The 72089-nt window shown below is 38.4% G+C and overlaps 3 non-coding genes and 3 pseudogenes across 3 annotated transcripts; all 6 read left to right on the top strand.

The window, feature by feature from the left end:
* Window positions 1–40623: 40623 nt before the first annotated feature.
* Window positions 40624–45425, top strand: LOC137575131 (large subunit ribosomal RNA; annotated as a pseudogene).
* A 5185-nt stretch (window positions 45426–50610) lies between these two features.
* On the top strand, window positions 50611–52602 carry LOC137575119 (small subunit ribosomal RNA). Its single transcript, XR_011032120.1, has one exon. It is a non-coding gene; the product is annotated as a small subunit ribosomal RNA (ribosomal RNA).
* Window positions 52603–53210: 608 nt separating this feature from the next.
* Window positions 53211–53389, top strand: LOC137575110 (5.8S ribosomal RNA). The gene has a single exon (XR_011032118.1). It is a non-coding gene; the product is annotated as a 5.8S ribosomal RNA (ribosomal RNA).
* A 335-nt stretch (window positions 53390–53724) lies between these two features.
* Window positions 53725–56488, top strand: LOC137575103 (large subunit ribosomal RNA; annotated as a pseudogene).
* Window positions 56489–66803: 10315 nt separating this feature from the next.
* On the top strand, window positions 66804–68798 carry LOC137575126 (small subunit ribosomal RNA; annotated as a pseudogene).
* A 528-nt stretch (window positions 68799–69326) lies between these two features.
* On the top strand, window positions 69327–69505 carry LOC137575098 (5.8S ribosomal RNA). Its single transcript, XR_011032116.1, has one exon. It is a non-coding gene; the product is annotated as a 5.8S ribosomal RNA (ribosomal RNA).
* The last annotated feature ends 2584 nt before the right edge of the window (window positions 69506–72089 follow it).

Here is a 72089-nt window from a genome sequence, read left to right as displayed (position 1 = left end):
TGAATTTGTCCACGCGAGCGTGCCGTCCGATATGCGGCTGCGCCCCACGGTCGGTCGGGCGGGAGGTGGACAGCGCTCTGCTTGGGCTCGCGCGAAACAGGCTATGTCCTGGTGTCGTATGGGCCACTTTTATTTATTTATTTTTTTTTTTTTTACGTCAACTAACACAGCAGTCGACGAAAAAGCTTAAGCTAAAGACAGATAGTAATTAAATGAAGAAGGTAGCTTAGCTTTATACACAACTAAACATCCCCGGCCCGGTGGAGGTGTTTTATTTGCACAAGGTGCCAGCTATGCCCCGATTCACAGCGAATGTGGCCAGGGATGAGTTGCAGCCAATCCAAGTCCAGAATATTTTCATTGGTTTCGCTGTAGATGATTAAAAAGTATAGCGCGAAGAGAAGTGACAAAAAGATGAGGAGAGATAAGGTGAGAAAGGTTGTTAAAAGATTGGCCAAGAACACGAAGAGGTTCGTGAAGAGAGTAGTTAGTCAGACATCTACTAAGGTGAATAGGAAAAAAGTTTCTGGTCCGACGTGAGGGAACACAAAAATACAGCGTATCTAGTAAATTGGTAGAAATGACTTCGCCGTTGACTAGTTTATGGAGAAAGAGAATGCCAAAAAAGGAAGATTAATAAGAAGAAGTCTGTCAGAATAAGAAGGTAGGCGAAGACCCGGGTCCCAATTTAGACCGCGTAGCGCAAACTTAAGGAATTGCTTCTGTACCGATTCAATACTACGCTGGTGAACATAATATTGCGGGTTCCACACTGGCGAGAAATATTCTAGAGTAGGGCGAACTAACGAAGTGTATAAAACCTTTGTTACATAGGGATCATCAAATTCTTTGGCCCAACGTTTAATGAAGCCGCGAAGGCTGCTTGCTCTGTTGACAATTGAAGAAATATGAACATTAAATGAAAGTTTAGGGTCAAACATAACGCCTAAGTCTTTGAATGATGGAACACAATCTAACAGAACAGACTTAATATAGTAATGAGCTAGGAGCGGAGACAAACGACTGAAAGTCATAAAAGAACACTTAGAGGCATTAAGGTGTAATTTATTAACGTGGCACCAATCACAGAACGCATCGAGATCTGATTGCAAGTACTGTTGGAAAGAAGGATCATTATAGGAATAACAAATCTTGACGTCATCCGCAAACATGAGCACGCGTGAATGAGCCAAGGCCAAAGGCAAACCATTTATAAACAATGTAAATAATAGTGGGCCCAGATGACTGCCTTGGGGTACACCTGACGTAACTCGAACAGTTTTAGATATCGAGGAACGAAAAGATACCTTTTGGGTTCTGCCAATAAGATACGACTTTAACCAACCCAATAATTTTGGTGAAAAACCCATGATGTTAAGTTTCGCTAGAAGCAAAGAATGATCAACCGTATCAAGAGCCTTACTGAAGTCAGTATAAATAACATCAGTTTGACACTTTTTACGGAAGCCATGGTGTACAAGGGTAGTCAATTCTAAAAAGGTTGGTAAGCGACGAACGACCTTTCATGAAACCATGCTGACAAGGAGAAATAGTGGATCTGGATAGATGTTGAAGGGATGACGTAATAATTTTCTCAAGCAGTTTATGTATTGCCGAAAGTTTGGCAATGCCACGGTAGTTGGAAACATCCGATTTGCTACCCTTTTTAAAAAGCGGAATAATAAGTGACTCCTTCCAAATATCAGGAAATCTACAAGTCTCACTCGATATAAAGAATAACCGAGCTAAAGGCTTTAAAAAGGGAAATCGAACACATTTTAAGGATGCAACTAGGTATATCATCAGGCCCGGGAACGAAGGAGGACTTCATAGATGACAAGCTAGAGAGAATACAGTCTTCAGTAATACTGCGGAAAAAACAATACAATTTAAATGTGGGATTGAAAAGGGATAGGGTGTGGGATCCGAAACAGTAGTAGAATATGTCGACTGAAAAAATTATTAGCAAAAATTTTTTTTTTATATATTTTTTTTTTTTTTGTTTTTTTTTTTTTTTTTTAGGGGGGAGTTTTTATTTTTTTTTTTTTTTTTTTTTTTATAATTTTTTAAATTTTTTTTTGGGGTTCTTATAAAATTCTTCCTTACAGCGAAGGAGATAATTGTTGTAGCATTGAGTATTTAAAAGACAAAATTGAGATTTGGCTATAAATTAAACACTTCCTTCACTCACGATAAAAAAATACAATTTTTATTTAAAGTCACTTTACAATTACAACTTAATGATAACTGAAAGATTCTGACTGAGTGAATTCCGCGGAGCTAAAGCGAAGTTTTACCGGATGGTTTGGACTTAGGCTTAAGACTGATTTTCTATGATTTGATTATGTTGGATGAAGGCTTGGATAATTGACGTCGTCGCAGGCGGCGGCGTTGGCTGAGTCCAATAGTCCACTAAGAGCGTGGGACCATTCTTTGTTTACACAAGTGTTCAGGACCATTCTTTGTTTATTGCCGAAATTTGTGGGGTGATTCTGGGTATCAGGTTTGTTGTTTATCCTAACGATCGGACTGTTGCTGGGGATAGGCGATCATGCGACAAATTGGCATCTGACGATTGAGTGGGGTGACTTGTTGTTTATCCTAGCTATCGGACTGTTATTTGAGACAGGCGATCATGCGACAAATGGGCATGTGACGACTGGGTGGGGTTGACCAATGGGAATTGCTTGTGATGATGAAATAGGATCGGCCAATGGGCATGTGTTGACGGACTTGGGTTTTATGGTATAAGTACTTGACTCCTTGTTATGATAGAAGTGCTTAACTCCTCCCCCTTTAAGTGCGGACGTCCTCGGTCGCAACAACATATTGAACTGGCGCGATTGAGACTTCCATTGGTGGACCATGGTTGCCTGTTTCGTGGCTGCAGAATTTTTTGATGATGTAATATGTTATCACTGCGGCTGCCAGAAGGGTTAGAATAATCCAGCTTGACGAAGACATAATCAAGTTGTTTCTTTGGATTCTCTCCAGATTATTAGTATTATTGATGTGTAGTTCCTTGATCATTTCCAGAGATAACCTTTCACCTCTTTGCTGCTTATCTGATAGTAATTGCAACAGCGGCGGTTGAACCTCGACTTCAAAGCGTGTCTTCACAATATACCAGGAGTCTTCTATGACGACTGTCGCGTTTTCCGCTTGAATTATGAAGGTGCCTTCTAGGGTAATATTTTCTCCATTGATGTTGATGTCTCCTTGAAATTGGTTCAGCAGCAAGGTACCGGGCATTATTTCCGAATGGGATTTTACGTGCTGGTTGTTGATGACCTTACATTGTGGATTCCTTCTTTGCAAGTAGGCTCCTACACATTTACTGTTTTCTAAATTAGTCAGATCTTCCAGTTTACAGATTGTCTTACCATTATGAATATTACATTTATTCTTATTGATTAACCCGAAGTATTTCTTGTTACATTTCATGATATTCTCATAGTCTATTTCTTCTATAAATTTTTGATATTTAATTGGTATTGCAAGGATTTGTTTACAAATTTCATTAATTACTCTGGGTAGGCTAACAATATAAAGGAGTGATTTACCGTCTGAGGCTATGCTGACCTCGGCAAACTCTATTAGTTCTTCAATGTTTACAAATGTTAGGCTCTCTTCTTTAATTGTGTCAATAAAATCTATTTCAGCAGAGGACAGTATTAATGAGTTTACGGTATTGGCCTTAGCCCAATCAATTGCGTAAATAATATTTGTTATTTCTTCTCTTAAAAGACTCAATTTAAATTTGGTTATTTCAATTTCTTCTGACTTATTATTGTATTCGGGTTTACCTCTAATTAATATGGTATTAGTTATCTTAATTAAATCGTTTATCTTATTTTCTATTAGATTATTAATAATGACCTGCCGATTATTGTTTTCCAATTGTTCATTGATCTTATCTACCACAATCTTATGATCCTCGTGATCAGGTGTGCCCGCTAACCATTTCCAAGCCGTGCCAAGTATATCAAGCGATCTTTTGTTTCTGAATTTCATCGGCTGAAGCCTCCTTAATTCGTTCTGTATCCGAGTTATCTCATAGGCCAAAAAAGGTTGATACGGACTAAGGTTTGATGAATTCTTAACGACTTCTTTTAGAACGGATATGGCCATTTGATATTTTTCTAATTCGATGACGTGAATGATTTTAAACGTTCCGTTCTGGCGCGCGGCTAACCCGGTTTCCAACATGACCACTCTTGACTTAGTATAGTCTAATATGGTTGTGTGACCCCAGCAAAGTGGTAACATGAGCAATCTGTCGGAAGAGGATGTTTATCAATACTTCAAGTGGTTTTTATGAACTATCCTTCCTGACCTGGTTTTAATCTTGGTATTAAGATCTTCGGCTACTATTTCTTTTTTATATCTAGACGTTAGTTTCGAGCCTAGCCGTTTATTAATCCTAACGTAGATGATTTCACCTGGATCGTAGATTTTGACGGGTTTTTTTGTTTTATTATGGTACTCTAGGTCCTTATTTTGCTTCTTTAAAATGGTTTCTGCAATCTTTTCCCTTTCAAGTGCTAATTTTTCTGGATTATGGATTAAATTTGTTACAAAAAATGCTTCTATTGGCTTTTTGTTGGTGGTACTATGGATGGTTTTATTGTATTCGTCAACGGCTTTGAATATTAAATCCTCGAATTCCATTTCGGGGTGCTCTAGCTTCAAGCATCTCATTATTTCTGTATATGTTGAATGAAATCTTTCTACTTGGCCGTTGCTAGACGAAGTATATGGTGGAGTAGTGTGGACTTGTATACCTAACTGATTATTCAAAAGAAATTTTATTGATGCAGAATTTAAAGCCTTTTCGTTATCCATCACCACGGTTTTTGTCATACCGAAGGCTATTAACAACTCACGTAAGGGTACTTTAAGATGTTCTGCTGCTTTTGAGTTTACGAGTTTAACTTGCGCGTATTTAGAAAATTTGTCTATTGCGGTTAAAATAATCTTATTTTGGGTGGAATATAAATCTATATGAATAATTTCACCTGGATATTTCGGAATAGGGGTTGGTTGTATTTCTTGGTTCGGAGGGTGTCTTTGGTATTTAGAGAGTTTGCACGTTTGGCAAGAGTTTACTATTGCTTCTATCTTTTTCTTCATACCGGGGAAAAAATATTCAGATAAAATTTGTTTTTTATTTTCAACGGAATTTCTATGTGCTCTGAGGTGTTCTTTTATTATGATATCTTGTTGTTGGATCTGATCATGGACATCTATAGTTTGAATATGCGTGAACCTTGCCTTGTAATTCCTAAAATGCTCTGGAAATATTTCTTGGATTTTTCCCATGATACTTTCAGAAGTAAAAATACCATTAACTATTCTAGGATCCATTTTTTCTTTCAAGATGGTTACAAGATCTTCTTCGGAATAATTGCTTCTCACTATTGTATGTCTATGATATGTAGGGAACGGTATTTCAAAGGTAGTGGATTCGTTATCACCAGTGAGGATAAACAATTGGTTTTTAAAGACATTGATGGGGATTTCCATTGCTGGAATGAGTTCATGACCTGAGCTTTCATCACTATGGGCTGTAGCTGACGTACTGCTAGCATTTATGCTGGTAGGGTTTCTAGAGAGTGCGTCTGCTACCACATTTGAGCTACCCGGCTTATATTTCAACTCGTAGTTATATTCCTCCAGGTAACTTTTCCATTTCTTCAGCTTTGTGTTGTTATTTTTCGGGCTGAGAGCATAAGTGAGAGTCTGGTGGTCAGTGTAAATGATCACTTTGGATTTGCCGTATAAATACATCCTTAACTTATCCAATGCCCATACTATTGCTAGCATTTCTCTTTCATTTGTAGCATAATTTTCTTCGGCCTTGGATAACGCACGGGAAAGGAATGTAATGGGTCTACCGTTCTGTTCTAGAGAAGCTCCTAATGCAAAGTTTGAAGCATCAGTGGTTAGATGGAACTCTTGTTTAAAATCAGGGTATGCTAACATCACATCTTGTGATACTAATGCATTTTTTACTTTCTCAAAGGCATCGAGTTCGGCTTCACCGAATCGGATTTCAATCTTGCTTGAGACATTCTTTTTAGCTCTGCCATGTTCTCCTCTCAATAACGCCGTCAAGGGTCTAGCTAACTTAGCAAAATCTTTGATAAATCTTCTGTAATAACTAGCTAATCCCAGGAAGGACCTTAGTTGTTTTAGGTTCTTTGGTATGGGGAACTTTTTAATGGCTTGAATTTTCTCTGGATTGGTTTTAACTCCTTCCCTTGAGATAACTACGCCTAGGAAGTCAACACTGTGTCTTAGGAATTTGCATTTATCTACTTGGACCTTCATATTTGCTTTGGACAAGGTAGAAAATACTAGAGCTAGATGTCGGAAATGCTCTTCCTCAGATTTACTGAATATTATTATATCATCAATGTAGACATAGCAAATTTTTCCGATGAGGTCTCTCAAGATGTCATCGAGAGCTCTTTGGAATATTGATGGGGAATTTTTTAGACCGAAGGGGAGTCTTGTGAACTCGTATTTCCCTCCATTTACAGAAAATGCTGTTTTTTCAATATCAGATTCCTTAAGGGAAATCTGATGAAATCCGCTCTTTAGATCAAGAACAGAGAAATACTTATTGTTGCCCAACTGCGCAACCATTTCTCCGATTTCGGGGATAGGATACTTATCCGAAACTGTAACTGCATTGAGCTTTCTGTAATCAATGACCATCCTATATTTCTTATTCCCAAGGCTGTCGCTCTTTTTAGGGACTATCCATACAGGGGAATTATAGGGCGACCGTGAGGGTCGTATTATACCATCTCGTAGTAATTCTTGTAGCTGGTCTTCTACTACTTCTTTGAGAGAAGCTGGGTACGGATAATGTTTGGTGTAGACTGGAGTGTCTGTTGTCGTTCGGATTTCTCCTTGGACATTAGTAGCATAAGTCAACTTCTTATTTGGGTCTGCGAAAAGCGATTCGTACTCCTCTTGGAGTGCCTTTAACCCTAGTTTCTGCTGATTGGTGAGCTCCTCTGATTCGATCGTATGGACCTGATGAGCTCGCATCTGCTTTACTTTAACAACGTGAGAGTTGTTGACAAATAATAGATCTTTCCCTATATCAATAATGGCGTTTAATTCTCTTAGTGTGTCATTACCTAGAATCCCATGGAACGGATTCAAATTAGGTAATAAGAAGAAAGTTATAGGTTTGTTGGGTTCGTTAAATAAACCCAAATGGATATGGCTGGTGATTAGAATGCTACCACTTACGGTGTTCGCGTAAAACTTGTGTTCATTTGTTTTGACGTTTTTGGCTATTTCTGGTTGGACATAGTTTTTGTTGGAGCCGGTATCTATTAAGAAATTGTATGCGGTTCCGTCTTTGTCCCGGACAACAAAGTACGGCAAAGAGGAACACTTTAACCTAAAAAATTAACGGTGTCCTCAATTTGTGGCTGTTGAGGTTCCTGTGATTGTGATTTGGTTTCCTCTTTATTCTGCGGGACTAACTCTGAGTTGTCCCCTTGTGAGGTAAAATATTCCTCCTGCTGTTGATATTCACGAACCTCAGAATATGGGACTAATTCGTAAAGGTCTTCTTGGCCTTGGTAAGCAGACTGATAATCGGACATATCGGAGTAATGCTCTTCTTGAGGCGGTATGGTGATATATTGTTCACCTGACATACCGGTTTCGATATGGAATTGCCTCTGTACTTTATTGGGAAAATTTCCGGTGGACTGGTTGACTCTTTTGAGAGCAAATTGTTGTGGTGAATTAGCGTTTGGCTTGTTCATGTAGTCAACTTTTTTGTGTTAGAATAGAGCCGTCGACATCCATAGGAGTTGGTGCCGGCTGAGGCTTCGGAGCAAATGGCCTCGGTGGTGCATTGAAAAACATGGGGTTTTTCGTTTGAGGGAATTTATTTTGGGGAATGAACACGTTTTGCATTGGTTTTTGATTATAAAAGTTGTTGTTATTATAAGGTTTTGGTGGAATTGCCGGTATGTATGATTGTTGAGGTTGCAAGTAATTTTTTGCATAATGCGGGGGTTTTGGTCCTACTGGTGGACGAGTGTCACGATGGCTGATATTGTTCCTAGCCCTTTTATTGTCCAACATCTCGCACAGTTGCAATGCATGCCTCAGATCTCTGGGTTGAGCTAAGCTCATTCTGTCTGATAGATCTCCGTTAAGACCTCTGATGAAGGTATCTAGAGCCCTATCTCTGACCTGTTTTGCCATGGCTTCCATAGTCTCGGGAGTATAACCCAGTGTTTCGATTTGGTCTAGTATTAAAGACATCTGTTGGTAAACGGCGAAGTAAAATTGATGAATGGATGCGCCTTTCTGGGTCATGGTGAATAGCTGATATTCTAGAGTGCTTAAATCTCGTTTGTCTGAGTACTCAGATAACAGACACTGAGAGATTGCACCCCAATGTAAAGCAGTGCGATATACTTTCAACAGTGTATTCGCATGGCCTGTAATTTTGCCTCGAATGGTTACCAGAATTGCAAAGTATTTGGGTGTTCCCTGAATGGGGGCGTACAATTCCATCAAACGTGTGGCGGAAGCAAACCATGTTGAGAATTCTTCACGACTACCTGAGAATTTGTCAAGATTTTTTACGATATCTGGCACTTTGTCTAATTCATGCCAGTTATCCTGGACGCTAGCTGTCTGGTCCCTAAAGGGAATGTGTCCTGGCTGAGAAAAATTTAATTGTTTCACTATTTCCTGTAGCTGAGATGACAAAATTGTTTGGATAGCTACATCTAATCCTTGTATCGACAGTGCCTCTATTCTATTTACGGCTGCTGCACCTGAGGTGGATGCTGTCGGAGCATCGGAAGCTGCTGCCTGACTACCACCCTGCTGGAGGACTGCTGCTTTAACCCAGTTGTCATTAGTCATTTTGGAAAAAATATTTCGAACCAGGTTTCTTTCAAGGAAATAAGTGTTACGATATCGCGAATATTATGACGTCACGAACGATATAATGCCGCGAAAATTGGATTTTAGTTTATATTGACAAAGGTATAGCGGTATGTCCGCTAATCTTGGTGGAAATGGTTTTTGGTACTTAAATACTTAGTTTGTGGTATTATGCAAATTTTTCAATATTAGATGATTATTCTCTTTTTTTTCAAAATTATTTCTTAAATCTTAATTTGTGGTATTATGCAAATTTTTCAATATTAAATGATTATTCTCTTTTTTTAAAAAAAATTTTTTTTTTTTTAAATTTTGAATTATTTCTTTCCCCTTTTTTTGGGATTACTTATTACTAGTTTCTTTTTCAATTTTTGATTCTTTTTTCTTGAGTGTGAGAAAAAATTTAATTAAGGATTTTATAAATATTTTAGCTTGTGTTTTTCTTTTTTCTTTTTAAATTTAAACTTTTGGTTTTGGTTCACAAATTTTTTTCTCACTGTGTTTACACAAATTCTTTTTTCTTTTCTTGATTTTCTTTCACTTAGAATTATTTTGCTTAACTTACATTATTAATAACATCTTCGGTGCTTGTACTGATCGGCTTGTAGGAGGGCTCGCTTTTCCAACGTTGAAGGTACTAACGCTCCTGGGCAAACACGTTTGGGTTATCAGTTTTCCTCTGAACGGATCTTGGAGGAAATTGCAGCGATAAATTTGACCCTGTCTGATTCTTAGTGTAGTTCAATATAGTGTTTTTATTTCGTTGACACTTTAAGGCATTTAACGCGTTTTCTCGGTCACGACCACTGATATCTTTCACTAACACTCGATCAAGTTTTATTTAGCAGGGTCCCTGCTCGGGCGCCAATTAAACACTTCCTTCACTCACGGTATAAAAAAATACAATTTTTATTTAAAGTCACTTTACAATTACAACTTAATGATAACTGAAAGATTCTGACTGAGTGAATTCCGCGGAGCTAAAGCGAAGTTTTACCGGATGGTTTGGACTTAGGCTTAAGACTGATTTTCTATGATTTGATTATGTTGGATGAAGGCTTGGATAATTGACGTCGTCGCAGGCGGCGGCGTTGGCTGAGTCCAATAGTCCACTAAGAGCGTGGGACCATTCTTTGTTTACACAAGTGTTCAGGACCATTCTTTGTTTATTGCCGAAATTTGTGGGGTGATTCTGGGTATCAGGTTTGTTGTTTATCCTAACGATCGGACTGTTGCTGGGGATAGGCGATCATGCGACAAATTGGCATCTGACGATTGAGTGGGGTGACTTGTTGTTTATCCTAGCTATCGGACTGTTATTTGAGACAGGCGATCATGCGACAAATGGGCATGTGACGACTGGGTGGGGTTGACCAATGGGAATTGCTTGTGATGATGAAATAGGATCGGCCAATGGGCATGTGTTGACGGACTTGGGTTTTATGGTATAAGTACTTGACTCCTTGTTATGATAGAAGTGCTTAACTTATACAATAATTTGCATAGTCAAGTCGCGAACCAGTTTTTTTAAATCTTTTAAAATATCTCGATTTAATGTTACGAAGATTAGAGAGCCTACGTGTGAACCAGACTGGCGAGCTGGAGACGGTAGAGACATTCACATAAGGAACGCATTTATCAATTAGAGAATTAAGAGCAGAATAGAAAAACTTCACTGCACAATCTATATCGCAGCACTCAAATAGAAACGACCAATCAAAAGAGAAAATAAGGCTGTTAAGAAGATTGAAATTTGTTTTACGAAAACATCTACGACGAGAATTTGAGATGTTTTTAAATAAATTAGTAACGGAATTGTAAGAAATAGTAACTTCAATGGTAGGATGATAAGGATCTTCAGGTTTCACTAGTGGCTGTGTTAGCGATACAGCACTAACAATGGGATCAGAGACAAAAACAAGATCAAGGATTCTTTTAGAACAGTTAAGGAAAGAATTCAACTGATATAGTGGACATTCAAGTAGGCTATCAAGAAAAACATGCTGAGATGAAGGAATTAAGAAAGATAGATTATCATCAACAAGCCAAGAAATATTAGGCAAGTTAAAATCACATAAAACTATAAGAACATAACGATCTTTAAGACGACCAAAAATAGTTCGTAAAGCATCAGCATGGTGCACGTAGATCTTTATGATATCAGAAGCTGTAGAAATATATGAACAAGAGATATATACGCTAAAGTTAGAACATGTAACTTCGACGCAAATTAACTCAACACCTAAGGGGAGATCAATCGGCACCACACTTGAAGACAGATTCGAGTCTACAGCAATGAGTACTCCACCGCCACGACGACCAACACGATCAGGCCTATAAGAAATAAAATTATTAGAAAGAATTTCATTATCTAAAACAGAGGAGTTAAGCCAAGTTTCAGAGAAAGCTAATATGTCAGCCGAAAAGGTTTGGCTATCACAGAAAAGGTTCGACAGCTTGGTAAGAAGTCCTCTTACATTTTGATAATGAATGCAAAGACTAGACGTTATTAGTTTTTTGAAGCAGAAGATAAAGTAGGAAGGTGGACAGGCAACGGACGAGAGCGCTTATTGGGCGCAAACTCGTGTACAACTAGGCCCTCTGGCCAAAAATTAGGGTCAACCATAGCTGAGAAGTACTCATTTGGTACTGTAATTTTAAAAGAGGAGATTTCGCGAGGCCTAGAAAACTTAAACTTTTGAATTAAAACCTTAGCAGGGCAAATATTACCAATGTAAGCTGCCACAGACGACTCAGAAGTATCTGGAGCAAGCCTAGAAATAAATAATTGTTTGCGATGAGGCACTACAGTTAGTGGAGGCGGAGGAGCATTGGGATCCGCAAGTGATTGAGAGCCGGCATGATCCTGTGATTGATCAGAGTTCCCGTGAGGGATAGATTGAGGTACACCAGGGCTTGTAATGGGTACTTCAATCTGAAAAGAAGAGCATAAAGAGGGACAAGAAGATGGTGTAGGCGAAAGTAAAATCGGAGAGGAAGTAATAGAGAGAGCTGGCGACTGCTTACGAGGCAACTCAAGACGGTACATTTCTTGTGCAATTTCTCAGAAGGTGGAACAAATTTGAATTGCGACAATAATTGAACGCTAGAGTCACACTCGTTTGACAGCTGTTTGGCCAGTTTGTTTAAAGAAAGAAACCTTAAACGAAGATCCCTATACATACGGCTAAAATCAAGCTGCTGGCTGGCACAAGATGGGCAAGTCCAGCGCATTAAGCCAAGCTCAGGCTTAGACACAGACAAACCAGAAAATTTGTCGTAGGCGCGGCCATTGAGGCCAGCACATTTTAAGTGAATAAGATTATCGCAGAGCCAACAAGATATTGCTCTATACTGATCATCAAAACGATCAGAATGTTTGCAATTAGGTAGACAACAAGCCATTGAAAAGCCGAAAGAAAGGCAAAAAAAATTATATATATATAAGAATATATAGAAAAATTAAATTCACAGCACAAAGATAATTATTGATAAATAATTATTTATTGATTTATTATTGATTATAATCAATAATTACAAATAAAACAAAGAGACAGCTAGAGTGCACAGCACAACAGAGAGTGCAAGAACAGTTATAAGCCGAGCTTTGAGAGGCGGCCTTACAAAAGTGATTACGCGGGAGAGAAGCTAAGCACAAGCACAAAGCAGAGAGAACAACAAAGCCACTAGCACTGATGGTATGATGGGGGCGATGAGGGGAGCAACTGCAGAAGCAATGACGAAAGAAAAAAAAAAAAAAAAAAAAAATGTAAATGCACCAAACACTAATCACGAAAAAGAAAAAACTGTTTAAACTGATTAATTTGGCGAATTATGGAAATAAAACACAAGGGAGTCAAGCGAACAACACCAGCGGAAGTGTAAACAAACTAAGCACAATTAAAAATTGAGAAAAAACAATAAATATTAATAAAAACTCAGGAGCTATGCAAAAACACGACCGTCACGTCAGAGAGCAGAAAGCTTACACTTGAACCTACTTCGCATTGTACGCGTCAAGGTCCAGACAATATAAGTATTAAGTTTTCGAACGCGCTACAAAAGATTCTCATCAATTAGGCAAGAAATTTTCCAATTAAATATACCTGTTGAGTTTGGCGCTAATGTTCGATGTTTTAGCGGGCCCACAAGAAACACTTCACTTTTCACGTGATACTTCATTTATTTCTTCCAAGTGTTTTCTTATGCTAATGGTAGGCTAAGTGGGTGTGTGTATGGTGAGCGAACGAGCCGGTAGTTGAGCCGCTATAAATTAATCGCCCTTACTCGCGGTTGTAACCAAACTGTTCTGTCCGCCGCTTAGTAACAAGCATAGAACCTAACATGTAAGCTTAAAGCGCAAGATGCAACGGTTAATTTCCCAGCACGTAGGCTGGCGCTTAAGTATAAGTATGAAAATGAAAGAGAATGAGTGATATGGTTGGTGGCTGCGTCGGGTCTGCTGGGCAGTTAGCGGATTTCGGCGGCAACATTCCCCCCCCCAGTAAAGCTGCTCTCTTCAGGGGGTTGCTTTGCTCCATTACAGCCGACGTCTAATACAGCTACTTTTGCCACTGGCCGTTGGAAGAGTCCCGTTGGCGGTTCTGATGATCACTCGACGCACCTGGTTGTCTTTGGCCAGGATTGTTTGCTCGACTATACCTTTTGGCCATCTATTTCGGGGCAGAGTCTCGTCCAATATTACAACGACGTCTCCAGCTGCTATTGGTGGTCACTTCGTAAACCATTTTCCTGCAACGTATTCGCGTACCCATCGTCGCCAGAATTGATCGGCGAATTCTTGTACAGCTTGCCACATGTGCTGTACGGTGTATGTGGTTTGAAGACTGGTTTATAGCCGCTTGCTGATCCTAGTAGTAGGTGGTTTGGGGTGATAGCCTCGTCGTCTTTGCTGTCCAGAGAGACAAAAGTGCAGACAGAGTGCGCTTTGTAGGCCCTCACTGGTGAATTTTCTCGCTGGGCAGATTGCGTAGAGAACAGTATTGACGGAACGAACAAGTCGCTCCCATGCTCCCCCCATATGAGGAGCGGCTGGTGGATTAAATTTCCATTTGATGTTATCGAACGCCGGTTGCACGGCGTTGAAGTTGATCGTCTGCGTTTGTCACAGATAATCTTTTCGGCAGCTTTGAAGTTAGTGCCATTGTCGCTGTAAATTTCACTTGGGGTCCCGCGCCGATTGATAAAGTTTCGGATTCACATTATGCACGATGCAGTGTCCAGAGAGCACGCCAGTTCTATATGCACTGCCCGTATGGTTAGGCAGGTGAAAATAACGCCCCATCTTTTTCGCTTCGCCGTTCTACAGCAACCAAGAAGGGCCCGAAGTAGTCGATACCGACGTAAGTGAAGGGACGTTGGTAGGCAGCCAGCCTGGCGATGGGCAAGGGAGCCATTTGCGGTGGAACAGGCATGGCGCTCTCATTTTTACAGCTTTGGCAAGACTTCCGCATGCCTTTGTATAAGACTCGTAGGCGTGGTATGTAAAACATGCCTCGAATCCTGTTAATACACGTCTCATGGGATGTGTGGTGCATTTCCTGATGATACCAGTTCACTATGAGCGGAGTAATGTGGTGCCCATATGGGAGCAGTATTTGGTTTTGGCCGTTTAGGTTTTCTGCTCTCCCTCGGGCAGGAGCTGGTTTTCATCTAGGAAGATATTCAAACATATGAGTTTAGAATTTGTTTTTAAAGGTTTACCTCTCGTTAAGTTGCGAATTTCTGGGTTGAATTCAGATGACTGCGCATGCCGCAGTAGGAGTGTGCGTGCCTGCTGAATCATCTCGTAAGACACCTCTGTAGGTGGCGATGCCTTCTTTTGTTTCGCTTTCAGTTTCTCAATATAGAGAACAAAGCGCGCTAAAGCTCGATATAGCCTGCGCCAGTCGGAAAAATATTCCGCGTTAAGTTTTAGCTCCATCGGCGCATTGTCGATGAAGAGTATGTTGTGCCTGACTTCAGCATTGTTTGGTGGCCCCAAATCATCGCATTTTGGCCACTCGTGTTGATCCTGCAACAAATAGTCTGGACCGTGTAGCCAAGTTTTATATTTATTGGCGTTGTTTGTTTTAGTAGCAAGATCTGCATTTCGACCACGCGGTGCATGACGAATTGCTGAAACTTTCGTGGATCCATACGAAGCCATTTGAGAACAGTTTTTGAGTCGGACCAATAACAACTCGAATTAATTGACAAACTTGGATTGTGTTGGATTCGGTTACTCAGCTTTGCTCCGATAACTGCGGCCTGCAGTTCCATCCTTTGTATAGATAGTGGACTCAACGGTGCCACGTTCGCCTTGGAGGCCACGAAGCTAAGGTAGCAGACTGCTGCGTATGCCAATTCGCTGGCGTCAACGAACGTGTGGGTCATTATGGATTTGATCGCTGCTGTTGAAATAACATCTCGGGATGGTCAATCCGGCGATTGTTGTAAGGATCCGTTTCCATCGTATCCATTTGGGTAACAATGCGTCGGGCAAACCAGTATCCCAGCCAATGCCGCTTCTCCAGACTTCTTGCAATAGGATTTTCAGCTCTATTGTAAAGCATGAGATGAAGCCGAGTGGGTCGTACATTGACATAAGTACTTGCAAGAGTTCGCGTTTGGTTGGTGTTTTGTCGCTGTCCAAAACGTTGCGCTTCAGCCTGGCGAACTTGCAGATGAATGTGAATACGTCGGAGTTCGGCACCCAATATAATATCTTTTTTTGGTTTTTTGAAGCTTGGGGAGCAGCGAATCGCTCTTTAGTATTCGGAGGACCTCCTTTGAGTTCGAAGACCAATTGCGTATGTGGAAACCACCTGCTGCATGGATATCTCTGACTTGAGTTGCGATCTTTCCGACATCCACGTAGTCGTCGCCACTGTATATAAAATCATCCACGTAGTGATAGTCCTTCACGGCTTGTGCTGCTTGAGGGTACTGTTGGCAGAATCGATCTGCATTTTTGTCGCGAATAAAGTGTGCAATGCAGGGTGCGCAATTGATTCCGAAAGTAGACATTAGGCTCTTGCTTCTCGGATTTGCTGTCGAACCACAGAAACCTTTGCGCATGGGTGTCTGCTGGTCTCACTCGGATCTGGTGGAACATCTCGGCAATATCACCACAGATCGCCACTCGTACCACGTCTTTGGCGAGAGCCCTTATGTCAATAGACTGTACAGGTAGATCCAGGTTATCTACACTGTGAACCTCTTCCAAGTAGAATTGATTGCCATTATGTGGATTGGCAACCGTAAGCGTGACACGTTCCGATGCATTTTCTTTGCATGTTGTATCGTTGGTCCATTTTAGGCACAGTGGATCTGGAACGCCTTTTAAGCCGAGCTGCTTAAAGACCTTGTTGTCGATGAGCGTTAGTGCCGATCGCTCATCTAGAAATGCAAAAGTGTTAGTGACTTTCGTTTTATTAATGATTTGTATTGGAATGAACGGAAATATGTTGATGTTTCTTCGGCAGCCTCGTATGCCGCAAACCTTCTCACGTTGGCACTTTTGGTGATGACGGTTTAGGCATTGTTGGCAGAGCTTGTGATTTTTCAGAAAAGACATCTTTTGTTGATGTGGCGTGGCTTTGAACGATGGGCAGCTGTGTATTTTGTGCCCGGGTTCGTTACATACGACGGACGTAATTTCCTTGACCTGCTCTTTAGGTGCCTCTGTGTGATGATTTAGTCTTCCGCTCTTCTTATGGTAAAGCGGCGATGTTACCTGGCTTGCTGCTTCAGCTATTTCGTAGATCCATTCGCTAAAAGATTCCATTGATGGTATCTTAGTGTCTTTGGGAAACATTGCCCACTGCAGCTTTAGTTGTGTGGGGATTTTCTCTAGTAGCTCTTGTACGAGCATTGGGTTCTGTAACCTGTGAGTCCACATGCTTCCATCGTTGAGTAGATGTTTCGTACACACAGTGGTTCAAGCTTATCTTTTATTGCGGGTAGTTGCCGCGCTTTTTCCAGTAAATTGTGCAAAATATGCTCTGGCCGACCGAAACACATACGTAATGTTTGTATGATTTCAGCGACCATTGCTGGTAAAAGGAGTTTAGGCTAGCTTGCAGCCGCTTAAGATTTTCTGCATTCGTATACCCAGCGATTTCCGTACTTGTCTGAAAACTACTGTAGAATCCAGTTCTGAGGATTGCCATCAAATGTTGGAAGCTCTTTCGGTATCGCTTGGTATTGCTGTGTTTAGGTCTACGTCCATTCGCACTTTATTTTCTGGATAGTACGATGCAGCCCTGTTTTGAATATTCGTAAAATTCCAGGGTGCCATCGGCGTAGCACTTAGGTGCGGTGGTTCGCGTGCCGTAGCACGCGTGTTGTTTGAGGTTAGGAACGGCAGCTGCGGTGCCTCGTGATCGTAATGCCACGTGTCACGCACAGCTGAGTATGTGACCATCGCTTTTTGTTTGGCAGAAGTAAAAATAGGAACAGCTGTCCTAGCTGCGTCCTGGAATATTTTTGGCGGGCATAGTCCAAAGTCCCGATCCGGTTCTTGTAGCGGCCCCGTTGGTTTTGCTGGTGACGAAGTAGCCTGAGGTTCGCCTGCTCGTGTGGTATATCCGAGGTTCTGCAATGCGTTGCTCAATATGGTTGTGATGACTTCCGTAGACACGTTGACGCAGTCGCAGTTCCAGCTGTTCTCAGACTTCTCCTCCAACGCAGTCGAAATGATACCAGGAACAGTATCGATTGCATTGCAACATGAGGTCATTGTCTTCCTGCCTGCATGCACATCTTGCAATGATATATTCCGCTTGATAAGTCTTTTGTTGCCATGGTTTACCAATGAGTTTATACTTTTAAGCGATGTTGATTAGTTACGTGACCTATGTAGGTCGTAAACGGTTGACCGTTGAGGTTATGTATCACAATTTAGTGATTGGTTATGCAATCATCGAGGTTAACCTCTATATGATTGACGTGTAGAACCGTGGGTTGACGCGTCGAGTTGAGTTAAATAATTAACTTTTTCGGTTCCTTTAGTGGTTTACCACTGTTAGATTAATTTATAGAATTAATCTGTAGAATAAATTTATAGAATTAATTCATGGCCTATAGTTTATAGAATTAATTATAGAATTAATTCCTGGCATAATTTATAGAATTGTTGAGTTTGGCGCTAAGGTTCGATGTTTTAGAAAGCCCACAAGAAACACTTCACTTTTCACGTGATACTTCATTTATTTCTTCCAAGTGTTTTCTTATGCTAATGGTAGGCTAAGTGGGTGTGTGTATGGTGAGCGAACGAGCCGGTAGTTGAGCCGCTATAAACTAATCGCCCTTACTCGCGACGTCTCCATGCTCCCCCATATGTGTAATGGTTGCATGTAAATTTAAATACTAATTATCCGACGCATATTTAAGTTTATCGCAAACTATCGAGTGCGATCAAAAATATACGGCGAATTCATAACCGTTTATAGTAATAATGCATCTCTGCAGAAGCTTTGCAGCGTAACCGCAGCTAACTTCATAAAGGGAGGGCTTTGAGAATAGAAGGGAAAGGGTATATAAGAACCTTCCACCCACACTTCCACCTCTTTTCATTATTCTGGCTTAACAACGAATTGCTTTCGTTCCCCGAAAAATAAAGTGAACAGTTAAAATTTTTTTCTGGTGAAAATCACCAAATAAATAAATTCACTCGGGTTAAACAAAATATTCGTAAGCCAGCAACAAGCCAAAAAGAAAAAGGCAGCTGGAATAATTAAATTTTTGGATACAAAATCTCGACCTAGAGGCATAGGAGGCGTAAGCCTAACCTAAAGACCTCGTGGTGAACCCTATAACCATAGGTTATTCATAGGTCATTATATTCATTTCATAAGGTATGTCGACTAGAAAATTTTTTTTTGACATTCGTCTAAAATCACATTATTCGATCTAGGAAAAATTTACATAAATTTTGGCATAAATCGTCATAGGCCTATCACCAACGCCACATGGCCAAGACGACAATTCAACCAAACTCTACAGAAGGAGAAAAATTAAATCGCTGGTTTTAAACATTAGTCAACAGTGACGTCATAGTTTTGCCAGTTGGAATGTTAGCTGTCACAAGGCGAAAAGTTGTGTGCAAAAAGGAGAGAAAATTATAAAGTGGTCATACAGAAAATTTTTGTTTGTAAATGAACAAACAATACATAATCCGTTACAAAAATTATTAGAAAAAAAAATTAATATTAATTTTAGTTGTCGGGGTTGTAAACAAAAAAAAAAAAAAAATTATATTTGCAAAAGAAACGAAAATTTTTATTGAAATTAAAAGTGTCAATTCGATAACGAATAGAAAGATACCCTTTTTCAGCGCACCTATGTTAGAGTCAATTTTTTTATTGTGAGTTTGTGTGTCGGTATTAAGCATTTAAAACACTAATTGAATCGTATAATTCTTTAAAACAAAACCATAAAAAAATATATTTAAAAACATCAAAAATCAACACACGATCCAGCTGCTGAAGGCCTTCATCGGTGGACTTTCCAAAATGTAAGTGTATTCTTTTTATCTCTTTTACCTTTTTTACCGCAAGAGCGCATAACATATGGTGATTAAAAGTAAAGTGCAAAAGAATAAAAAAGGTTTGACAACCACATATACCTATTTTATGCTGCTCACTTGCTATTATTGTTTTCTTTTATTTGTCTTATGCATTCTAAATTTTATTTGCCTTTATCACACATACAAACTACACTTACGAATGATCATGAAATTTTGAATTAATTAAATTAAAATTATTAAAAGATATAAGTGCTATCAATCATTCGGTGTCGCAATTAATTTTTTTGAATAACTTTGTAAAAAAAAAATTTTAAATATTATATTGCATCAGTCTAAATGCAGGGTAAAATCTGTTCGTTTATATAGTTTACAGTAATCATAACAAAAAAAAAACAAAAAAATTAAAGAAGACAACAAAAACATGTAATACAATAGTTAATAATGAAGCGTAGATTTAAGTAAAGTAGTGGGAGAATTTATATACGGTGAATAGAAGAAAATGCCTTTGCGAATGAAATTGTTTTTGAAGAATAAGTAAATAAGAAAAATGTATTTTGAATAGAAGTCTAAGTTCCCACAACATGATTATATAAAAATGATGAAATAGAATGTGCATTTGGGGTCCTTTAACATATCATAATTTTTGTCTTTTGTTATTGGCCATGGACGGGAGGGTATAGATGCATAATGGCAGCCAACATCTAAGCCATACTAGAGCTAGACATCATACATTGGGAGGAGTTCGCGTTAGATAGCTAGTTGATTAACTTAGTGGTATTTTTTTTTGTCCTGTTATTTGCGACATTAAAAAGCCATACGTTTGTTCGTTTTTTTTGGAGAATGCAATTCTCTCTTTTAGTTTCATAGGGACTCTATAATAAATTATATGTAGCGAGATGTTTCGAAAACTGCAGCAACAACCCATCCCACCCGGAAGAGCTACGGTTACAAATTAGGGTCCCGATCCGCTGTAAGATCGTAATATCATGGTGTCAGTTTTTTTTTGAGAGCCAACACTACACTGCTACTGTACATAATTTTGGCGCCCAACACGTGGGGCACACAGGTCAAGTTCAACGTTTATATTAGGTATAAATCGAAAGATTAAATGTAAGGATTTGGTCTTGAGTGGCTCATGATAATGTGACTCGTCAAAGGGAAGTTTTTTTATTAATTTATTTGCACAGTGTATGGAATTTGAGCTAGTTAGCAGAAGCTGATGGTTGTCAACCAACACTTTAGTAAAAATATTTAATTAAAAAAACTCAAGAACCAAAAAATATATAGAGCAATTTTTTTAATTCGCTCAGGTTTAAAGCCTAGACGTATCACAATTAGCTCGTTTTGCCTTCAGAGTGAATTTAATTTTTTAATTAGGAGACGTAGTAGTCGCGATTTGATTTATATACACATTCGGAATTCGAGTGATTGCGCATGTGATTACCATCGACCAATGTTACCGGTATAAACTAAAGTCAAAAGTTACTTTCGTTTCGCATAGGAAAAATTTTAAATTGCACTTACCCTGATTAAAAAAATTGTTAGTTAAAGATAATGTTTGAAAGGATACATACATGCACAATCTTTTGGAATCTCAAGGTAATGCCTAAGCGTACACTTGTCCAAAGATGAGCATAGTTATTAGAAGACATTTCTAAACACTTTTGAAATCAGAGAACTAGATTCAATAGTAAATATATTAAAACTCCATCTATGAAAACGATAAAAAGCTCTAGAAAAAAAATTAAAATCTATTTCACATATTATATTTTCTTGTTCTGTGGGAAAAATTAAAAAAAAAAAAAAAAAAAATGCCTTTACAACACAGTACAGAGGAAGTAAATAATCCCGCAAATTCTGGGGAAAATATTTGCCTGGTCTGTAGCGAAACTCAAACACAAACGCAGATCAGAGTTATTACTAATTGCAAGCATTCATTTCACAAAGCTTGTATCCTAAATTATATAAAAGAAAAAGAAGAATGTCCAGCGTGTTTTACTAAAGTGCAGGAGAAGGACTTAAAGGTAATTAAAATAAACCAGCAAGGAAAAAAAGTTAGACCCGTCACCAGATCCTTTGCACGTAGCGTAAATGAAGACCCAAGAACAGAAGAGCTCATAAACGTAAACGTTATTGAAGCACAAATACACAACACAAGTCAAGCCGGCTTATTACCCTTAGATGCAGGGAATAGTACGCAACATGGAGAAGTTCCGCAATCAATACCCAGACCAATTCGTCAGAGAGGTAGACCAAGTCGTCGAAGGAACACACGACGTCCCGTTAATCGGCCTTTACGTAACGAAATAAATCGAGCGGAAATGGAATCTCTTATTCAGCAGACAGTAGAACGGGTTATTTCTTCAATAAGTAGCAACGCGCAACAAAACAGTCATATTCGACTAAACAGATCGCAGAGTAGTAGCAGAAGAACTCATTATCAATTAATAGGCACAAATAAAGTGGCTGAGGTGATTCAGAAGTGGGGAATCCATTTTGATGGATCTTCTAACGGGTTACCCGTGGAAGAATTTCTATATAGAGCAAAAACGTTGACTCGAGAACATTTAGGAGGAGATTTTGAAGCTTTATGTAGGAATATACACATTGTTTTGATTGGCAAAGCTAAAGATTGGTACTGGCGATACCATAAGGGAATTGACCATCTTACCTGGTCAGAGTTTTGTTTAGCGATACGCCATCAATATAAAGACAGTAGGTCCAATTATGAAATAAGGGAACAAATAAGAGCTCGCAAACAGAAACCAGGAGAAACTTTCGAAGGTTTTTACGAAGCAATATGTCAATTAATGGATCGATTGCCTACAAGATTAGAAGAAGACGAATTAGTAGAAATTGTACAAGGTAATTTATTGGCTGATCTAAAGGATCGACTACTTTTCGAGGAAATACGGTCAATCAGTCACCTACGTCATCTGGTACAAAAGAGAGAGAATTTTCTTAAAGAAGCGAGTCGTATCAAGTTTTCAAATACACGAGGAAAAGAGATAGGATCACACCGAGTATATGCATTAGAGGAAGTAGAAGAAGAAGCAAGCACAATTGAAGGTCATTCTCAAGTAGCAGCTCTACAGAAAAACACTGAGAAGTTATCTTGTTGGAACTGTTGTATTCAAGGCCATAAGTGGGAAGATTGTTTAGAAGAGAGAAGAATATTTTGTTACGGGTGCGGTACGCCTAACATTTATAAGCCCAATTGTGTGAACTGCAAGAAGCGTTCGGAAAACCGGCAAGTAGGGGCATCCCAGTCAGTGAGGCTGTCCCACAACCAATAGAAACCAAAAAACCAAGCCTATCCGATTATTTGAATCAATCTAAAACAGATAGTCAAATAGAGAATAGCTCACATGTTAATCATAACCTTAGGTTTTTGCCTTATCACGAAAAATGGAAAAACTATTTAGAAATTAAGAACAGAATTTTTGAAGCACCGAAAAATAGAATAAAAAGAAATACACACCGAAGGAGGAAGTTTTTTAAAAATATAAGAGCTAAAAGTAAGATACTTATATCTACAATATTCCAAGACAAAACTGATATGCGTAGTTATGCACAAGTCTCCTTTTTACAATTTTCTGAATTGGGTTTGTTAGACACTGGTGCAAATGTAAGTTGCGTGGGTGCAGATTTAGCCCAGCAAGAATGGTCCAAATATAAACAATTTAAAAGCTTGGGTTCCAATGTGAAAACAGCTGATGGAAAGCAGCATAAGGTTTTAGGGGTTATGCCAGTAAAGCTCCAATATAAGGACCAAGAGAAAGATATGGAATTATATGTTATACCTTCTATTAAGCAACGTCTGATACTAGGCATAGATTTTTGGAGAATTTTTAATCTAGCTCCAGGAATTATAAGTTCAGTAGAACGCGTATCTGAGTTTGAATTAGATAAAGAAACAGAAACATGTCCATTAACTGAAAAAGAGTTGCAACAATTAGAGATAGTCAAGGAGTTTTTTCCTAACTTTGAAAAACAGGGCCTTGGTCGCACGTCTTTGCTAGAACACCACATTGATGTAGGTGAGGCCAAACCAGTAAAGCAGAGATATTATCCGGTAAGTCCTGCAGTAGAAAAGCTTTTATACCAAGAAGTAGATAGAATGATAAGCCTAGGAGTAATAGAACCATCTCAAAGCGCTTGGAGCTCTCCAATGAGAATGGTAGTGAAGCCTAACAAAGTGAGGTTATGTCTAGACGCGCGAAAGGTGAATGAAGTAACTCACAAAGATGCATACCCATTGCAAAGCATCGAGGGTATATTTGCTAGATTACCGAAAGCAAATATCATTTCAAAACTAGATTTAAAAGACGCTTATTGGCAGATATGTCTAACAGAGCAATCAAAGGCGTTAACAGCATTCACAATTCCGGGAAGGCCATTGTATCAGTTTACAGTTATGCCTTTTGGACTATGTAATGCCGCCGCAACCATGTGTCGCCTGATGGACGAAATTATTCCACCAGAGTTACGTCATTGTGCTTTTGGTTATCTTGATGACCTATGCATTGTAACATCAGATTTTCAGTCTCATTTAGCAGTTCTGGTAAGAATAGCAGAACAATTTCGTAAAGCCAATTTGACGCTTAACTTGGCCAAGAGCCAATTTTGTGTGACAAAAATAAATTATTTGGGCTATGTAATAGGTAGCGGAGGAATTTCCACAGATCCTGCTAAGATTTCTTGTATTTTAAATTGGCCAACGCCGAAGAGTTTGAAGCAAGTTCGTGGGTTTTTAGGAGTTTGCGGTTGGTACCGAAGGTTTATCAGAAATTTTGCAGAAATTAGCTGCCCGATTACTGATATACTGGCTACAAAAAAAACGTTTAAGTGGACTTTAGAGGCACAGAAAGCAATGGATAAACTTAAATCTCTTTTAACCACGGCTCCGGTATTAGCAAATCCAAATTTCGATCAGAAATTTTTCGTGCATTGTGATGCGTGCGATAAAGGGGTTGGAGCAGTTTTGGTTCAGTTGTCCGATAATCAAGAAGAAAAACCTATAGCATACATGTCTAAGAAACTAAGCAAGGCGCAAAGAAATTATAGCGTAACAGAACGTGAATGTTTAGCAGTCATTCTAGCCATAGAAAAGTTTCGATGTTATTTGGAGTTACAGGAGTTCGAAGTTGTAACGGATCACTCCAGTTTATTATGGCTAATGAGACAACAAAACGTATCAGGACGATTAGCCAGATGGATATTACGTTTACAAGCGTTTAAGTTTACGATTTCACACCGAAAAGGAAAAGATCATGTAGTTCCAGACGCTTTGTCAAGAATTTGGGAAGCAGACATAGAATCTCTGGAAAAGATGGAACCAATAATAGATTTGGAATCATCAGCTTTTTTAGATAAGGAATATTTAGAACTCAAACAAAGGGTTTGTGAGAATTTAGAAAAATTCCCAGACTTACAAGTGAAGGACAAATTTGTATATATTCGAACCGAACATTCATGTGGAAGCGAAGAAGATAATTCATATTGCTGGAAATTATGGGTACCGGAGAAATTAAGATTAATAGCAATAGAACAAGCTCATGATAATATGTTATCGGCACATGGAGGTGTTCAAAAAACTATAGAGCGATTAAGAAGAAATTTATTTTGGCCAGGATTATCCAAACAGGTTCGAGAATACATAAGCACTTGTGTCACCTGTAAAGAAACGAAAGCTCCCAACAAAATATTAAGACCTCCCCATGGGAGTACAAAGTGTTTCAGTCAGACCGTTTCAAAAATTGTATATTGACTTACTAGGACCATACCCGCGAAGTAAATCAGGACATATTGGTTTGCTTATAGTTCTTGACCATTTTAGCAGATACCATTGGCTTTGCCCAATGAAAAAATTTACATCAAATTTGATTCAGGAATTTTTAGAAAAGCAAATCTTTCACTGTTATGGAGTACCAGAAATTATTATCAGCGACAATGGATCCCAGTTCAAGGCGGTTGCCTTTGAAGCCTTTCTATCTAAATACGGAATTAAGCATATTTTTACTGCGCTATACTCACCGCAGAGTAACGCAGCTGAAAGAGTTAATAGATCGCTATTGTCCGCGGTGAGGTCATATTTAAAACAGGATCAACGAGAATGGGATAAATATTTAACAAATATATCTTGTGCTCTTAGGTCAGCACTTCATCAGTCTCTAGGATGTTCACCATACAAGGCTCTATTTGGAATAAATATGATTAATCATGGCGATGAATATAAACTTTTGAGAAATTTACAATTGTTAGAAGAATCCATACCCTTTAGTAGAACAGATACTCTTACCTTGATTCGTAAGGATATTCTAGACAATAGTAAAAAAGCATACGAATGTAATGTAAGACAATACAATTTAAGATCCAGTCCCGTTTCATTCAAGGTCGGCCAAGAAGTTTTTAAAAGAAATTTTAACTTGAGCAATTTTAGTCAGAACTATAATAAGAAATTAGGACCTCAGTTCTCGCAATGTCGAGTTAAGAAGAAATTGGGAAATGCGTATTATTTATTGGAAACTTTGCAGGGGAAAGAAATTGGAACTTATCATGCGAAGGATATTCGACCTTAAAATTCCAGTTAATCTTCCTCCTGGTAGTTGTCAGAATTACCTGTGTTTGTAATGGTTGCATGTAAATTTAAATACTAATTATCCGACGCATATTTGAGTTTATCGCAAACTATCGAGTGCGATCAAAAATATACGGCGAATTCATAACCGTTTATAGTAATAATGCATCTCTGCAGAAGCTTTGCAGCGTAAGCGCAGCTAACTTCATAAAGGGAGGGCTTTGAGAATAGAAGGGAAAGGGTATATAAGAACCTTCCACCCACACTTCCACCTCTTTTCATTATTCTGGCTTAACGACGAATTGCTTTCGTTCCCCGAAAAATAAAGTGAACAGTTAAAATTTTTTTCTGGTGAAAATCACCAAATAAATAAATTCACTCGGGTTAAACAAAATATTCGTAAGCCAGCAACAAGCCAAAAAGAAAAAGGCAGCTGGAATAATTAAATTTTTGGATACAAAATCTCGACCTAGAGGCATAGGAGGCGTAAGCCTAACCTAAAGACCTCGTGGTGAACCCTATAACCATAGGTTATTCATAGGTCATTATATTCATTTCACAAGGTATGTCGACTAGAAAATTTTTTTTTGACATTCGTCTAAAATCACATTATTCGATCTAGGAAAAATTTACGTAAATTTTGGCATAAATCGTCATAGGCCTATCACCAACACCACATGGCCAAGACGACAATTCAACCAAACTCTACAGAAGGAGAAAATTAAATCGCTGGTTTTAAACATTAGTCAACAGTGACGTCATAGTTTTGCCAGTTGGAATGTTAGCTGTCACAAGGCGAAAAGTTGTGTGCAAAAAGGAGAGAAAAATTATAAAGTGGTCATACAGAAAATTTTTGTTTGTAAATGAACAAACAAAACATACTCAGTTACAAAAATTATTAGAAAAAAAAAAATTTATTAATTTTAGTTGTCGGGGTTGTAAACAAAAAAAAAAAAAAATTGTATTTGCAAAAGAAACGAAAATTTTTATTGAAATTAAAAGTGTCAATTCGATAACGAATAGAAAGATACCCTTTTTCAGCGCACCTATGTTAGAGTCAATTTTTTTATTGTGAGTTTGTGTGTCGGTATTAAGCATTTAAAACACTAATTGAATCGTATAATTCTTTAAAACAAAACCATAAAAAAATATATTTAAAAACATCAAAAATCAACACACGATCCAGCTGCTGAAGGCCTTCATCGGTGGACTTTCCAAAATGTAAGTGTATTCTTTTTATCTCTTTTACCTTTTTTACCGCAAAAGCGCATAACATATGGTGATTAAAAGTAAAGTGCAAAAGAAAAAAAAGGGTTTGACAACCACATATACCTATTTTATGCTGCTCACTTGCTATTATTGTTTTCTTTTATTTGTCTTATGCATTCTAAATTTTATTTGCCTTTATCACACATACAAACTACACTTACGAATGATCATGAAATTTTGAATTAATTAAATTAAAATTATTAAAAGATATAAGTGCTATCAATCATTCGGTGTCGCAATTAATTTTTTTGAATAACCTTGTAAAAAAAATTTTAAATATTATATTGCATCAGTCTAAATGCAGGGTAAAATCTGTTCGTTTATATAGTTTACAGTAATCATAACAAAAAAAAAAAAAAAAAAAATTAAAGAAAACAACAAAAACATGTAATACAATAGTTAATAATGAAGCGTAGATTTAAGTAAAGTAGTGGGAGAATTTATATACGGTGAATAGAAGAAAAATGCCTTTGCGAATGAAATTGTTTTTGAAGAATAAGTAAATAAGAAAAATGTATTTTGAATAGAAGTCTAAGTTCCCACAACATGATTATATAAAAATGATGAAATAGAATGTGCATTTGGGGTCCTTTAACATATCATAATTTTTGTCTTTTGTTATTGGCCATGGACGGGAGGGTATAGATGCATAATGGCAGCCAACATCTAAGCCATACTAGAGCTAGACATCATACATTGGGAGGAGTTCGCGTTAGATAGCTAGTTGATTAACTTAGTGGTATTTTTTTTTTGTCCTGTTATTTGCGACATTAAAAAGCCATACGTTTGTTCGTTTTTTTTGGAGAATGCAATTCTCTCTTTTAGTTTCATAGGGACTCTATAATAAATTATATGTAGCGAGATGTTTCGAAAACTGCAGCAACAACCCATCCCACCCGGAAGAGCTACGGTTACAAATTAGGGTCCCGATCCGCTGTAAGATCGTAATATCATGGTGTCAGTTTTTTTTGTGTGTTTGTGTTAATAATTTTTAACAACCTTAATTCTGTTAAAACCTTTGTTGGTTTTTTTTCCCCTTCTTTTCTTTCTCTCTTTCCCACCTTTTTTTTTTTTCTTCTTGTAAATCACAAGCAACGCTCATTTGTTGTTGTCTTGCAATTTCTGTGAGTTCTTGTTGCAGTGTTTTTTGTTTTTGTGATTTCTAGCTCCCGCGCTCGCGCTCTTTAACTTTTTTCGTTTTCGTTTCACTCGTCGCCGTTATTTGGGCTCATACTGCAGTCTGTTGTGTGCTGTAATTTAGACTCTATAGTGCTCTCTTTATCTTTTAACCCTTGTGCACCCTCAATATTTCGCTTTCTTATTATTTCTGGACCTCAGAGTGAGTTATATATTTTAATACCAATACATATCTCATTTTTATTTGTTTGGTTGCTAATTCATCAAATTAACTCATAATGCCTGTCTGTTCGGTTAAAAATTGTTTGCAGCCCGCCTCACCCCTGAATAGTTTTATTTACTGTTGGTTGTGTAAAACTACAGTACATGTTAAGTGCGCCGGCTTTACATGCAGGAAAAAGGATCTTTTAGATCTAAAAAAGGGTCTCAAATGGGGATGTGAGTCATGCCGTATCGTGGAAGATGAAATGGAACTTTTCATGCGGCAAACAAAGGATAACCTGATGAGTCTGTCCGCCAATTTTCTTAAACTCTCGCAAGAGTTTAAAGCTGTCGAGTCACAGTTTAGTAGTTTAACGCTACTGACTGAGTCTCGAAAGCGTAAGAAGGCAGGAGAACAGACTTCTGATTTGTCCTTGTGTTTGCCGGTCTCCACATCGATTTCGGTTCCGACCCCCTCTCAACCAATGCCAACTCTAATTCCGCAGACGATGTCTGTAGTGTCCGTTTTGTCTGGGCAAGAATCTACACCGATAGATTTTGCCGATAGGGATTCTAGTGATAGTAGTGCCGGAGTGCCACTTGTTGCAACTGATGCTACAATAAATGCGGTAGCTGATGCAATACCTGCAATGCCGAAACCATTGGTGGGAGTGCCACCTAAAAAACACATTTTTGTTTCGAGACTTCTCCCAGATGCTACATCGGATGATTCGGGCTAAACTGAATGTCTCCAATATATCAATAGAAAAGTTCAAATTTTCATATTCTAGAGAAATTTCATCTTTTAAAATCAGTGTTCCAATTGAGTTCTTTGACTGTATCTGCAGTTCTAGCTTCTGGCCGAAAAGCTTAATTGTGAAGGAGTTTACATCCAGAAAAAGGAAGACACGGGGCCAAACAATGATTCCTTCACCATCTATTCCTCTTTCTTCCTCATCTATTTCCACTCCTTCCTTATCTATTCCTTCTTCTACTCTATCAAAAAACTAACAACTTCCTTCTCTGTCGGCTATCAGAACGTCAGAGGCCCTAATACTAAACTTACTAAACAATTAGTAGATAGTCTGGCTTTTGATTTTGACCTAATTGCTTTTACTGAGACTTGGTTAAAACCTGACGTTTTTGACGCCACAGTTCTACCCTCTAAATTCAATTATTTTAGACGTGATCGTACTGATCGTAGGGGGTGGTGGAGTTCTTATTGCTGTACATTCCGCCCTATCATCGGGTCTGATAACAATACCTGTCTCAAGTACTATCGAATTTATATGCGTTAAGGTATCTTTCACTCGTTTTTCCATTTTTGTTACCTGTTCTTACATTCCGCCCCAACATATTTACTACAAATTTATACTTGAACTACTTTCTGACAGAGACTTATTAATTGTCCTTGGGGACTTTAACCTGCCCACTATGACTTGGTCAACAGTTGATGGTAGCAAAACGTTGCTGCCCTCTGGGTGTCATGATTTTATTGATGGTCTGCTTGAGCTTTCGTTGGCCCAGCTGAAATCGATTTCTAATACGTCTGGCAGATTTCTGGATCTGATTTTTACTTCTGATCCCAGCTTTTGTGAATTATCTAGAACTAGTCCAATGGTGTTACCAGAGGATAGTTATCATCCAACTTTAGAGTTATCTATTGAGTTTCCCAGCCGCGAGCCCATCTCCGAGTGTGATCCTATGGTACGCACCCGATGTTTTCTGAAGACTGACTTTGTCGCACTAAACAATGCCTTTCTTAATACCGATTGGACTAATTTATACACTTGTACGGATATGAATTCCGCCATTTCTTTATTTCATACCACTGTTGACTCGATCTTTAACGACTGTGTACCCTTAGTGTCTCCTGTGGTGACGCAAAAATTACCATGGTTTACGCGGGGGCGGGTCAAAACTGAAGAATCTTAAGTCTAGGTATTACAAAAAATATAAAGTCACGGGTCTATCATCGGATCTGTCTCGTTACTTGGTTGCTAAATCGAATTTTATTGTTTCTAATTCTAAATGCTATAATAATTACTTACAACGTTGCAAATTGCAATTCTCCGAAAATCCTAAAGAGTTCTACAGTTTCGTGAACTCAAATTTTTTTGTTTTTAATAATGATTCGGCCTCTTCTGATCAATCTATTTCTAATTTATTTGCTAACTTCTTCTCGACTACGTACATATCTACTAAGTACAACTCTAGTCAGATATATCCATATCCTATAACGAATTCCAACTGTATTCTCAATCCTATTATAACGCAAAGTTCGGTAGCTAAGGAACTAATGACGATTAAGCCGGTATACTCACCGGGCCCAGACGGTATTCCCGCTTGTGTCCTGAGGTTCTGTGCGGAGTCATTGTGCTCGCCTTTACTTAAGCTTTTTGAGTTGTCCGTTACACTGTCCGATTTTCCAACTATATGGAAGGATTCGTTTATTTTACCTCTTCACATATGTGGCAATAAATCCGACGTCACTAATTACAGAGGAATTTCTAAATGGTCAGCGATACCTAAACTGTTTGAGAAAATTATGACGTCTCAAATACAGCATTTATGTAAATCTATTTTTTTCGCCATATCAGCATGGGTTTGTCAAGAATAGGTCTACCACAACTAACCTTTTACAGTTTACATCTTTTGTAATCCAAGGTTTTAAGAAACAAAAGCAAACTGATGTTATATATACGGATTTCAGTAAGGCTTTCGATTCGGTAAACCATGCCTTACTATTATATAAGCTGAATTTAGTTGGCTTTCCGGATGCTCTGCTTGCTTGGATTTCACAATATCTAAGCAATAGGAGGCAGAGGGTTCTTTTTAGGTCCTCTCTTTCTAAGATCATTTGTGTTGAATCAGGAGTCCCACAGGGGGCCCATTGTTATTTACCATTTTTATACCCTTGCAAAAAGGGTATATTAATTTTGCTCAGAAGTGTGCAACGCATAGAACGAAGCATCTCCGACCATACAAAGTATATATATTCTTGATCAGCACGACGAGACGAGTTCAACTAGCCATGTCCGTCCGTCCGTCTGGATCAACGCAAACTCCTCCTAGACCGTAAGAGCTACAGAGCTGAAATTTTGCACGTAAGCTTGTATATACTGCAGGCGTTGTATATCTCGGATTCAGCCGGATCGGACCACTATATCATATAGCTCCCACACAAACCCCAAAGTCACGAACAGTGACTTTTCTCAATAACTTCGTTATTTTCTATGCTATTATCGTAAAACTTAATATTAGAGAGTTTACTACGCCTATAAGCGACTATGCCAAATTTGATCAAGATCGGGTGACTATATCATATAGCTCCCATACAAACGGCCAAGTCACGAACAGTGACTTTCTCAATAACTTCGTTATTTTCTGAGCTATTGTCGTGTAACTTAATATTAGAGAGTTTACTACGCCTATAAGCGACTATGGCAAATTTGATCAAGATCGGGTGACTATATCATATAGCTCCCATACAAACGGCCAAGTCACGAACAGTGACTTTCTCAATAACTTCGTTATTTTCTGAGCTATTGTCGTGAAACTTAATATTAGAGAGTTTACTACGCCTATAAGCGACTATGCCAAATTTGATCAAGATCAGGTGACTATATCATATAGCTCCCATAGGAACGATTGGTCGAAAACAGTGACTTTTGTAAATAACTTCGTTACTTTTAACGCGATTGCTTTTAAATTAAACATTTCTTAATTTAATATATATGTTAATGACTGTGCAGAATTTGATAAAGATCGGGTGACTATATCATATAGCTCCCATAGGAACGATCGGTGGAAAACAGTGATTTTGATCAATATCTTCGTTATTTCCTATGATTGTAGGCCTTTCTTTCTCAAGCTTAAGCCTTTTTTAGATAAAACGTTCTTCCACATTGATGGCTAATTGGTAAGGATAGAGTTACCAAAAAAGTTGCAAGGGTATACAAACTTTGACGCGGTCGAAGTTAGCCCCGGCCCTCTGGTTATTAATGATCTCCCCACCGTTCTTTTAAATTCCAGAGTTCTTATGTATGCCGATGATGTAAAAATCGCTAATCGCATCGTAGACTCTCTCTCATGTCATACCTTGCAAGCTGACCTGAATGCTTTTCAGGGGTGGTGTAGGACTAACTTGTTATCTCTAAACTGTTCTAAGTGCAAAGTTATGTCTTTTTATCGAGGTTCTCCCCAATTAACGAGTTACTTTTTAAATAATTTCCCTTTAGAAAAAAATTAATAATACTTCCTTGGTTGTAAATGATTTAGGGATCTTAATCGACCACAAACTTAGTTTTAATCAGCATATATCGACTACTGTTAGTAGGGCTTAAAGTGCTCTTGGCTTTATAAAGCGCTTGTCGAAGGAGTTCAATGATCCATATACTACCAAAATACTTTTTACTTCTTTAGTCCGTCCCATATTAGAATATGGATCTATTGTTTGGTCTCCTCAATATGAGTTTTATCAAAACAAATTAGAATCTGTACAAAAACAGTTTTTACTCTTTGCCTTTCGTGATTTGCGCTGGGATCCAACTGTACAACTTCCATCTTATTCTAGTCGACTTCAGTTAATTAACCTTCCTTCTTTAACTAATCGTAGAACAATGCTTGGTGTAACTTTTCTTTACAAACTTTTGAATGGTGAGATTGACTCTTCTGAGCTGTTGAGCCAAATTAACATTTCTGTTCCATCTAGAAGGACCCGCAATTACACACCGCTTATACTTCCCACTTGTACAACTAACTTTTCTCTGCATGAACCTTTTCGTATACTATGTAGTGACTACAACAGACTTTGGCACGTTATCGGTTCCGAAACATCGCTTCCGGGTATAAAAACTGCGATCTTGTCCTTCCTCGCTCGAAATTAGTTGTAATCATCTTTATTTTGACCTATCCTGTTTTCTTTTTATATGTAACCTATTATCTCACTACATTTAATATTTTCTATTTCTTTAGTTTAATTTATGTTTATATATGTAATACGCCTATGCCCTTAGGTCGGAGTGGGTAGAGGTTGTAACATTAACTTTACTTAGGGTCATTCGTAACAGGCCCGGGCCTGGTGTCATATGGGCCACTTGTTCGTACTGAGCGTTGTACGACTACGTCTATTCAAAAAAAAAAAGACTCGTAGGCGTGGTATGTAAAACATGCCTCGAATCCTGTTAATACACGTCTCATGGGATGTGTGGTGCATTTCCTGATGATACCAGTTCACTATGAGCGGAGTAATGTGGTGCCCATATGGGAGCAGTATTTGGTTTTGGCCGTTTAGGTTTTCTGCTCTCCCTCGGGCAGGAGCTGGTTTTCATCTAGGAAGATATTCAAACATATGAGTTTAGAATTTGTTTTTAAAGGTTTACCTCTCGTTAAGTTGCGAATTTCTGGGTTGAATTCAGATGACTGCGCATGCCGCAGTAGGAGTGTGCGTGCCTGCTGAATCATCTCGTAAGACACCTCTGTAGGTGGCGATGCCTTCTTTTGTTTCGCTTTCAGTTTCTCAATATAGAGAACAAAGCGCGCTAAAGCTCGATATAGCCTGCGCCAGTCGGAAAAATATTCCGCGTTAAGTTTTAGCTCCATCGGCGCATTGTCGATGAAGAGTATGTTGTGCCTGACTTCAGCATTGTTTGGTGGCCCCAAATCATCGCATTTTGGCCACTCGTGTTGATCCTGCAACAAATAGTCTGGACCGTGTAGCCAAGTTTTATATTTATTGGCGTTGTTTGTTTTAGTAGCAAGATCTGCATTTCGACCACGCGGTGCATGACGAATTGCTGAAACTTTCGTGGATCCATACGAAGCCATTTGAGAACAGTTTTTGAGTCGGACCAATAACAACTCGAATTAATTGACAAACTTGGATTGTGTTGGATTCGGTTACTCAGCTTTGCTCCGATAACTGCGGCCTGCAGTTCCATCCTTTGTATAGATAGTGGACTCAACGGTGCCACGTTCGCCTTGGAGGCCACGAAGCTAAGGTAGCAGACTGCTGCGTATGCCAATTCGCTGGCGTCAACGAACGTGTGGGTCATTATGGATTTGATCGCTGCTGTTGAAATAACATCTCGGGATGGTCAATCCGGCGATTGTTGTAAGGATCCGTTTCCATCGTATCCATTTGGGTAACAATGCGTCGGGCAAACCAGTATCCCAGCCAATGCCGCTTCTCCAGACTTCTTGCAATAGGATTTTCAGCTCTATTGTAAAGCATGAGATGAAGCCGAGTGGGTCGTACATTGACATAAGTACTTGCAAGAGTTCGCGTTTGGTTGGTGTTTTGTCGCTGTCCAAAACGTTGCGCTTCAGCCTGGCGAACTTGCAGATGAATGTGAATACGTCGGAGTTCGGCACCCAATATAGGGAGCAGCGAATCGCTCTTTAGTATTCGGAGGACCTCCTTTGAGTTCGAAGACCAATTGCGTATGTGGAAACCACCTGCTGCATGGATATCTCTGACTTGAGTTGCGATCTTTCCGACATCCACGTAGTCGTCGCCACTGTATATAAAATCATCCACGTAGTGATAGTCCTTCACGGCTTGTGCTGCTTGAGGGTACTGTTGGCAGAATCGATCTGCATTTTTGTCGCGAATAAAGTGTGCAATGCAGGGTGCGCAATTGATTCCGAAAGTAGACATTAGGCTCTTGCTTCTCGGATTTGCTGTCGAACCACAGAAACCTTTGCGCATGGGTGTCTGCTGGTCTCACTCGGATCTGGTGGAACATCTCGGCAATATCACCACAGATCGCCACTCGTACCACGTCTTTGGCGAGAGCCCTTATGTCAATAGACTGTACAGGTAGATCCAGGTTATCTACACTGTGAACCTCTTCCAAGTAGAATTGATTGCCATTATGTGGATTGGCAACCGTAAGCGTGACACGTTCCGATGCATTTTCTTTGCATGTTGTATCGTTGGTCCATTTTAGGCACAGTGGATCTGGAACGCCTTTTAAGCCGAGCTGCTTAAAGACCTTGTTGTCGATGAGCGTTAGTGCCGATCGCTCATCTAGAAATGCAAAAGTGTTAGTGACTTTCGTTTTATTAATGATTTGTATTGGAATGACACGGAAATATGTTGATGTTTTCTTCGGCAGCCTCGTATGCCGCAAACCTTCTCACGTTGGCACTTTTGGTGATGACGGTTTAGGCATTGTTGGCAGAGCTTGTGATTTTTCAGAAAAGACATCTTTTGTTGATGTGGCGTGGCTTTGAACGATGGGCAGCTGTGTATTTTGTGCCCGGGTTCGTTACATACGACGGACGTAATTTCCTTGACCTGCTCTTTAGGTGCCTCTGTGTGATGATTTAGTCTTCCGCTCTTCTTATGGTAAAGCGGCGATGTTACCTGGCTTGCTGCTTCAGCTATTTCGTAGATCCATTCGCTAAAAGATTCCATTGATGGTATCTTAGTGTCTTTGGGAAACATTGCCCACTGCAGCTTTAGTTGTGTGGGGATTTTCTCTAGTAGCTCTTGTACGAGCATTGGGTTCTGTAACCTGTGAGTCCACATGCTTCCATCGTTGAGTAGATGTTTCGTACACACAGTGGTTCAAGCTTATCTTTTATTGCGGGTAGTTGCCGCGCTTTTTCCAGTAAATTGTGCAAAATATGCTCTGGCCGACCGAAACACATACGTAATGTTTGTATGATTTCAGCGACCATTGCTGGTAAAAGGAGTTTAGGCTAGCTTGCAGCCGCTTAAGATTTTCTGCATTCGTATACCCAGCGATTTCCGTACTTGTCTGAAAACTACTGTAGAATCCAGTTCTGAGGATTGCCATCAAATGTTGGAAGCTCTTTCGGTATCGCTTGGTATTGCTGTGTTTAGGTCTACGTCCATTCGCACTTTATTTTCTGGATAGTACGATGCAGCCCTGTTTTGAATATTCGTAAAATTCCAGGGTGCCATCGGCGTAGCACTTAGGTGCGGTGGTTCGCGTGCCGTAGCACGCGTGTTGTTTGAGGTTAGGAACGGCAGCTGCGGTGCCTCGTGATCGTAATGCCACGTGTCACGCACAGCTGAGTATGTGACCATCGCTTTTTGTTTGGCAGAAGTAAAAATAGGAACAGCTGTCCTAGCTGCGTCCTGGAATATTTTTGGCGGGCATAGTCCAAAGTCCCGATCCGGTTCTTGTAGCGGCCCCGTTGGTTTTGCTGGTGACGAAGTAGCCTGAGGTTCGCCTGCTCGTGTGGTATATCCGAGGTTCTGCAATGCGTTGCTCAATATGGTTGTGATGACTTCCGTAGACACGTTGACGCAGTCGCAGTTCCAGCTGTTCTCAGACTTCTCCTCCAACGCAGTCGAAATGATACCAGGAACAGTATCGATTGCATTGCAACATGAGGTCATTGTCTTCCTGCCTGCATGCACATCTTGCAATGATATATTCCGCTTGATAAGTCTTTTGTTGCCATGGTTTACCAATGAGTTTATACTTTTAAGCGATGTTGATTAGTTACGTGACCTATGTAGGTCGTAAACGGTTGACCGTTGAGGTATGTATCACAATTAGTGATTGGTAGCATCACGAGGTTAACCTCTATATGATTGACGTGTAGAACCGTGGGTTGACGCGTCGAGTTGAGTTAAATAATTAACTTTTTCGGTTCCTTTAGTGGTTTACCACTGTTAGATTAATTTATAGAATTAATCTGTAGAATAAATTTATAGAATTAATACATGGCCTATAGTTTATAGAAAAATTAATTCCTGTCATAATTTATAGAATTGTTGAGTTTGGCGCTAAGGTTCGATGTTTTAGAAAGCCCACAAGAAACACTTCACTTTTCACGTGATACTTCATTTATTTCTTCCAAGTGTTTTCTTATGCTAATGGTAGGCTAAGTGGGTGTGATGCAACGGTTATATTCCCAGCACGTAGGCTGGCTCTTAAGTATAAGTATGAAAATGAAAGAGAATGAGTGATATGGCTTAACCCATTGGTGGCTGCGTCGGGTCTGCTGGGCAGTTAGCGGATTTCGGCGGCAACATCCCCCCCCCAAAAAAGCTGCTCTCTTCAGGGGGTTGCTTTGCTCCATTACAGCCGACGTCTAATACAGCTACTTTAGCCACGGGTTCTCTTTACAAGTCGCTCCCATGCTCCCCCCCATATGAGGAGCGGCTGGTGGATTAAATTTCCATTTGATGTTTGTCACAGATAATCTTTTCGGCAGCTTTGAAGTTAGTGCCATTGTCGCTGTAAATTTCACTTGGGGTCCCGCGCCGATTGATAAAGTTTCGGATTCACATTATGCACGATGCAGTGTCCAGAGACCACGCCAGTTCTAAAGGGTGTTTTTTAAGCGTTTGGTTTTTAAAATTGAAATGAAACACACAAAATTTGAATATTACTGTTAAATTTTTATTTGAGATGATAAAACAATCTCTGCCAATTACTTTTTATAAATGACTTCATGTAAATGTTGGCCGCGACTGCGTTTCAAGTGATCAACATGGAAGGTCCAATTTTGCACCACTTATTCCAGCATTTCTAAGGGAATTTCGCCAATAACACGACTGATATTGTCTTCCAATGCACCAATTGACGCTGGTTTGTCCTGGTAAACCAATGACTTTACATATCCCCTTCTGTGCGCACTCTCCGTACACGATTCGATGGTTGAATGTCCAATAACTGTCCACAATTGCCTTTATGGCTTGCTCGGTTGGTCGGTTGTGTCGACCATAATATGGACGTAATTTGCGAAACACATTTTTCACAGAACACGAATTTTGATAATAAGTAAGTCTTTCCATGATGAAATGGCAAACTAAACTGAGCATTTTTTACTTTCACAGCTGTCATGAACATCATGCGGTATGTCAGTGTTGCCAATGGTTGAATGTCCAATAAAGTAAAATGTGTGTCGACCATAATATGGACGTAATTTGCGAAACACATTTTTCACAGAACACGAATTTTGATAATAAATTTCAATGATTTGTAAACGTTGTTCGGGCGTAAGTCTTTCCATGATGAAATGACAAACTAAACTGAGCATTTTTCACTTTCACAGCTGTCATGAACATCATGCGGTATGTCAGTGTTGCCAACGTGAAAAACGCTTAAAAAAACACTCTTTATAAGTTCCTAATCTTTTGGCTAAAATTGCAGGGCTAAGTTTTATAGAAATCATTTCCTCCTAAATAATTATTTTTATTGCCTCTAGAGTGGAGGAAAGTGATAGCAGCTCGAATGATTGGTCAATGGAAGTCACTCATATTGCTCGTACACCGTAATTAGAAAACTGTACTGATTCTATGATTTAAACTAGAGAACGCCATCGTTTAATCGAATCACAAGTGATTGAAGCAAATTCCAACGATTTTGACATGGAAGTCGAAGATGATAGGAACAACGCAAGGAACGAAAGCAGCGATCCGGAATCGGACACAATTTCGGAAAAAATTATGAAGTTGCAATGGTTGATTCGCCTAAGAACATGGAGACTGTTACACCGCCCAACATTGATATGGATCCCTCTTCGTCTGGTTTGAAACTGAGTACTGGTGGTTTCTCTGAACTTAGTGATCAGCATGATCAGAAAGGCTCTTTGGCCTCATATTTGCAAATATCATCAAGCAATTCTGATTCTGATGTAACTATTGGGGAAGAGACTGGATCTGAAACGAAGAAATTACCAACAACACCGATATCCTCGCCTTTAGCAATTGGTAAATCGTTCTTGCCACGCTCGCGTGTTCTCTCTGCGGCCGATTACTCAACCCCACCGACCATTGCTGGCCGAGTGGCCAAAAGAGCTCGACGTGGCACTATGCCCGATGTTGCATATACGCAACATTGTATTTATAAGCCTATAACTACCGTTATTTTAAATTTTTTGTTTTGAATCTTTCGCTGAAATATAGCTGCATGTGTTGAGTGAGCTTACAGCTGATTGTGCGGCTGTCAGCTGCACACGCGTTCAGTTTGTAGCTATTCTCCCAAGAGCGTAGTGAAAAAATGAGATCTTTAAAAACACGTGGTTTTAAATTAGTGTTTAAAATCATTAAAAAGAAAGGTAAGTGAGTATTTAAAAAAAAAAAAAACAATGAAAAAACTATTTAGTTTGTTTGTAATAATTTTGTAAATGTAGTGTTGCGTATATGCAACATTGGACTACTGTGGAAATTTTCGAATAATAAAATTTTTTCTGTGAACAGATTCTAAAATGCGCCCAAAAGGTCTAACTCAAGCTGAGATTGTAAAATTTGCCAACTTTGATTGGGATGATTCGGCTGATGAGGAAAATGAAGAAGAAGAAGATCGAAATATGGAGGAAATTATAGAAGTAACTTTGTAAAATTTGGATAACAGAGCTGAAAATGTGGAAGTTAGATTGAGTGACCAACTTATTAGATCCGAAAATGATAGAGAATTGAACGAAAATGAATACGTTGTACAGGAGGTGATGGAACAAATTGATTTGAGGAGTTTGAATTGGAGGAGTACAAAGTTTATGGAAAACAGTTGGTTGTTGTACCGTAGAGACATAACAAATACAGACGGCGAATTGAAGCATATGCCGCTCTTAAATTTCCAATTAAATGTTGCTTCCGAGCTTTTTGAACGCAAGTCAAACTATATTTGACAAAGAATTCACCCTCATCATCACCAACTCCATTATCACCAGCTCCTTCATCACCAGCTCCGTTATCACCAGCCCCATTATCACCAGCCCCATTATCACCAGCTCCAATATCACCAGCTCAATCTACGGGCTCTGAGTCAAACCCCCCTAAAAGAGCTTATGTTGCAGACCCAGCAAAGTCCCTACGACTTGATGGTTATAATCATTGGCTGGAATGGAGAACAAGAGGAAGATGTAGAGTATGCAGATCGGGATTTCCAAGCTGTAAGTGTAGCAAATGTAATGTGCACTTGTGCTCCAATCCCCAAAAAAATTGTTTCGTGTCATATCATACATAAATATTAATAAACGGCATTTGGAAAAAAAAAAAACAATTTGACTTTAAATATATAACACAATTGCCCAATGTTGCATATACGCAACATCCTGTAGCTCTTGAACCAGGACACCAAGGACATTCAAATTTTTTTCAGTTGATATTGAGGTCAAGTCTAGCTTATCTGTCAACTCAAAAAAATTTTAGCCACGCCCAATTGAGGCCATTTACCCATAGAGGGTGCCAGGCCCGTATAACGTTAATGATTACTAGATGGTGTTTCCAAAGAGTCGTGTTGCTTGATAGTGCAGCACTAAGTGGGTGGTAAACTCCATCTAAAACTAAATATAACCATGAGACCGATAGTAAACAAGTACCGTGAGGGAAAGTTGAAAAGAACTCTGAATAGAGAGTTAAATAGTACGTGAAACTGCTTAGAGGTTAAGCCCGATGAACCTGAATATCCATTATGGAAAATTCATCATTAGAGTTGTAATATTTCAATAATATTATAATAATAGTGTGAATTTTTTTGGAAAAAATGCACACTATTATTATAATATTAAAATATTAAACAATGATGAATAAGGATAAGGACATTGTAATCTATTAACATGAACCAAATTTATCATAAAATATGACTTATAGTTTATTTAAATTATTTTGCTTGCATTTTAACATAGAATAAATGTCATTAATTTGATAAAGTGTTGATAGATTTATATGAATACAGTGCGTTAATTTTTCGGAATTATATAATAGCATGATTATCATTGATTTTCTGTGTTTATTATATGCACTTGTATGATTAACAATGCGAAAGATTCAGGATACCTTCGGGACCCGTCTTGAAACACGGACCAAGGAGTCTAACATATGTGCAAGTTATTGGGATATAAACCTAATAGCATAATTAACTTGACTAATAATGGGATTAGTTTTTTAACTATTTATAGTTAATTAACACAATCCCGGGGCGTTCTATATAGTTATGTATAATGATATTTATATTATTTATACCTCTAACTGGAACGTACCTTGAGCATATATGCTGTGACCCGAAAGATGGTGAACTATACTTGATCAGGTTGAAGTCAGGGGAAACCCTGATGGAAGACCGAAACAGTTCTGACGTGCAAATCGATTGTCAGAATTGAGTATAGGGGCGAAAGACCAATCGAACCATCTAGTAGCTGGTTCCTTCCGAAGTTTCCCTCAGGATAGCTGGTGCATTTAAATGTTATATAAAATAATCTTATCTGGTAAAGCGAATGATTAGAGGCCTTAGGGTCGAAACGATCTTAACCTATTCTCAAACTTTAAATGGGTAAGAACCTTAACTTTCTTGATATGAAGTTTAAGGTTATGATATATTGTGCCCAGTGGGCCACTTTTGGTAAGCAGAACTGGCGCTGTGGGATGAACCAAACGTAATGTTACGGTGCCCAAATTAACAACTCATACAGAAACCATGAAAGGCGTTGGTTGCTTAAAACAGCAGGACGGTGATCATGGAAGTCGAAATCCGCTAAGGAGTGTGTAACAACTCACCTGCCGAAGCAACTAGCCCTTAAAATGGATGGCGCTTAAGTTGTATACCTATACATTACCGCTAAAGTAGATGATTTATATTATTTATAATATAAATTTTGAAACTTTAGTGAGTAGGAAGGTACAATGGTGTGCTTAGAAGTGTTTGGCGTAAGCCTGCATGGAGCCGCCATTGGTACAGATCTTGGTGGTAGTAGCAAATAATCGAATGAGACCTTGGAGGACTGAAGTGGAGAAGGGTTTCGTGTGAACAGTGGTTGATCACGAGTTAGTCGGTCCTAAGTTCAAGGCGAAAGCCGAAAATTTTCAAGTTTTAAATATGTCAAATAAATTAATCTAAAGTAAAACACTTGAATAATTTTGAACGAAAGGGAATACGGTTCCAATTCCGTAACCTGTTGAGTATCCGTTTGTTATTAAATATGGGCCTCGTGCTCATCCTGGCAACAGGAACGACCATAAAGAAGCCGTCGAGAGGTATCGGAAGAGTTTTCTTTTCTGTTTTATAGCCGTACTACCATGGAAGTCTTTCGCAGAGAGATATGGTAGATGGGCTAGAAGAGCATGACATATACTGTTGTGTCGATATTTTCTCCTCGGACCTTGAAAATTTATGGTGGGGATACGCAAACTTCTCAACAGGCCGTACCAATATCCGCAGCTGGTCTCCAAGGTGAAGAGTCTCTAGTCGATAGAATAATGTAGGTAAGGGAAGTCGGCAAATTAGATCCGTAACTTCGGGATAAGGATTGGCTCTGAAGATTGAGATAGTCGGGCTTGATTGGGAAACAATAACATGGTTTATGTGCTCGTTCTGGGTAAATAGAGTTTCTATCATTTATGATAGTTATTTGTTCCCCGGATAGTTAGTTACGTAGCCAATTGTGGAACTTTCTTGCTAAAATTTTTAAGAATACTAATTAATTTTAATTAGTTCTTTTAAATTATAACGATTATCAATTAACAATCAATTCAGAACTGGCACGGACTTGGGGAATCCGACTGTCTAATTAAAACAAAGCATTGTGATGGCCCTAGCGGGTGTTGACACAATGTGATTTCTGCCCAGTGCTCTGAATGTCAAAGTGAAGAAATTCAAGTAAGCGCGGGTCAACGGCGGGAGTAACTATGACTCTCTTAAGGTAGAAATGCCCTACCCTCTAAGTCTCGTACGACGAGGGAAAGGCAGAATTGGAGAGACGGTGTCGTGCAGGATGTGATGCTCCCGAGACAACAAACCACATCTTGCAAAAATGCTATCGTACGCATGGGAGGCGGGTAGCTAGACACAACAGCGTAGTAAATGCCGTCAAGCGGGGGCTTGAAGGCAGAGGCTGCGTTGTCCATGTCGAACCAAGTCTGCATTGCGACTCGGGGTTAAATAAACCGGACCTGGTGGGAATCCGACAGAATCACATTTATGTGATTGACATCCAGGTGGTGACAGACGGACATTCCTTAGACCAAGCGCATCAGCGTAAGGTTGAAAGGTACGACAGAGCTGACATAAGATCACAACTGCGGCGATCTTTCGGAGCGACAGGTGACATCGAGTTTCACTCCGTCACACTCAACTGGAGAGGAGTCTGGAGCGGTCAGTCGGTCAAACGATTGATAGCAAAGGACCTCCTCACCGCTAATGATAGCAAAATCATTAGCGTCAGAGCAGTGAACGGCGGAGTGACGTCATTCAAATACTTCATGTATTGTGCTGGGTATACGAGAGCTAGGCGTATCATACTCTAGCTTCTTATATTTTTGCCTGCTACCTTGGCATAACACCTAAAAAGGTACAAACATCGCACATCTATAGAATTGAGGTGGTTTTAGTACGTAGGCACTGTAGAACTTAATTGTTCTGATGACACAGTGAATCGTGCATGCGAGATTTTTCCATAAAGGTTTGCTCGTATCTTTAGAAGATTTCCTTCCTTAGCGATCAAAAAAAAAAAAAAAAAAAAAAAAAAAAAATAGCCAAATGCCTCGTCATCTAATTAGTGACGCGCATGAATGGATTAACGAGATTCCTACTGTCCCTATCTACTATCTAGCGAAACCACAGCCAAGGGAACGGGCTTGGAATAATTAGCGGGGAAAGAAGACCCTTTTGAGCTTGACTCTAATCTGGCAGTGTAAGGAGACATAAGAGGTGTAGAATAAGTGGGAGATATTATTCCTTGTGTTTGATATCGCCAATGAAATACCACTACTCTTATTGTTTCCTTACTTACTTGATTAAATGGAACGTGTATCATTTCCTAGCCATTATACGGATATATTTATTATATCTTATGGTATTGGGTTTTGATGCAAGCTTCTTGATCAAAGTATCACGAGTTTGTTATATAATCGCAAACAAATTCTTTAATGAGAGATTGCATTTATGTATTTTCAATTTGAAATTTTTGGTATAACTCCAATTACTCAGGTATGATCCAATTCAAGGACATTGCCAGGTAGGGAGTTTGACTGGGGCGGTACATCTCTCAAATAATAACGGAGGTGTCCCAAGGCCAGCTCAGTGCGGACAGAAACCACACATAGAGCAAAAGGGCAAATGCTGACTTGATCTCGGTGTTCAGTACACACAGGGACAGCAAAAGCTCGGCCTATCGATCCTTTTGGTTTAAAGAGTTTTTAACAAGAGGTGTCAGAAAAGTTACCATAGGGATAACTGGCTTGTGGCGGCCAAGCGTTCATAGCGACGTCGCTTTTTGATCCTTCGATGTCGGCTCTTCCTATCATTGTGAAGCAAAATTCACCAAGCGTTGGATTGTTCACCCATGCAAGGGAACGTGAGCTGGGTTTAGACCGTCGTGAGACAGGTTAGTTTTACCCTACTAATGACAAAACGTTGTTGCGACAGCATTCCTGCGTAGTACGAGAGGAACCGCAGGTACGGACCAATGGCACAATACTTGTTCGAGCGAACAGTGGTATGACGCTACGTCCGTTGGATTATGCCTGAACGCCTCTAAGGTCGTATCCGTGCTGGACTGCAATGATAAATAAGGGGCAATTTGCATTGTATGGCTTCTAAACCATTAAAAGTTTATTTTATAAACGACAATGGATGTGATGCCAATGTTATTTGTAACATAGTAAATTGGGAGGATCTTCGATCACCTGATGCCGCGCTAGTTACTTATTAAAACATTATTTAATACAATGACAAAGCCTAGAATCAATTGTAAACGACTTTTGTAACAGGCAAGGTGTTGTAAGTGGTTGAGCAGCTGCCATACTGCGATCCACTGAAGCTTATCCTTTGCTTGATGATTCGATTTTTAAATTGCCGATGTATTTTTATTATATGGAGAGTATTTCATATAATAAGTATTATTAATTATTATAAGTATATAACTTAAAAGAACGAAAACGGCGGTTCCAACTGTGATCGTCATAATGTACCCAAATGAATCGTCATCATTTTAGTGACGCAACATATGTATTTTAAGAGATTCCTACTGTCCCTATTAAAAAGGGAAAATAAAATTATTATAAGTATATAACTTAAAAGAACGAAAACGGCGGTTCCAACTGTGATCGTCATAATGTACCCAAATGAATCGTCATCATTTTAGTGACGCAACATATGTATTTTAAGAGATTCCTACTGTCCCTATTACAAAGGGAAAATAAAATTATTATAAGTATATAACTTAAAAGAACGAAAACGGCGGTTCCAACTGTGATCGTCATAATGTACCCAAATGAATCGTCATCATTTTAGTGACGCAACATATGTATTTTAAGAGATTCCTACTGTCCCTATTAAAAAGGGAAAATAAAATTATTATAAGTATATAACTTAAAAGAACGAAAACGGCGGTTCCAACTGTGATCGTCATAATGTACCCAAATGAATCGTCATCATTTTAGTGACGCAACATATGTATTTTAAGAGATTCCTACTGTCCCTATTACAAAGGGAAAATATAATTATTATAAGTATATAACTTAAAAGAACGAAAACGGCGGTTCCAACTGTGATCGTCATAATGTACCCAAATGAATCGTCATCATTTTAGTGACGCAACATATGTATTTTAAGAGATTCCTACTGTCCCTATTAAAAAGGGAAAATAAAATTATTATAAGTATATAACTTAAAAGAACGAAAACGGCGGTTCCAACTGTGATCGTCATAATGTACCCAAATGAATCGTCATCATTTTAGTGACGCAACATATGTATTTTAAGAGATTCCTACTGTCCCTATTACAAAGGGAAAATAAAATTATTATAAGTATATAACTTAAAAGAACGAAAACGGCGGTTCCAACTGTGATCGTCATAATGTACCCAAATGAATCGTCATCATTTTAGTGACGCAACATATGTATTTTAAGAGATTCCTACTGTCCCTATTACAAAGGGAAAATAAAATTATTATAAGTATATAACTTAAAAGAACGAAAACGGCGGTTCCAACTGTGATCGTCATAATGTACCCAAATGAATCGTCATCATTTTAGTGACGCAACATATGTATTTTAAGAGATTCCTACTGTCCCTATTACAAAGGGAAAATATAAATTATTATAAGTATATAACTTAAAAGAACGAAAACGGCGGTTCCAACTGTGATCGTCATAATGTACCCAAATGAATCGTCATCATTTTAGTGACGCAACATATGTATTTTAAGAGATTCCTACTGTCCCTATTAAAAAGGGAAAATAAAATTATTATAAGTATATAACTTAAAAGAACGAAAACGGCGGTTCCAACTGTGATCGTCATAATGTACCCAAATGAATCGTCATCATTTTAGTGACGCAACATATGTATTTTAAGAGATTCCTACTGTCCCTATTACAAAGGGAAAATAAAATTATTATAAGTATATAACTTAAAAGAACAAAAAGGCGGTTCCAACTGGATCGTCATAATGTACCCAAATGAATCATCATTTTAGTGACACAACATATGTATTTTAAGAGATTCCTACTGTCCCTATTACAAAGGAAAAAAAAATTATTATAAATATATAACTTTAAAAGAACGAAAATGGCGGTTTCAACTGTGATCGTCATAATGTAGCCAAATGAACGTAATCTATTTTTAGTGATGCAATAAAATATGGATTACAAATTCTTCCGTATTTATTATCTCCTCATTATATTGAAAAAAAATTGGGAACATCCATATATGGGATATGCATATTGTATGAATATCTCATATCATATGAAAAAATATCATAACGTATGGGATTTATTTATTATCCCATTTATATGAAAAAAATTGTACTCACTATTAAAAATATTAATTTTGCCCATTTATCATATGGGAACATCCATATCATATGGGATATGCATTTTGTATAAATATCTCATATCATATGAAAAAATATCATAACGTATGGGTTTATTTATTATCCATTTAAAATTATACTCAAATTAAAATATCAATAACATATGGGAACATCCCAATATCATATGGGATATGCATTTTGTATAAATATCTCATATCATATGAAAAATATCATAACATAACGTATGGGATTTATTTATTATACCCCATTTATATGAAAAAAAATTTAAAAAAATACAATATCATATGGGAACATCCATATCATATGGGATATGCATTTTCGTATAAATATCTCATATCATATGAAAAAATATCATAACGTATGGGATTTATTTATTATCCCATTTATATGAAAAAAAATTTAACTCAATATTAAAAATATAAATTTTGCCCACTTATCATATGGGAACATCCATATCATATGGGATATGCATATCGTATAAATATCTCATATCATATGAAAAAATATCATAACGTATGGGATTTATTTATTATCCCATTTATATGAAAAAAAATTTACAATATCATATGGGATATGCTATATATTATTTTGCCCATTTATTCAAAACATCCATATCATATGGATATCATAAAATATCTCATATCATATGAAAAAATATCATAACGTATGGGATTTATTTATTATCCCATTTATATGAAAAAAATTTTACTCAATATTAAAAATATAAATTATGCCCACTTATCATATGGGAACATCCATATCATATGGGATATGCATTTCGTATAAATATCTCATATCATATGAAAAAATATCATAACGTATGGGATTTATTTATTATCCCATTTATATGAAAAAAAATTTCAATATCATATGGATTAAAATATGCATTTTGCCCATTATCATATGGGAAATATCTCATATCAAGAACATGTATAAATATCTCATACATATGAAAAAAATATCATAACGTATGGGATTTATTTATTATACCATTTATATGAAAAAAATTTTACTCAATATTAAAAATATAAATTATGCCCACTTATCATATGGGAACATCCATATCATATGGGAAATGCATATCGTATGAACATCTCATATCATATGAAAAAAATATTTATAACGTATGGGATTTATTTATTATCCCATTTATATGAAAAATTTAGGTATCATATGGGAACATCCATATCATATGGGATATGCATTTTGTATAAATACCTCATATCATATGAAAAAATTTCATAACGGAATGGAATTTATTTATATATTATATAATTTAATATTTATAAAAATTCATATGAAAAATCATATGGGAACTTCCAAATCATATGGGATATGCATTTTGTATATAAATATCTCATATCATATGAAAAAATATCATAACGTATGGGATTTATTTATTATCCCATTTATATGAAAAAAAATTTTACTTAATATTAAAAATATAAATTTTGCCCATTTATCATATGGGAACATCCATATCATATGGGATATGCATATCGTATGAACATCTCATATCATATGAAAAAATATCATAACGTATGGGATTTATTTATTATCCCATTTATATGAAAAAAATTTTACTCAGTATTGAAAATATTTATTTTGCCCATTTATCATATGGGAACATCCATATCATATGGGATATGCATATCGTATAAATATCTCATATCATATGAAAAAATATCATAATATGGCTTATTTATTTATCCCATTTATATGAAAATAAAAAATTTTGAGTGGATACCTTAAAAAATAAATACTTAGGGGTAAGCATGGGCAGTCATATGTATTATGGGTACAGTTCATCCAATATCATATGGCTTATGCATATCGTATAATCGGCAAACCTATTTATATATTATAATGAAGTTTAATGGTTTATAAAAATACATAGAAAATTATTGTTGAGCGGTACCTTCAAACATAAATGGGCGATTTCGAGAAAGCGTGGCACAAAACCTACTTAGGTGGTGTGATGTCGAGCATGGTCAGTCATATGTAATATCGGTACAGTTCTCAAATACATATGTCTTATGCATTTATAATCGGCAATGTCAATTTATTTATATATTATAATGAAGTTTAATGGTATTTATAAAAATACATATGAAAAATTATTGTTGAGTGGTACCTTCAAACATAAATGGGCGATTTCGAGAAAGCGTGGCACAAAACCTACTTAGGTGGTGTGATGTCGAGCATGGTCAGTCATATGTAATATCGGTACAGTTCTCAAATACATATGTCTTATGCATTTATAATCGGCAATGTCAATTTATTTATATATTATAATGAAGTTTAATGGTATTTATAAAAATACATATGAAAAATTATTGTTGAGTGGTACCTTCAAACATAAATGGGCGATTTCGAGAAAGCGTGTCACAAAACCTACTCATGATGAACAGTGGTTGTTCAGACTAATTGAAGGTTATGCTCTACTTCAAATTTAATATATCAAATAAAAAGATAATGAAAAAGCCTACCAAGGTATTCCAAGGTGTATGATGAAACGGTCTTAGGAGCGTTCTCTCTGCTGAAGTTTATTCACTGGTTATATTTGGATTTATCGTTAATACAAAATAAAGATTATGAGCATTAAATTAGTTCTTAGTTTAATTGTTCATAATCTTTAACCTTTTTATATAAAAAGGTAAATATGAGAATTGCGTCATAAATCTTGTTATGTTCGCAAATTAACTAATTGATCTTTTATATAGAGCAAAATTATTATTTTTTTTTTATTAAAATCAAGTCATTTTTATTGAATTAACTTTTCCTTATAATTAAAAAACATTCGTCACATTAAATTTGAGTGATGGTTTTACTTAATATATAAAATCACACATTAAATATCAATTTCTATTTAAATTTTAAATTTAATATCAAAATACAAATGTTTATTTTATTTGAAAATAAACAAAATTAAAGCAAATGTGATTATATATTTTGTAAGTGTAAAAATAAAGATATTTTTGATCATTATTATTGAAAATTTATACAATTAATGAAAAACGAAAATGAACGCTATTAAATTTTGGCCGTATTCGTAAAATGTTACCACAAATAATATATTTTATTTTATTGAAAAATATATAATATTGTCAAGTATCTTTAAATATTTTAAAATATGCGTTTGTCTAAATTCATATATTCATGTTTTTAACAACACATTAAATAATAACATTATTCTGGTTGATCCTGCCAGTAGTTATATGCTTGTCTCAAAGATTAAGCCATGCATGTCTAAGTACACACGAATTAAAAGTGAAACCGCAAAAGGCTCATTATATCAGTTATGGTTCCTTAGATCGTTAACAGTTACTTGGATAACTGTGGTAATTCTAGAGCTAATACATGCAATTAAAACACGGACCTTTTGGGACGTGTGCTTTTATTAGACTAAAACCAAGCGATCAATTGATCGTTATATTGGTTGAACTCTAGATAACATGCAGATCGTATGGTCTTGTACCGACGACAGATCTTTCAAATGTCTGCCCTATCAACTTTTGATGGTAGTATCTAGGACTACCATGGTTGCAACGGGTAACGGGGAATCAGGGTTCGGTTCCGGAGAGGGAGCCTGAGAAACGGCTACCACATCTAAGGAAGGCAGCAGGCGCGTAAATTACCCACTCCCAGCTCGGGGAGGTAGTGACGAAAAATAACAATACAGGACTCATATCCGAGGCCCTGTAATTGGAATGAGTACACTTTAAATCCTTTAACAAGGACCAATTGGAGGGCAAGTCTGGTGCCAGCAGCCGCGGTAATTCCAGCTCCAATAGCGTATATTAAAGTTGTTGCGGTTAAAACGTTCGTAGTTGAACTTGTGCTTCATACGGGTAGTACAACATACATTTGTAGTTAGTACTATACCTTTATGTATGTAAGCGTATTATCGGTGGAGTTCTTATATGTAATTAAGTACTTGTACTTTTTTATATATTCCTCCTATTTAAAAACCTACATTAGTGCTCTTCATCGAGTGTTTTTGTGGGCCGGTACAATTACTTTGAACAAATTAGAGTGCTTAAAGCAGGCTTCAAATGCCTGAATATTCTGTGCATGGGATAATGAAATAAGACCTCTGTTCTGCTTTCATTGGTTTTCAGATCAAGAGGTAATGATTAATAGAAGCAGTTTGGGGGCATTAGTATTACGACGCGAGAGGTGAAATTCTTGGACCGTCGTAAGACTAACTTAAGCGAAAGCATTTGCCAAAGATGTTTTCATTAATCAAGAACGAAAGTTAGAGGTTCGAAGGCGATCAGATACCGCCTAGTTCTAACCATAAACGATGCCAGCTAGCAATTGGGTGTAGCTACTTTTATGGCTCTCTCAGTCGCTTCCCGGGAAACCAAAGCTTTTGGGCTCCGGGGGAAGTATGGTTGCAAAGCTGAAACTTAAAGGAATTGACGGAAGGGCACCACCAGGAGTGGAGCCTGCGGCTTAATTTGACTCAACACGGGAAAACTTACCAGGTCCGAACATAAGTGTGTAAGACAGATTGATAGCTCTTTCTCGAATCTATGGGTGGTGGTGCATGGCCGTTCTTAGTTCGTGGAGTGATTTGTCTGGTTAATTCCGATAACGAACGAGACTCAAATATATTAAATAGATATCTTCAGGATTATGGTGTTGAAGCTTATATTGCCTTCATTCATGGTAGCAGTAAAATGTTTATTGTGTTTGAATGTGTTTATATAAGTGGAGCCGTACCTGTTGGTTTGTCCCATTATAAGGACACTAGCTTCTTAAATGGACAAATTGCGTCTAGCAATAATGAGATTGAGCAATAACAGGTCTGTGATGCCCTTAGATGTCCTGGGCTGCACGCGCTACAATGAAAGTATCAACGTGTATTTCCTAGACCGAGAGGTCCGGGTAAACCGCTGAACCACTTTCATGCTTGGGATTGTGAACTGAAACTGTTCACATGAACTTGGAATTCCTAGTAAGTGTGAGTCATTAACTCGCATTGATTACGTCCCTGCCCTTTGTGCACACCGCCCGTCGCTACTACCGATTGAATTATTTAGTGAGGTCTCCGGACGTGATCACTGTGACGCCTTGCGTGTTACGGTTGTTTCGCAAAAGTTGACCGAACTTGATTATTTAGAGGAAGTAAAAGTCGTAACAAGGTTTCCGTAGGTGAACCTGCGGAAGGATCATTATTGTATTTTCCAACCGTTATTAAAATAAATAAATTCCAAATTATTATAAGATATATAAGATGAAAATGAAATTTAAAGATGAGAGCATAAGAACTAAATTCTATCCTATTTACCCAAGGATAAAAAAAAAAGAGTATAAAATTAAACAACAATTGACGGACGGTAGCAAAATATGCTAAAACTCTTTAAATTATGGTGTTTTGCCAGCCATAAATAAAAATTATGTATTCCGATCGGAGATTGAAAATGATTTTTGTATATCTTATTTATTTGCGTGTATATGTACCATAATATACAGGCGTTGCGTATTGTATTGGCCATTATTGGTTTGGGCATTCAATGGTTAAAGCAACATCCCAAATGTACAATGTTGTACCTGCATTTAAGGTTAACGTTTTACATAATTTGATCGCTTACAAAATTTATCATCTTTTATAAATTATCAAGTCCAGTATTCAATCATTTATGTTAACTAAGACATTTCGCAGCATTCGTTTGGGTTAAGATTTTATTGAAGGAATTGATATATGCCAGTAAAATGGTGTATTTTTAATTTCTTTCAATAAAAATATTATTGACGTAATGAAATAAACAAACAATTTATTAATCACTCTAAGCGGTGGATCACTCGGCTCATGGGTCGATGAAGAACGCAGCAAACTGTGCGTCATCGTGTGAACTGCAGGACACATGAACATCGACATTTTGAACGCATATCGCAGTCCATGCTGTTATGGTACTTTAATTAATTTTAGAGTGCTGCTTGGACTACATATGGTTGAGGGTTGTAAGACTATGCTAAATAAGTTGTTTTAGTATTTTACGAAATATTAAAGCATATGGTATATTATTGGATATATATATATATGTATATTCATAATATTAATAATAATTGAAACACATTGGCTCTCATATGTATGAGAAAAATGAAGATGTATAATTTTCTTTTTCAAATCAAATGATACTGAGGAATGTTTAGCATAAAAAATATAAAATTTTAATCTAGAATTGCCTCTTATTAATGATATGAAATGAAAAACAATTGTCATAATATTATTCTTCACTTAAATTAGAAATTTACAATGGTTTTAATATATTTAATAATATATTTGTGTGTATATACAACCTCAACTCATATGGGACTACCCCCTGAATTTAAGCATATTAATTAGGGGAGGAAAAGAAACTAACAAGGATTTTCTTAGTAGCGGCGAGCGAAAAGAAAATAGTTCAGCACTAAGTCACTTTGTCTTTATGGCAAATGTGAGATGCAGTGTATGGAGCATCAATATTCTAGTATGAGAAATTAACGATTTAAGTCCTTCTTAAATGAGGCCATTTACCCATAGAGGGTGCCAGGCCCGTATAACGTTAATGATTACTAGATGGTGTTTCCAAAGAGTCGTGTTGCTTGATAGTGCAGCACTAAGTGGGTGGTAAACTCCATCTAAAACTAAATATAACCATGAGACCGATAGTAAACAAGTACCGTGAGGGAAAGTTGAAAAGAACTCTGAATAGAGAGTTAAATAGTACGTGAAACTGCTTAGAGGTTAAGCCCGATGAACCTGAATATCCATTATGGAAAATTCATCATTAGAGTTGTAATATTTCAATAATATTATAATAATAGTGTGCATTTTTTCCATATAAGGACATTGTAATCTATTAACATGAACCAAATTTATCATAAAATATGACTTATAGTTTATTTAAATTATTTTGCTTGCATTTTAACATAGAATAAATGTCATTAATTTGATAAAGTGTTGATAGATTTATATGAATACAGTGCGTTAATTTTTCGGAATTATATAATAGCATGATTATCATTGATTTTCTGTGTTTATTATATGCACTTGTATGATTAACAATGCGAAAGATTCAGGATACCTTCGGGACCCGTCTTGAAACACGGACCAAGGAGTCTAACATATGTGCAAGTTATTGGGATATAAACCTAATAGCATAATTAACTTGACTAATAATGGGATTAGTTTTTTAACTATTTATAGTTAATTAACACAATCCCGGGGCGTTCTATATAGTTATGTATAATGATATTTATATTATTTATACCTCTAACTGGAACGTACCTTGAGCATATATGCTGTGACCCGAAAGATGGTGAACTATACTTGATCAGGTTGAAGTCAGGGGAAACCCTGATGGAAGACCGAAACAGTTCTGACGTGCAAATCGATTGTCAGAATTGAGTATAGGGGCGAAAGACCAATCGAACCATCTAGTAGCTGGTTCCTTCCGAAGTTTCCCTCAGGATAGCTGGTGCATTTAAATGTTATATAAAATAATCTTATCTGGTAAAGCGAATGATTAGAGGCCTTAGGGTCGAAACGATCTTAACCTATTCTCAAACTTTAAATGGGTAAGAACCTTAACTTTCTTGATATGAAGTTTAAGGTTATGATATATTGTGCCCAGTGGGCCACTTTTGGTAAGCAGAACTGGCGCTGTGGGATGAACCAAACGTAATGTTACGGTGCCCAAATTAACAACTCATACAGAAACCATGAAAGGCGTTGGTTGCTTAAAACAGCAGGACGGTGATCATGGAAGTCGAAATCCGCTAAGGAGTGTGTAACAACTCACCTGCCGAAGCAACTAGCCCTTAAAATGGATGGCGCTTAAGTTGTATACCTATACATTACCGCTAAAGTAGATGATTTATATTATTTATAATATAAATTTTGAAACTTTAGTGAGTAGGAAGGTACAATGGTGTGCTTAGAAGTGTTTGGCGTAAGCCTGCATGGAGCCGCCATTGGTACAGATCTTGGTGGTAGTAGCAAATAATCGAATGAGACCTTGGAGGACTGAAGTGGAGAAGGGTTTCGTGTGAACAGTGGTTGATCACGAGTTAGTCGGTCCTAAGTTCAAGGCGAAAGCCGAAAATTTTCAAGTTTTAAATATGTCAAATAAATTAATCTAAAGTAAAACACTTGAATAATTTTGAACGAAAGGGAATACGGTTCCAATTCCGTAACCTGTTGAGTATCCGTTTGTTATTAAATATGGGCCTCGTGCTCATCCTGGCAACAGGAACGACCATAAAGAAGCCGTCGAGAGGTATCGGAAGAGTTTTCTTTTCTGTTTTATAGCCGTACTACCATGGAAGTCTTTCGCAGAGAGATATGGTAGATGGGCTAGAAGAGCATGACATATACTGTTGTGTCGATATTTTCTCCTCGGACCTTGAAAATTTATGGTGGGGATACGCAAACTTCTCAACAGGCCGTACCAATATCCGCAGCTGGTCTCCAAGGTGAAGAGTCTCTAGTCGATAGAATAATGTAGGTAAGGGAAGTCGGCAAATTAGATCCGTAACTTCGGGATAAGGATTGGCTCTGAAGATTGAGATAGTCGGGCTTGATTGGGAAACAATAACATGGTTTATGTGCTCGTTCTGGGTAAATAGAGTTTCTATCATTTATGATAGTTATTTGTTCCCCGGATAGTTAGTTACGTAGCCAATTGTGGAACTTTCTTGCTAAAATTTTTAAGAATACTAATTAATTTTAATTAGTTCTTTTAAATTATAACGATTATCAATTAACAATCAATTCAGAACTGGCACGGACTTGGGGAATCCGACTGTCTAATTAAAACAAAGCATTGTGATGGCCCTAGCGGGTGTTGACACAATGTGATTTCTGCCCAGTGCTCTGAATGTCAAAGTGAAGAAATTCAAGTAAGCGCGGGTCAACGGCGGGAGTAACTATTGCCAAATCTCTTAAGGTAGCCAAATGCCTCGTCATCTAATTAGTGACGCGCATGAATGGATTAACACCTTGACGATTCGGGCGCGAATGACGCTATCAAAAAAGGAAAAAAAAAGGCCCGGAAGGAAAAGGCTCGCTCGGCGCGTTCGTCGCCGGTGCTTGAGCAAGTTGCTCCCGTCGCCAAGAAGCCGCACTTGGACAGCGTGTCCATGCCCGCCCCCGCCGTTCCGCCCGTGAAGCCAGCCAAACGGAAGGCTGCCGTTGCCTCGCCCGTTGATGCTGAGAGTCCTCCCGCTGGACCAGCCGTCTCCGAGACGGAAATGCCGCGAAGTGGAGCTTGGCGAATCGTCGCCAGTGGCTCGTCTGCAATTCTTGCAGAGATTGGCGCCTCAGGGCAAGCCATAAGAAATGCCATGGTTGGCATGGAGCCACTAGCTGCGATGCAGTTATCGTCTGCCATCAGACGACTGGAGGAGTTGGCGACATCGCTAACCCTCAGGAATGCTTTGTTGGAAGCGGCAGCGAGCAAACCTGCTGCACAGCCGCCCACCACACATGTTGCTACCCCCGTTGCTGCACCCGTGGCTATGCATACTGCTGCATACCACGCTGCCTTCCCCGCGGTCACCGCCAGAGCTGCTCCCGTTGTCCCCGTCCCCGGAGTGCCGGTCGCCGCACCACGCTTCAGCAAGCCAGCTGAGACGTGGTCCGCGGTGGTCACGAGTCGGGACCCGAACGTGTCGAGTAAGCAGGTAGCCGAACGGGTGATGAAGGAGGTCGCACCGACGCTTGGAGTGCGTGTACATGAAGTACGCGTGCTCAAGAGCGGAGGCGCTGTGATCCGCACGCCGTCGGTAGGCGAGCTAAAGCGGGTGGTAGCGAACAAGAAGTTCGCAGAAGTTGGCCTTAACGTACGGCAAAATAAAGCGGCAAGGCCTTCACTCAGGGTGATAGGCTTAAACAAGAAGCATACCCCGGAGGCCTTCATGAAGCTGCTTTATGAAGGCAACTTCAAGGAGATGACGGTAGAGTCTTTCAAGAAGGCAGTACACATAGTGTCTAAGCCTTGGATTGCGCAGGAGGACAAAAGAGTCAACGTCACCATCGAGGTAGACGACTCGGCAGCGGCCCTACTGGAAGGTAGCGACAGGTTCTACATCGATTGGTTCAGCTACAGGTTCCATTGGATAGAAAGAACCCATGTATGCCACAGATGCGCAAGTTACGACCACAAGGTGTCCAAGTGTGGGGCAAAGGAAGATACATGCTTCCGATGCGGACAAAAAGGACACAAAGTCCGGAAGTGCGACAACCCGGTGGACTGCCGGAATTGTCGCTTTAATGGTAGACCATCAGGGCATCTGATGCTTTCGATGGACTGCCCGTTGTTCGCTGCCAAGGAGGCGAGGTTTGCAGCTAGACATTAACAATGTTTAGTTTCATCCAAGCCAATTGTGGTCGGGGTCGCGTTGCGTGCATCGATATCGGTGTGCGTATGCGTGACCTTGGCCACTCCTTTGCGTTGCTGCAGGAGCCCCACACAGACCTGGACGGCCGAATAATTGGATTCCCAACCGGGATGAGAATTTTCGGCAGTCGGATCTTCGAGGGACACCGAAGGAACTCTGCCGTCATCATCGACGATCCAGATGCCATTTGCCTGCCGGTCGAGTCATTGATCACCGAGGCTGGAGTATGCGTGAGGATTACGGGTAAATTCGGATCGATTTACCTGATCTCACTGTACTGCCATGCGCATGCTGAGTTGACAAGCGTCTTTCAGTACATGGATACCATACTGCTACTGGCGAGCAGTACTCCGGTCATCCTCTGCCTAGATTCGAATGCTGTATCTCCGATGTGGTTCAGTAAACGCTACGATAGCTATCGTGGCCAGCTGAACTACAGACGGGGTGAGCAGCTAGAGGATTGGATTCTCGCTAGCCGAGCCGGAGTTGTCAACAGATTCAGCGAGGTGTACACGTTCGATAATCGCCGTGGACAAAGCGATATTGACGTAACAATTGTTAGCGAAGCAGCGTCTACGTGGGCCGCGTATGACTGGAGCGTGGACGAGTGGGAGATGAGCGATCACAACATTATCACCGTTGTGGTGACGCCTTCCCCAGACACAGTTGAGAGCACATTTGCTCCTGTGCCGTCCTGGAAGCTCAGAAATGCTAACTGGCGTTTGTTTGACTCCGTACTGGTAGAGGAAATTCGGGAGCACCTTCCGTTGGAGCACATTAGAATGTCGCCGTTGGACTCCTCGGTGTCTGCACTACGCCTTGCCGTACAGTCTACGTGCGACAGGGTGTTAGTTCGCAGAGCGTCGCGAGCCGCTGGAAAGGTAAAGTGGTGGACCACTGAACTGAGTACAAAACGTCATGAAGTCAGGAGACTTAGGCGGAGGCTCCAGGATGCTAGGCGCAGAGGGAACGAATCTGCGCAGTTTCTGGCAACTCATCTGCGGACGGCTGTCCGCGAGTTCAAGAAGCTCATCCTGAAGACGAAGGAGGATCACTGGCGGAACTTCGTTGGAGACCACAGAGATGACCCATGGGGGCATGCATACAAGATATGCCGAGGACGAAAGCGGTCCACAGAGTTGGGATGCCTTCGCGAGGATGGCAGGCCGGTCGTAACCTGGCACGACTGCGCGAGTCTCCTCCTCCGTAACTTCTTTCCAGTTGCGGCAGCGAGCGACGACATTGCTATTCCAAGCGGAGCTACACCGGCTCTCGAAGCCTTCGAGATCGGAGTATGCGTCGCCCGGTTGAAGAGCAGGCGCTCTCCCGGATTGGACGGCATCACAGGTGGTATCTGCAAGGCAGTATGGCGTGCTATCCCCGAGCACATAACAGCGTTGTTATCTCGCTGTGTGGCAGAGGGATATTTTCCCCTTGAGTGGAAATGCCCGAGAGTAGTGGCGCTCCTCAAGGGCCCCGACAAGGAAAGGAGTGATCCAGCTTCCTATCGGGGCATCTGCTTGCTGCCAGTGTTTGGCAAGGTGCTAGAGGGGATTATGGTTAATCGAATGAAAGAGGTGCTTCCGGAAGGAAATAGATGGCAATTCGGCTTTCGACCTGGACGCTGTGTTGAGGATGCCTGGCACCATGTGAAGGCCAGCGTTGCCGCCAGCCAGGCGGTATACGTGCTGGGTCTTTTCGTGGATTTTAAGGGTGCCTTCGACAATGTTGAGTGGAGCGCGGTTATGCGCCGCTTGATTGACGCGGGATGCCAAGAAGCCAGCTTATGGAGAAGCTTCTTCAGTGGCAGAAAAGCGAGGATGACCAGCAGATTCGGAGAGGTTGACGTGGAGGTCACTCGAGGATGTCCGCAGGGATCCATCAGTGGACCATTCATTTGGAACACCATGATGGATGTGCTGCTCCAACGTTTGGAGCCCCTGTGCGTATTCAGTGCATATGCAGACGATCTGTTGGTCCTCGTCGAGGGAAGGTCGAGAGCCGAGCTGGAACGTCGTGGAAAGGAGCTGATGTCCGTCGTGGGAGCTTGGGGAGCTGAAGTCGGAGTTTCGATTTCGACCAGCAAGACGGCAATGATGTTACTAAAAGGGAGATTGGCCGCTACTAGGCCACCCTTTGTAGAGTTTGCAGGAGCAGGCCTACAATATGTAACTCAATACCGATACCTGGGCATCACAGTCGGCGAGCGGCTTAATTTTCAGCCGCACATCGCAGGATTACGCGGTAAGTTGGCTGGAGTCAGTGGTGCACTCAGTCGCGTTCTGAGGGTCGACTGGGGTCTCAGTCCCCGATCCAGACGCACTGTTTACGCTGGACTCATGGTGCCTTGTGCGCTATTTGGTGCCTCAGTGTGGTATTCCGCGGTTAAGAGTACGATGGTCGCCAGGAGGCACCTCTGCTCTTGCCAGAGAGTCATGCTCTTAGGATGCCTACCGGTATGCCGTACAGTGTCCACTGTGGCACTGCAGGTGCTTGCTGGAGCCCCACCTCTGGACTTGGTTGCCAAGCAACTGGCAATTAGGTACAAGGTGAAGCATGCCCACCCGCTGGAGGAAGGCGATTGGCTGTTCGGTCTGGACGTAACAAATCTGGATCGGAGGCAGATGAAGGCGATGCTGGACGAGCGCATGTGCTGCGAGTGGCAACGCAGGTGGGATGACGATGAGTGCGGTAGACCGACTCATGAGTTTATCCCGGACGCATGCTTCGTTTTCAGCCGGAAGGACTTTGGTTTTGGACTTCATGCTGGATTCCTGCTGACTGGCCATGGATCGCTTAACGCATTTCTGTATCGGAGAAGTCTAAGTCAGACGCCCACATGTCGATGTGGTGCGCCGTGCGAAGACTGGCAGCACGTGTTAGTTGCTTGCCCGCTCTATACGGATTTGCGAGACCTTGATGGACTTGGTGTTAGAAGGGAAGATACCCGTTGGGTCTTTTCCCGGGTCCTAGACACACCGGAGCAGCTTCAGATGCTTGAACTGTTTGCGCGTGCGGCGTTTAGAAGGCGGCGAATGACACAGGATCAACCAGTGCCGGGTCGGACGGGCCAAAACTGGTAGCAGTACCTCACACACACTGCAAAGCCGTACCAGAGCGCTTTAATCTGGCAGATGAACCCCCATCGGGGTGACTCGGGGATGATCCATTCCTTGTTCAGGTGAACAAAAAATGGCTAGTAGTTTCGACTGCGAACAGCCCGCCAAAGCTGCAAATCTGGTAGACGAACCCCATGAGGGGGAGTTGAGGATGATCCATTCCCTGTTCGTGTTGAACAAAAATGGCTAGTAGTCTCTGACTGCGAACAGCCCACCAAAGCTGTAATCTGGTAGATGAACCCCATGAGGGGCGAGTCGGGGATGATCCATTCCCTGTTCGTGTTGAACAGAAATGGCTAGTAGTTTCTGACTGCGAACAGCCCACCAAAGCTGCAATCTGGTAGATGAACCCCATGAGGGGCGAGGGATGATCCATTCCCTGTTCGTGTTGAACAGAAATGGCTAGTAGTTTCGACTGCGAACAGCCCACCAAAGCTGTAATCTGGTAGATGAACCCCCATGAGGGGCGAGTCGGGGATGATCCATTCCTTGTTCGTGTTGAACAGAAATGGCTAGTAGTTTCGACTGCGAACAGCCTGCCAAAGCTGCAATTTGGTAGACAAACCCCATGAGGGGCGAGTCGGGGATGATCCATTCCATGTTCGTGTTGAACAGAAATGGCTAGTAGTTTCGACTGCGAACAGCCCGCCAGAGCTGCAATCTGGTAGACGAACCCTAGTTGGGGGAGTCGAGGACGATCCATTCCGTGTTGTCGAGGACACATATGGCTAGTAGTTTCGACTGCGAACAGCCGACCGAAGCTGTGATTCGGTACTACGGGATGGGCTAGTAGCCCAAGGCTAGCCCAATTAGAGGTTGGCCCCCTAGTGGGAGATCGTAGTGGCTGTGGTTTGATACCCAAATGCGGGGAGAGTCATTGGACTCAGCGTGGAGTTGCGTTACACAACCGGGTGCTGTACCCATAGACCAGCAGAGGTTTAAGATGGGCCTCGCTCCTTACCCAGGGGGAATGTCATGTCCGACAGCATGGCATTCAACAGGCACTGATGAGATCCTGCAATAGCAGTATCTCTGAAGGGCGTTGGTTGACGCATTATTTTGACCCCTGTCTTATATGTCACAAATGTGGGATATTAGAGTACCGTGGTTGTACACCCTATCAATGGGTACACGTCACGTTAAATAAACTCGACTTCATGTCCCTATTACAAAGAAAAAAAAAATTTTTTTAAATTTATAACTTAAAAGAACAAAAACGGCGGTTCCAACTGTGATCGTCATAATAAGTACCCAAATGAATCGTCATCATTTTAGTGACGCAACATATGTATTTTAAGAGATTCCTACTGTCCCTATTACAAAGGGAAAATAAAATTATTATAAGTATATAACTTAAAAGAACGAAAATGGCGGCGGTTAAAACTGTGATCGTCATAATGTAGCCAAATGAATCGTAATCTTTTTAGTGATGCAATAAAATATGGATTACAAATTCTTCCGTATTTATTATCTCCTCATTATATTGAAAAAAAGTGGGAACATCCATATATGGGATATGCATATTGTATGAATATCTCATATCATATGAAAAAATATCATAACGTATGGGATTTATTTATTATCCCATTTATATGAAAAAAAATTGTACTCAATATTAAAAATATAAATTATGCCCACTTATCATATGGGAACATCCATATCATATGGGATATGCATATCGTATAAACATCTCATATCATATGAAAAAATAACATAACGTATGGGATTTATTTATTATCCCATTTATATGAAAAAAATTTCAATATCATATGGGATATGCATTTTGTATAAATATCTCATATCATATGAAAAAATATCATAACGTATGGGATTTATTTATTATACCATTTATATGAAAAAAATTTTTACTCAATATTAAAAATATAAATTATGCCCACTTATCATATGGGAACATCCATATCATATGGGAAATGCATATCGTATGAACATCTCATATCATATGAAAAAATATCATAACGTATGGGATTTATTTATTATCCCATTTATATGAAAAAAATTTCAATATCATATGGGAACATCCATATCATATGGGATATGCATTTTGTATAAATATCTCATATCATATGAAAAAATATCATAACGTATGGGATTTATTTATTATCCCATTTATATGAAAAAAAAATTTTACTCAATATTAAAAATATAAATTATGCCCACTTCAAATCATATGGGAACATCCATATCATATGGGATATGCATATCGTATAAACATCTCATATCATATGAAAAAATATCATAACGTATGGGATTTATTTATTATCCCATTTATATGAAAAAAATTTCATTTCAATATCATATGGGAACTTCCATATCATATGGGATATGCATTTTGTATAAATATCTCATATCATATGAAAAAATATCATAACGTATGGGATTTATTTATTATCCCATTTATATGAAAAAAATTTTACTTAATATTAAAAATATAAATTTTGCCCATTTATCATATGGGAACATCCATATCATATGGGATATGCATATCGTATGAACATCTCATATCATATGAAAAAATATCATAACGTATGGGATTTATTTATTATCCCATTTATATGAAAAAAAAATTTTACTCAGTATTGAAAATATTTATTTTGCCCATTTATCATATGGGAACATCCATATCATATGGGATATGCATATCGTATAAATATCTCATATCATATGAAAAAATATCATAACGTATGGGACTTATTTATTATCCCATTTATATGAAAAAAAATTTTACTCAATATTAAAAATATAAATTTTGCTCATTTATCATATGGGATCATCCATATCATATGGGATATGCATATCGTATAAAAACATATATATTTATAAAAAAAAATGTTAATTTATTATTGAGCGGTACCTTCACACATAAATGGGCGATTTCGAGAAAGCGTGGCACAAAACCTACTTAGGTGGTGTGATGTCGAGCATGGTCAGTCATATGTAATATCGGTACAGTTCTCAAATACATATGTCTTATGCATTTATAATCGGCAATGTCAGTTTATTTATATATTATATTGAAGTTTAATGGTATTTATAAAAATACATATGAAAAATTATTGTTGAGTGGTACCTTCAAACATAAATGGGCGATTTCGAGAAAGCGTGGCACAAAACCTACTTAGGTGGTGTGATGTCGAGCATGGTCAGTCATATGTAATATCGGTACAGTTCTCAAATACATATGTCTTATGCATTTATAATCGGCAATGTCAATTTATTTATATATTATATTGAAGTTTAATGGTATTTATAAAAATACATATGAAAAATTATTGTTGAGTGGTACCTTCAAACATAAATGGGCGATTTCGAGAAAGCGTGGCACAAAACCTACTTAGGTGGTGTGATGTCGAGCATGGTCAGTCATATGTAATATCGGTACAGTTCTCAAATACATATGTCTTATGCATTTATAATCGGCAATGTCAATTTATTTATATATTATAATGAAGTTTAATGGTATTTATAAAAATACATATGAAAAATTATTGTTGAGTGGTACCTTCAAACATAAATGGGCGATTTCGAGAAAGCGTGGCACAAAACCTACTTAGGTGGTGTGATGTCGAGCATGGTCAGTCATATGTAATATCGGTACAGTTCTCAAATACATATGTCTTATGCATTTATAATCGGCAATGTCAATTTATTTATATATTATAATGAAGTTTAATGGTATTTATAAAAATACATATGAAAAATTATTGTTGAGTGGTACCTTCAAACATAAATGGGCGATTTCGAGAAAGCGTGGCACAAAACCTACTTAGGTGGTGTGATGTCGAGCATGGTCAGTCATATGTAATATCGGTACAGTTCTCAAATACATATGTCTTATGCATTTATAATCGGCAATGTCAATTTATTTATATATTATAATGAAGTTTAATGGTATTTATAAAAATACATATGAAAAATTATTGTTGAGTGGTACCTTCAAACATAAATGGGCGATTTCGAGAAAGCGTGGCACAAAACCTACTTAGGTGGTGTGATGTCGAGCATGGTCAGTCATATGTAATATCGGTACAGTTCTCAAATACATATGTCTTATGCATTTATAATCGGCAATGTCAATTTATTTATATATTATAATGAAGTTTAATGGTATTTATAAAAATACATATGAAAAATTATTGTTGAGTGGTACCTTCAAACATAAATGGGCGATTTCGAGAAAGCGTGGCACAAAACCTACTTAGGTGGTGTGATGTCGAGCATGGTCAGTCATATGTAATATCGGTACAGTTCTCAAATACATATGTCTTATGCATTTATAATCGGCAATGTCAATTTATTTATATATTATAATGAAGTTTAATGGTATTTATAAAAATACATATGAAAAATTATTGTTGAGTGGTACCTTCAAACATAAATGGGCGATTTCGAGAAAGCGTGGCACAAAACCTACTTAGGTGGTGTGATGTCGAGCATGGTCAGTCATATGTAATATCGGTACAGTTCTCAAATACATATGTCTTATGCATTTATAATCGGCAATGTCAATTTATTTATATATTATAATGAAGTTTAATGGTATTTATAAAAATACATATGAAAAATTATTGTTGAGTGGTACCTTCAAACATAAATGGGCGATTTCGAGAAAGCGTGGCACAAAACCTACTTAGGTGGTGTGATGTCGAGCATGGTCAGTCATATGTAATATCGGTACAGTTCTCAAATACATATGTCTTATGCATTTATAATCGGCAATGTCAATTTATTTATATATTATAATGAAGTTTAATGGTATTTATAAAAATACATATGAAAAATTATTGTTGAGTGGTACCTTCAAACATAAATGGGCGATTTCGAGAAAGCGTGGCACAAAACCTACTTAGGTGGTGTGATGTCGAGCATGGTCAGTCATATGTAATATCGGTACAGTTCTCAAATACATATGTCTTATGCATTTATAATCGGCAATGTCAATTTATTTATATATTATAATGAAGTTTAATGGTATTTATAAAAATACATATGAAAAATTATTGTTGAGTGGTACCTTCAAACATAAATGGGCGATTTCGAGAAAGCGTGGCACAAAACCTACTCATGATGAACAGTGGTTGTTCAGACTAATTGAAGGTTATGCTCTACTTCAAATTTAATATATCAAATAAAAAGATAATGAAAAAGCCTACCAAGGTATTCCAAGGTGTATGATGAAACGGTCTTAGGAGCGTTCTCTCTGCTGAAGTTTATTCACTGGTTATATTTGGATTTATCGTTAATACAAAATAAAGATTATGAGCATTAAATTAGTTCTTAGTTTAATTGTTCATAATCTTTAACCTTTTTATATAAAAGGTAAATATGAGAATTGCGTCATAAATCTTGTTATGTTCGCAAATTAACTAATTGATCTTTTATATAGAGCAAAATTATTATTTTTTTTTTTATTAAAATCAAGTCATTTTTATTGAATTAACTTTTCCTTATAATTAAAAAACATTCGTCACATTAAATTTGAGTGATGGTTTTACTTAATATATAAAATCACACATTAAATATCAATTTCTATTTAAATTTTAAATTTAATATCAAAATACAAATGTTTATTTTATTTGAAAATAAACAAAATTAAAGCAAATGTGATTATATATTTTGTAAGTGTAAAAATAAAGATATTTTTGATCATTATTATTGAAAATTTATACAATTAATGAAAAACGAAAATGAACGCTATTAAATTTTGGCCGTATTCGTAAAATGTTACCACAAATAATATATTTTATTTTATTGAAAAATATATAATATTGTCAAGTATCTTTAAATATTTTAAAATATGCGTTTGTCTAAATTCATATATTCATGTTTTTAACAACACATTAAATAATAACATTATTCTGGTTGATCCTGCCAGTAGTTATATGCTTGTCTCAAAGATTAAGCCATGCATGTCTAAGTACACACGAATTAAAAGTGAAACCGCAAAAGGCTCATTATATCAGTTATGGTTCCTTAGATCGTTAACAGTTACTTGGATAACTGTGGTAATTCTAGAGCTAATACATGCAATTAAAACACGGACCTTTTGGGACGTGTGCTTTTATTAGACTAAAACCAAGCGATCAATTGATCGTTATATTGGTTGAACTCTAGATAACATGCAGATCGTATGGTCTTGTACCGACGACAGATCTTTCAAATGTCTGCCCTATCAACTTTTGATGGTAGTATCTAGGACTACCATGGTTGCAACGGGTAACGGGGAATCAGGGTTCGGTTCCGGAGAGGGAGCCTGAGAAACGGCTACCACATCTAAGGAAGGCAGCAGGCGCGTAAATTACCCACTCCCAGCTCGGGGAGGTAGTGACGAAAAATAACAATACAGGACTCATATCCGAGGCCCTGTAATTGGAATGAGTACACTTTAAATCCTTTAACAAGGACCAATTGGAGGGCAAGTCTGGTGCCAGCAGCCGCGGTAATTCCAGCTCCAATAGCGTATATTAAAGTTGTTGCGGTTAAAACGTTCGTAGTTGAACTTGTGCTTCATACGGGTAGTACAACATACATTTGTAGTTAGTACTATACCTTTATGTATGTAAGCGTATTATCGGTGGAGTTCTTATATGTAATTAAGTACTTGTACTTTTTTATATATTCCTCCTATTTAAAAACCTACATTAGTGCTCTTCATCGAGTGTTTTTGTGGGCCGGTACAATTACTTTGAACAAATTAGAGTGCTTAAAGCAGGCTTCAAATGCCTGAATATTCTGTGCATGGGATAATGAAATAAGACCTCTGTTCTGCTTTCATTGGTTTTCAGATCAAGAGGTAATGATTAATAGAAGCAGTTTGGGGGCATTAGTATTACGACGCGAGAGGTGAAATTCTTGGACCGTCGTAAGACTAACTTAAGCGAAAGCATTTGCCAAAGATGTTTTCATTAATCAAGAACGAAAGTTAGAGGTTCGAAGGCGATCAGATACCGCCCTAGTTCTAACCATAAACGATGCCAGCTAGCAATTGGGTGTAGCTACTTTTATGGCTCTCTCAGTCGCTTCCCGGGAAACCAAAGCTTTTGGGCTCCGGGGGAAGTATGGTTGCAAAGCTGAAACTTAAAGGAATTGACGGAAGGGCACCACCAGGAGTGGAGCCTGCGGCTTAATTTGACTCAACACGGGAAAACTTACCAGGTCCGAACATAAGTGTGTAAGACAGATTGATAGCTCTTTCTCGAATCTATGGGTGGTGGTGCATGGCCGTTCTTAGTTCGTGGAGTGATTTGTCTGGTTAATTCCGATAACGAACGAGACTCAAATATATTAAATAGATATCTTCAGGATTATGGTGTTGAAGCTTATATTGCCTTCATTCATGGTAGCAGTAAAATGTTTATTGTGTTTGAATGTGTTTATATAAGTGGAGCCGTACCTGTTGGTTTGTCCCATTATAAGGACACTAGCTTCTTAAATGGACAAATTGCGTCTAGCAATAATGAGATTGAGCAATAACAGGTCTGTGATGCCCTTAGATGTCCTGGGCTGCACGCGCGCTACAATGAAAGTATCAACGTGTATTTCCTAGACCGAGAGGTCCGGGTAAACCGCTGAACCACTTTCATGCTTGGGATTGTGAACTGAAACTGTTCACATGAACTTGGAATTCCTAGTAAGTGTGAGTCATTAACTCGCATTGATTACGTCCCTGCCCTTTGTGCACCCCCCCCCGCTCCAACACTTTTTAAATTTTTGTGAGGTGTTTTGGGGCGTGGTTACTTTGGCCCCTTTCGTTTTGCTGTTGGTTTTCAAAATTTAACCGAACTTGATAATAAAAAGGAAGTAAAAGTCGTAACAAGGTTTCCGTAGGTGAACCTGCGGAAGGATCATTATTGTATTTTCCAACCGTTATTAAAATAAATAAATTCCAAATTATTATAAGATATATAAGATGAAAATGAAATTAAAGATGAGAGCATAAGAACTAAATTCTATCCTATTTACCCAAGGATAAAAAAAAAAAAGTATAAAATTAAACAACAATTGACGGACGGTAGCAAAATATGCTAAAACTCTTTAAATTATGGTGTTTTGCCAGCCATAAATAAAAATTATGTATTCCGATCGGAGATTGAAAATGATTTTTGTATATCTTATTTATTTGCGTGTATATGTACCATAATATACAGGCGTTGCGTATTGTATTGGCCATTATTGGTTTGGGCATTCAATGGTTAAAGCATCATCCCAAATGTACAATGTTGTACCTGCATTTAAGGTTAACGTTTTACATAATTTGATCGCTTACAAAATTTATCATCTTTTATAAATTATCAAGTCCAGTATTCAATCATTTATGTTAACTAAGACATTTCGCATTTCGTAAAAAAAATATAAAAATAAACAAACAATTTATTAATCACTCTAAGCGGTGGATCACTCGGCTCATGTGTCGATGAAGAACGCAGCAAACTGTGCGTCATCGTGTGAACTGCAGGACACATGAACATCGACATTTTGAACGCATATCGCAGTCCATGCTGTTATGGTACTTTAATTAATTTTAGAGTGCTGCTTGGACTACATATGGTTGAGGGTTGTAAGACTATGCTAAATAAGTTGTTTTAGTATTTTACGAAATATTAAAGCATATGGTATATTATTGGATATTTATATATATGTATATTCATAATATTAATAATAATTGAAACACATTGGCTCTCATATGTATGAGAAAAATGAAGATGTATAGTTTTCTTTTTCAAATCAAATGATACTGAGGAATGTTTAGCATAAAAAATATAAAATTTTAATCTAGAATTGCCTCTTATTAATGATATGAAATGAAAAACAATTGTCATAATATTATTGTTCACTTAAATTAGAAATTTACAATGGTTTTAATATATTTAATAATATATTTGTGTGTATATACAACCTCAACTCATATGGGACTACCCCCTGAATTTAAGCATATTAATTAGGGGAGGAAAAGAAACTAACAAGGATTTTCTTAGTAGCGGCGAGCGAAAAGAAAATAGTTCAGCACTAAGTCACTTTGTCTTTATGGCAAATGTGAGATGCATTGTATGGAGCATCAATATTCTAGTATGAGAAATTAACGATTTAAGTCCTTCTTAAATGAGGCCATTTACCCATAGAGGGTGCCAGGCCCGTATAACGTTAATGATTACTAGATGGTGTTTCCAAAGAGTCGTGTTGCTTGATAGTGCAGCACTAAGTGGGTGGTAAACTCCATCTAAAACTAAATATAACCATGAGACCGATAGTAAACAAGTACCGTGAGGGAAAGTTGAAAAGAACTCTGAATAGAGAGTTAAATAGTAAGTGAAACTGCTTAGAGGTTAAGCCCGATGAACCTGAATATCCATTATGGAAAATTCATCATTAGAGTTGTAATATTTCAATAATATTATAATAATAGTGTGCATTTTTTCCATATAAGGACATTGTAATCTATTAACATGAACCAAATTTATCATAAAATATGACTTATAGTTTATTTAAATTATTTTGCTTGCATTTTAACATAGAATAAATGTCATTAATTTGATAAAGTGTTGATAGATTTATATGAATACAGTGCGTTAATTTTTCGGAATTATATAATAGCATGATTATCATTGATTTTCTGTGTTTATTATATGCACTTGTATGACTAACAATGCGAAAGATTCAGGATACCTTCGGGACCCGTCTTGAAACACGGACCAAGGAGTCTAACATATGTGCAAGTTATTGGGATATAAACCTAATAGCATATAGTTAATTAACACAATCCCGGGGCGTTCTATATAGTTATGTATAATGATATTTATATTATTTATACCTCTAACTGGAACGTACCTTGCTGTGACCCGAAAGATGGTGAACTATACTTGATCAGGTTGAAGTCAGGGAAACCCTGATGGAAGACCGAAACAGTTCTGACGTGCAAATCGATTGTCAGAATTGAGTATAGGGGCGAAAGACCAATCGAACCATCTAGTAGCTGGTTCCTTCCGAAGTTTCCCTCAGGATAGCTGGTGCATTTAAATGTTATATAAAATAATCTTATCTGGTAAAGCGAATGATTAGAGGCCTTAGGGTCGAAACGATCTTAACCTATTCTCAAACTTTAAATGGGTAAGAACCTTAACTTTCTTGATATGAAGTTTAAGGTTATGATATATTGTGCCCAGTGGGCCACTTTTGGTAAGCAGAACTGGCGCTGTGGGATGAACCAAACGTAATGTTACGGTGCCCAAATTAACAACTCATACAGAAACCATGAAAGGCGTTGGTTGCTTAAAACAGCAGGACGGTGATCATGGAAGTCGAAATCCGCTAAGGAGTGTGTAACAACTCACCTGCCGAAGCAACTAGCCCTTAAAATGGATGGCGCTTAAGTTGTATACCTATACATTACCGCTAAAGTAGATGATTTATATTATTTATAATATAAATTTTGAAACTTTAGTGAGTAGGAAGGTACAATGGTGTGCTTAGAAGTGTTTGGCGTAAGCCTGCATGGAGCCGCCATTGGTACAGATCTTGGTGGTAGTAGCAAATAATCGAATGAGACCTTGGAGGACTGAAGTGGAGAAGGGTTTCGTGTGAACAGTGGTTGATCACGAGTTAGTCGGTCCTAAGTTCAAGGCGAAAGCCGAAAATTTTCAAGTTTTAAATATGTCAAATAAATTAATCTAAAGTAAAACACTTGAATAATTTTGAACGAAAGGGAATACGGTTCCAATTCCGTAACCTGTTGAGTATCCGTTTGTTATTAAATATGGGCCTCGTGCTCATCCTGGCAACAGGAACGACCATAAAGAAGCCGTCGAGAGGTATCGGAAGAGTTTTCTTTTCTGTTTTATAGCCGTACTACCATGGAAGTCTTTCGCAGAGAGATATGGTAGATGGGCTAGAAGAGCATGACATATACTGTTGTGTCGATATTTTCTCCTCGGACCTTGAAAATTTATGGTGGGGATACGCAAACTTCTCAACAGGCCGTACCAATATCCGCAGCTGGTCTCCAAGGTGAAGAGTCTCTAGTCGATAGAATAATGTAGGTAAGGGAAGTCGGCAAATTAGATCCGTAACTTCGGGATAAGGATTGGCTCTGAAGATTGAGATAGTCGGGCTTGATTGGGAAACAATAACATGGTTTATGTGCTCGT

The sequence above is a fragment of the Drosophila tropicalis genome, unplaced genomic scaffold (assembly GCF_018151085.1).
Source record: "Drosophila tropicalis isolate 14030-0801.00 unplaced genomic scaffold, ASM1815108v1 contig_1180, whole genome shotgun sequence".
NCBI lineage: Eukaryota > Metazoa > Arthropoda > Insecta > Diptera > Drosophilidae > Drosophila > Drosophila tropicalis.
The sequence above is the reverse complement of the archived record's forward strand: the minus strand, read 5'-3'. Positions and strand labels throughout refer to the sequence as shown.